Source organism: Squalius cephalus (genome assembly GCF_949319135.1).
Source record: "Squalius cephalus genome assembly, chromosome: 5".
NCBI lineage: Eukaryota > Metazoa > Chordata > Actinopteri > Cypriniformes > Leuciscidae > Squalius > Squalius cephalus.
The window spans coordinates 49,942,040-50,014,128 of record NC_137126.1 but is presented as its reverse complement, the minus strand read 5'-3'; the positions used below and the strand labels follow the sequence as shown (position 1 = coordinate 50,014,128).

The following is a 72,089-nucleotide window of genomic DNA, read 5'->3' as shown; positions in this document are numbered from 1 at the left end:
CATTTATGTTGGCGATTGTGCTGCATTCACTCACACAAATACATGTTTGATATATTTACGGTAGGAAATGTACAAAATATCTTCATGGAACATGATCTTTACTGAATATCCTCATGATTTTTGTCTAAAAGGAAAATGGATAATTTTGACCCGTACAGTGTATTGTTGGATATTGCCACAGATATACCCGTGCGACTCGAGACTGGTGACGTGATCCAGGGTCACAATATTAACATGCAACTCAAAGCTTTCTCCAAGTCCTGGTCAGGGCACAGTACAGCGCTTCACCGTAACTCACCTTGTCCTGAGAACGCAGGCTGGTTTTGTCCATGATCTTCATGGCGTACACGTCTCCTGTCGCTCTCTCCTTCACCACCTGCACCTCAGAGAAGTGTCCCCTTCCCACAATCCCCCTCACCTCAAAATCCCTCTTACCAGGGAGCAGTTCCTGAACTTCAGCCACCACTTCACAATCTGAGACACACAAACCAACACCATCACAATACTACAAAAACAAGGCGTGACTGATTTCATGACACACAAGTAATGATGAAACTGGAGGAAAGGTATTCATCTTTGACATTCAGCGTCATGTTGAATTATTGTGTGCCTGACAGAGTTTAGTGCTCAACTCATGAGTGTGGGAGAGAAATATATAAATAAAACCTTAAATGTTTGTAAGGCCACTTGGACATTTTACATTTGCAATTAAATAAAGCAAATTATTAATTAGTTCCATCATCTAGCACTAGCATATCAGGAATCATTTCTTGAAGTCAGCAGCAATGTGCATAAAAACAGTTTGTTCCCTAAAAAAGTACAACCATCTTTATTAAATGTAACTTTACATGCATTTACGTTAAAGGGGTGGTATAATGCCCTTTTCACCAGATGTAAAATAAGTCTCTGATGTCCAAGAGAGTGAGTGTGTGAAGTTTTAGCTCAAAATCCACCACAGATATTTTTATATAGCATGTTAAAATTGTCACTTTTTGAGGGTGAGCAAAAACACGCCGTTTTTGTGTGTGTGTCCCTTTAAATGCAAATGAGCTGATGCTCCCGGCACAGGGGGCGGAGCTTCGAGAGCTTGTGTCCTTTTACCTCACACACACACACACACACTGAACATTTAAAAAACTTTTAGCCTTTTATGTTCAAACCGAAGTCAGACAATGATGGAGACTCGAGAAGAAGTGACAACATGTAGACAACCTTTCTGAATGGTTAGTTGAATTTATGTAGCTTATGTGTATCTTAGCTTATCTTCTAGTCATTGATTAGCATATTCTGTCTTGATAATCTATAAATCGCATTCCCGGGGGCGGGGTTTATGTAAATGCTAGGGCTGGTGATGTCACTAACCCGGGAGGAATGTGGTGTAGTCTCTACCAGCCGTTTGTTGTAGTCCTTAAAAAGCGATTTCTGTAAAAGTAAATATCTCCCTTTGCTTTGAACGTTGAGTGTTGTAACTTTGCAGATGTTGTTTATGATCAAACAGCAACATTACACACTAACTAAAGTTAGAAAAGTCAAATCATAATCAACCACCCCTTTAATATATTTTTTTAACGAAGTAAGAAATAATCTGTTCATCATCTATTAAAGTAATTAATTATTATTAAATGAATCATTAGCTTATCAGTCAGAGTTCCAGTACCACTGTATTACTAGAAATGTCTGCAGTGAAGAGTGAAGTTTTGTTCTGTATTTAAAGGGGGGGTGAAATGTATGGAAGTAAAATAATGTCAAATGTTTTTGAAACAAAAAGCCTGTTGAATTGCACTTCTTGAAAAAAAATAGGCATTGCATTAACCATGCTTGCATTTTAATGCATTGTATTTTTAGGGCTTGCATTTTTATGGGCTGAAATTCAACATGGTTGAATATTTAAGCTGTGAATATTTCAATTAAAAACATTTCAAACACATTTTCATTATTAAAAATTCAATAATCCATATTCACCTTTCATATTTCACTTCCAAAATATTCAAACTGTTTAAAAATACAACCTATAATATTCAACAGGCAATTTTCGGTCCATTTTATTTCGCTTTGAAAATTCGCTTCCACAAATTCAGTGGTTCAAATTCGACAGAAAATATTACGTTGACATCCATGAACTGCAGGAAGAGCAGTAGATTACCGAGCGTACTCTCCATCTGCTGTTAGTCGGCTTCACCAGCAGGTGGTGCAAAAGCTCGTGTTGTTGACGAAGACAGAGCAACAGTTAGAGCAAGCCATTCATTCATAAAACTCATCAATGCAAGTGTATTTGTGATTATTATGACGGCGGTTTTATGTTAAATTCAGTGTCTTCACAGTTACTTTCCCTGTGTAGCCTACAAGCATCTTTCTCTACCGTGAACAAGATTATAATGTCATTCCCCGATGCGGATATACAGATCCAATATTACATTTTTGAGGTTGACATATATTTCTCTTGGTTGTTTAGTTGCCTTAACTTTATATTGTGGCGATGTGCTGCATGCAAGCTATTAGGGGGCAGTCATGGCCTAGTGGTTAGGGAGTTGGACTGGTAACCCAAAGGTTGCTGGTTCGATTCCAGAACTGGTGGGAAATGACTGAGGTGCCCTTGAGCAAGGCACCTAACCCCTAATCGCTCCCCGGGCGCCACACAAAGGCTGCCCGCTGCTCTGGGTGTGTATCCACGTTTGCAGTGTGTGTGTGTTAACTACTCACTACTCTGCTCCTAATGTGTGTGCATTAACTTGGATGGGTTAAATGCAGAGGTCAAATTCCAAGTATGGGTTACCATACTTGGCCGTCACGTGTCACTTTCACTTTCACTTAAGGATTCACCAGCTGGACATATAAAACGCTTAACGTAGCTTAATGGACTAATTACAGTGATATAAAAGACCAAACTCGTTTAATGCTGAGCGTTTCCCAGTGATAGACTGGCATAAAGTTGGCTTGACGTTGGACATTCGCACATTTAGGGACCGTCTCTAAAGTGTAGGCTATACGACTTTGGTATACACGTTTCTAACTTCAATAGCATTTGAATAGAACAACTTACAGTCATAAAACCAACTATAAAGTGTTCATGTAGTGTCAGGCATACTGCGCACCCTTTGGATTTTTTTATATTTATTCAATTAAAGTTTGCTATTGAAGTTAGAAACGTGTATGCTAGTGTTTTATGCAACTTTTGAGACGGTCCCTAAATGTGCGAATGTCCAATGTCAAGCCAATTTTACATTTATTAGGCTACATTTAGTCATTTATTTAGCAGACGCTTTTATCCAAAGCGATTTACAGTTAAACTAACAATAGGAGGACAACAATATGCAAGTGCTATGACTCTTCCCAGTTTAAGCTAATGCAATACACGTAGGCATAGCCTTTACTATACTATACTGTAGAGAGAGAGAGAAGAGAAGAGAAGAGAAGAGAAGAGAAGAGAAGAGAAGAGAAGAGAAGAGAAGAGAAGAGAAGAGAAGAGAAGAGAAGAGAAGAGAAGAGAAGAGAAGAGAAGAGAAGAGAAGAGAAGAGAGAAAGTGTTAGTATTGATCAAGTGTTGATTTTATGCCAGTATATCACGAAACGCTCTGCATGAAACTTTGCGCGTTACGTTCATATTCTTAGTCCATCGAGCCTATAGCCTACATCCCCAATAAGATGCTTGTAGGCTACACAGGGAAAGTAACTGTGAAGACACTGAATTTGACATAAAACCGCCGTCATAATAATCACAAATACACTTGCATTGATGAGTTTTATGAATGAATGGCTTGCTCTAACTGTTGCTCTGTCTTCGTCAACAACACGAGCTTTTGCACCACCTGCTGGTGAAGCCGACTAACAGCAGATGGAGAGTACGCTCGGTAATCTACTGCTCTTCCTGCAGTTCATGGATGTCAACGTAATATTTTCTGTCGAATTTGAACCACCGAATTTGTGGAAGCGAATTTTCAAAGCGAAATAAAATGGACCGAAAATTGCCTGTTGAATATTATAGGTTGTATTTTTAAACAGTTTGAGTATTTTGGAAGTGAAATATGAAAGGTGAATATGGATTATTGCATTTTTAATAATGAAAATGTGTTTGAAATGTTTTTAATTGAAATATTCACAGCTTAAATATTCAACCATGTTGAATTTCAGCCCATAAAAATGCAAGCCCTAAAAATACAATGCATTAAAATGCAAGCATGGTTAATGCAATGCCTATTTTTTTTCAAGAAGTGCAATTCAACAGGCTTTTTGTTTCAAAAACATTTGACATTATTTTACTTCCATAGAAATGCTATTTCATGCATACTGAGTTTTTTACACTGGTAAAGAGTTGGATTCCCATGCTAAACATGGACAAAGTTTCAAAAACTAAGTTGTACGTTTGAAGGAGTATTTTTGTTCCAAAAATACTCCTTCCGGTTTGTCACAAGTTTCGGAAAGTTTTTTTCGAGTATGGCTCTGTCTTACGTAAGATAGGGCGGAATTTCCTTATATGGGTCCTAAGGGCACTTCTCCGGTAAGATCGCGGCCGCGCGCGCACTCGTAGACCAGAGCAAGAGAGTGAAAGCAGTTCGCCATCAAAGCGCCCTGCCCGGCTTTTGGGAAGTCAATGTCACCAAAGAAGTGTGTTTTTGGTTGCCAGGGCAAGACAACCCTGCACAGATTCCCAAAGAACCCGGCGTTAAGGAACCCGTGGATGGAGTTTGTTTTCCTGAGCATAAACGGAGGTTGTGTAAGACTGTTGTTCCCTGCATTTCGACAATGATTGTTTTATGAACAAAGCCCATATCGACGGATTTGCAGATCGTCTAATGCTTAAGGATCGAGCAGTCACAATGATAAAGTTTCGCGGTCGTGCGTTGGAACTGGACGGTGAGTAAAACTGTTTGTTGAACAAATGTCTCTGTGTGTTGTCACTAGCTTGGCGCGTTAGCACAGCTAAGCTTCACCCACACGGCCCGCCTCCAGCCGCTCGTTTTTTTCCGGAAAGACTCAGTACAGCCTATCTTTCTGTTAAAAATTTAATAAAACAAAAGACTTTTTGGAGATATGAAGGATGCAATATTACTCTATAGGTACTCAAGATTAACAGGAGATTGAGTGAAAATGAGCATTTCACCCCCCCTTTAAAGATAAAAATTGTCATCATTTACTCGGTCCAAACTTGTATGCCTTTCTTATATGAAACAGACACTTACATTTATTGACAAAGTTGGCCACATGTTTGATCTTCATGAGCTCCGGTGTGGCGCACTCGTGATAGAGCAGAAGCAGAGCATCGATCAGTCCTTCTCTGGTCACGCCGCTCACTCCTGTGGAGCCCAACACACTGCACTTGCCCTGGACACACACACACACACACACACACACACACACACACACACAAGGTTTCATACAGGGAGACGGTTTGAACACAAATCTATCAGACTATACTTTACAGAAATGCAATAATCACATCTTTAAATGCAGTTACAGACACACCAAACATCTAGTAAGAACAGGGGTCTATACCATGACGCCAGTTTAGGGGGCTAGACAAGTTTCAGTTTAGTTTGCGCAACCCTGGTTCAGGGTTCCCACACCTCGGTTCACTTCAGATTGAAGGACTTTCCAGGTCCAACAGCCTCAAACTCAAGGACTTAATGTGGGGACACACTTATTGTGTCCAACAACAAACGTTGAGGTTCCATCGCAGTAGTTTCATGCAAGTGTGGACCGTACCATTTTTAACCACCGCGGCTAGAAGCAACGGAGATAGAGAACGACTTCAACTTCTTAAGCAAGTGTCAACGTTGAATGACAAAACGCTAGTTTCATAAAGTATCATTCTTTTCAACATTCCTTATTTGTATATTCAAAAATATTTAAAATAATCTAATTTAATACAGTTATAATTTTTCAATGTAAATTATTTAATTTTATTGGTAACAGCCTAGTGTCTAATTATTTTAATTGAATATATTGATCAAATTTAAGACTTTGAAATGAAAGATGGAGCATACATTTAATAAAATTAGGGGGAAAATGCCCTTTATAAAAGGTACAAAAAATTATTCTGAGTGTTTTCAAACAGTGATGTAGTGAAACATTGACAATTTAAGCTTGAAGGGAGTAAAGCCTCTGTTTAGGCTATTAAGGAAATGTAATTTTGCCAAAAGAAGAACTTTTATTTTAAATAAATGTTCATTTTAAATCAGCCTACTTCAGTGTGATATGTTACCATATTATCATGCTTAACACTGAGAATTTGAATAATTGTAATGTGATGATCAGATGCAGATATCTAAATCAAAGAATATAGGCGGTTTGCGGGTGGATTATTTATTTTTAATAGACTTCGGGTGACTCAAAGTGCACCAGATTAATGAATTTATCTTTATAATGTGCAAAATTGTCTTCCGGGGGGCATGCCCTCGGACCCCCCTAGAGATACCAAGCTCCACCAACAAAAAAATGTGGGAAACACATTAGGCTATATGATGATCTACGAAAAAAAAATACACATTTAATTATCTTATTATTAAAATACATTATTATGATTTTACCACCTCCGCCTCATTTTGAGCCAGGAAAAACCCTGAAATAGGCAATAGGCTTCTTGTAAAGGTATTACTTTTACCAGTAATTAGAATGGTATTTCAGTGCACTTAACTTCTAACTTTTGGGAGTTGATAAAAACAGTTCTCTTTTGGATATATAATAACAATGAGATATTCTGTAGCCTACTGATTATCAGTTTGTCGCATGTTTAGACCTTGTATGTGTGTTGCACTTGGCGATCGCAGTGGGGATTGATATGGTAGTGGACCATGATGGTCATAGAAGAAGTGAAGGAGCAGTACCCCCCAATTATGGTGGGGTAATTCGCACTCTGCGTGTAACTAGCGTAAATCAGGCAAGCTAGTGCGCATAGGCCACGAAGTGTTGGTGAAATAACACATTAGCGGAGCGGAGGGAATCATACGGAATTTTATCCAGAAAACTTCTTGCACAAAATAAATTCAAGCACTTTTAAAGGACCTGTATCGGTGTGTGTGTATTTTCAACAACTTTCCAGGGCCTTGAAAAAATGTTTTCAGATTCACAAGCTTTCAAGGACCCGTGGGAACCCTGCTGGTTTTTAAGCACCATGAAGGTGGTTTGGCTTTTAGCAGTGTTCCTCGTCATAGTAACTAACGCTCCACGGCTAACCTGGTCCGGGTCAGGTGATGTTCCAGGTAAGAGGTTGCAAATAGGGGTGTGCCGGTTTCAGAATTGGTGATGACGGTTATGACGTGAGTCAAATGTGACGGTTCATAACATAACCGTCGGGGGGGGGGGGACGTTCGTCTGTTATAGGACAATTTAGTTTGAATAAAGGAGCAGACACTGATTAGCTATTTGATCGCCTAAATTAAAAAAAATAAAATTAATATTTGTGTAGTGTTCAATGTTGTTATCGATAGAGATACGCAGATGGGGTATTATTTCATCCGCAACCGCATCACAAAACTCATCATCCGCACCAACGTTTTTTGAACAAATTTCAAAGCCGCACCCACCCGCCATCCGCCGATTGTTGTGCGGTCTATGGACGATGCAATGCTCTGCTGATGCGAGCCGCAAGAAAGCCCTTGTCTGTTCTAGAAAGGATGCAGCAAAGATATTTAATGCTAATGTATGAGGCATAGGCCTACGCTGAGTTTCATTCATTTACGATGAGATGCGCTCTAGTTCACAATGCAATGCAAGTGAACGCGGCGCACCGGCGCATCCATGTCACGGTTATTATATTGTCATTTGCTTTTTATTTATTAAATACATGCAATTGGTTGATGAAACATTTATTAAAATTAAGATACAATTTGTACAAAACGAAATTCGCTTTAAAGAAAGGCTTTTAACAATGCAATGCAAGTGAACGCGGCGCGCTGGCGCCTCAATGTCACAGTTATTATATTGTCTATATTTGCTTTTTATTTATTAAAAACATGCAATTGGTTGATGAAACATTTATTAAAATTAATATACAATTTATACAATACGAAATTCGCTTTAAAGAAAGGCTTTCTACAAAGAAAAACTTAATGAAGTGGTAAAAATCATGTCTGACGATTTACAAAACAAAACTTGCGTTGGTACTTGGCAAAGAATACAGTTGAAAACGACGTAGACCATTAATGACACAGACTGTTAACAATTGTTTTTAATTAGTGTTTAAACATTCTCTATGATAAAATTTTTTTTGTAAAAAGTATTTTAATAACACGGTTTTGGCGGTTATAGAGATCTAATGACGGTGTTCGACTATAACCGTCGGTCTCACGGTTATATACTAACCGTCACACCCCTAGTTGCAAACCGAACTTGGACCAATCAGCAGTGAGCAAAGTGTCACATGTGTGATGCGATAAAGTCACTCCACCTGTTTCTACTCCACATTTAAAGGTCACTACACAGCAAATGATTTTTAAAGACACAATCATTGATCACACATGACTCTCACCTGGAGAAGCTGATTGAGTCGAGCGCAGCGGATCGTGATGGAGTCGCCGGCGGCCAGGTCTCGAACACTGCCTTGACCTCCATACTTAAACTTCAGCATCACTGCAGGACAAACATCATCAACACACTCAATCAATAGACCTTATTCAGAGCAGCGCCATGACACGTGTGAAAGCGAGGCTGTGAGGGACAGACTTGCCGTGTTTCCAGTGGCATCCGCTGTAAAAAGCTCCTAGAATTACTTACAATTTTCCACGGCTTATATTGTCAACTGAAATTTCTTGGAAAGATATTTCCCCAGTGTTTCATGAGCAGAACAATCCAAAAACACATTAAAAGCCCATTGAAAAGATGCACGTCTGTCCCTCCCAGCCTCGCTTTCATTCCCATTAAAAATTAAAGATGGCGCTGCTGTGAATAAGGCCAATACAACCTGCTAATGATGATGTCCAATTGCATTATTTGCTGTGTCCCAATCCTAGTAGTTATCAATAGCTTTTCATCAGTGTTGCCTATATGATGCTTTTTTTCCTCTTCTTTTTTCATTGTAAAGCAGATTCGTCAATTTGTGTTGTTTTAATAGTGCTAAATAGATAAAGTTGCTATTGCTGGCTAGCTAGCAGAGAAATGCTGTCCAAGTATCCACAGTTCACTAGGATCTGAGACACATGTAAACTGTATTAGTGATGATAATAACAGCTCTAAAACACATAACAATGGAATTATCAATATAAAAATCAGGCTTGAATTAAACTAAAAGCTTATAAACACAAAGCAGATCAAAGATTGTGGCATTTTTATAGATTTTAAACGATCCTTCTTTCTTAATTCTAAGTCTTGTAACGTTATGTAAATTATAGTTATGCGCTTTTATTACTAAGTTAAACGGAATATTTTCATTTATTAATTTTTCACACGAGAGGAATATTTATACTGAATATTAATAAAATAATCAATTTAAATTCATCTGTGACCGTGTTCAACAACATAGTATAACTTATCTAATAATTTTCAGGATAACAAACATCAAAACCGATGAACTGATACTCTCATACATCAAACATGACAGCAAACTACCAGTGTCATTCAACAAACAGATTATGAGAATAAAATGACATCGCTTCTGAAATCATTCATAACGAAATTTGACATTATTTTGACATCGCGCGACAATATTTCAGCTTGACACTTTCCCTCGTCATTTCATAACGTTCGTTTTTAACAGACACATCGAGAACAGTTCGACAGAAAATGAGAAATATGCTCACCGAGTGCTCATGTGAGAATATTTGAGCCAATAAAATAGATTAATCTCTAAACTTTAGATGAACATCGCTGACTGACGCTGACTGACTGAACCTTCAACGTTTCCTGGGAATTTCAAATTTTGCGCGTTCAGCGCGACAATTCATTGGCCGACGCACCCAAAATACGTCACGACGTTCGCCTAAGCTCCGCCCACAACCATCATTCTCCGCGACAAATAGTTTTGTTGTTGTTATTGGGAAATAAATACATACATTATGAAGTATATACAACATAAATGTGAATTATAATATAATTGCTAATTGCAATAATTGGGAATAGATAGCTAATTTTTTGCAACAACAAAAAAAAGTACATTGATGATAAATATAAACTATAGTCTATATAAATAACTCTTATAAATGAAGGTCAAGTCAAGCACATTGCATCATGGGATATGCACTAAAGTAAGAAGCATGTTAATATTCCAAACATGATGATCATTGTAAGGCAAATCAGTTTTATTTGTTTAGTTCTGCAGGGAATATTAAAGAAACATTTCAGGACTTTAATGCTTTAAAAAGATGATTCAGCTTTCTCAGTGTTAGAAGCCGAACTCTGGATGAAGTTTTGTTTACATCACAACACACTGACCTTTGACACACACACCCCATCTGACGAGCCGCGGAGAACAGCAGCATTTCTCTTATCGAGTCTCATTGGCTTGTGAAGATCTGGTTTCCCTGGCGATGCCTGTGAGCACCATGGCAACAGCCTCCCCGAGCTGGGATGGAGAGAGACATGGGAAATCATAGAGACATAGAAAAGAGAAAATAGCCGTCTAGAATAGGTAGAAACGATCTGAGGCGACGGACGAACAAAACCCTAAATACACAAATCATCTCATAATCAGAATTTGTGGAGACCAAATGTAATCATATAAAGGAACAGCTCATCCATAAATCCTAATTCTCACACTATTTTGGAGCACAAAAAGAGATGTTGCATTTATGCATTTAAAAAAAAAAAAATCATGCCATATTTGCATCAGGTTTCATTCAAATTGCTTAGAAATCTGTTCACTGTGAATTTGAAATCTACATTTGTTCTGTTAAAAAAATATGATCAAGATTCATGTTTAAAATTCAACTATAGCTGTGAAACAAGCAATATTCAATTCATTAAAATGCATGTGTCAGGAAACCCAGAACACACAAATTAACATATAATCAGGATTTTGGAGATCAAGTATAATCATTTAAAGGAATTTTAATTCACTCATAAATCCTAATTCTCACCCTTATGTTAATTTGGAGCACAAAAAGAGACGTTTAGCAAAATCTTGACCACAAAAACACTGTTTCACGAGATTATTGCAGATAATTCCCATGCATTTGGATCGAACATAAACTAATAAACTGAATGTGATGCATATTAGTCAGGCATGCATAAATTAGTTGGATTTATGCATTTAAAACAAAATCATGCATATTTGCATCTATATGATTGTATTTGAATAATCAGATTTATTCAAATTGCTTAGAAATCTGTTCATTGTGAATTTCAAAACTACCTTTACTCTGTTAAAATTATGATCATGTTTAAAAAATATTGAAATGAGCAATATTCAATTAATTAAAATGCATGAGATTGAAATCAAGTTGATGGTAAATATATAAACAACCTGATTATTGTGTTTAAAACACATTCAGTTCATCAGTGCTGTTACAGAAATCTGTTTCAATATAATAATTGATAATAAAAATATGCATCACATTAAGTTCATTAGTTTACGTGATCCATGCGGATGGAAATATTAAATGCAATTCAAATACATAAGTCTTAAAGTCCCCCTGTGGTGTAAATCCAGCTTTTAATGTAGTTTATGTGTCTATGTGGTGTGTTTAATGTGCTTTAAGACACACCATGTGTAAGTTCATAAGTCGACAGCATTGCTGAGTATTTCCTCCTTAAAACTGCAGTGAACCAAAGACAGTCTCAAAAACACGCTTTGAAATCGCTGGTGTTTCTGACGTCACAAACTACCTTGTAACCAATCAGATCAACGTGTGATCGTCAACCAGTGGATCTCTGAGCTGAGTGAGTGAGTGGAGGCGGGGCTCATTTGCATATTCATAGAACCGCGCATACTAAATGAGGCGAGGGTGTCGAGTTACATTCAAGCGTGTTTTAAGGGATTTTTCAAAGAAAAAACTTTTAAATATGTAATTTTGGTGATCAAAGATGAGTTTTAAGGGATAAATGAATGAGGCCTTATCATTTAAATAAATGTATTATTAATGATCTTAAGTGCTTCACACACGATGGAGACACGACCTCTCGGGTCACGGCACCATCTGGAGCTGAAACTACAACACCAGACGTCATGCTGCGTTTACGCTGAAGGTTTAATGCACACACATGATCTTTTGACCATTTCCCACCGGTTTACACACGACTGGTGTCTGAGATCTGTGTTTACACCAATCCCACTTACTCTGCGATATCCCTCTGGTTTTGAATGGCTGTGCTATTAAAATTACTGGTAACACTTTACAATAAGGTTCATTAGTTAACAATACATTAGTTAGCATGAACTAATAATGAACTGCACTTATACAGCATTTATTAATTTCAACATTTACTAATACTTAATTAAAATCTTGTTAACATTAGTTAATGCACTGTGAACTAACATGAACTAACAATGAATAGCTGGATTTTTATTAACTAACATTAAAGATGAACAAAACAGTAACAAATGTATTGATGATGGGTTAGTTTATGTTAGTCAATGCATTCATGTTAATTAATGAACCTTATTGTAAAGTGTTAATAAATTATTTAATTACTTGTTAGCATGGATGAGTTAAAACTGGAATGACTGATGACTGAACAAATATGAAAATATAAGCATTTGTTCACTTAAATGACTTTAAAATAAAGTCACTACATTATATAACATGAGCAGGGGTCGATTACTATAAAAGAAACATACTTTAAAAAAAGAGTCATGTTTATTAAGTCTGAATTTATTTGATCAAAATACAGTAAAAACAGTGAAATATTATTCTAATGTAAATCATCTGTTTTCTATGTGAATATATAGTAAAGTGTAATTTATTCCTGTGAATTTTCCGCATCATTACTCCAGTCTTCAGTGTCACATGATCCTTCAGAAATCACTCTAATATGATGATCTGATGATCAAGAAACATTTATGATTATTATCAGTGTTGAAAACAGATCATATTTTTGTGGAAATCGTCATTAACTATCATTCAAAGATTGGGGTAAGGTTAAAAAAAATACTAAATTAATAATTTTATTCATCAAGGATGCATTTAATTGATCAAAAGTGACAGTAAATACATTTATAATGTTACAAAATATTCTATTCCAGATAAATGCTGTTCTTTTCAACTTTCTATTCATCAAAGAATCCTGAAAAATGTAATTTTTTCAGCAAAAACAATTTTCAACATTGATAATAATAAGAACCAACAGCAATAATTGCACACCGATAATATTTGATCATCATATTAGAATGATTTCTGAAGGATCATAGAAAACAGCTGATTTACATTGCAATAATATTTCACTATTTTACAGTATTTTTGATCAGATTGTAAAACAGTGATCAGTCAACTTCAAAAGCAAAACCATGTCAGTAATTCTATCAAACTGTAGATCTGAGTAAAACAGAAGTGTTTGTCATGATGCAGGGTTAGAGCGCCACCTTGTGGTGGAACGACTGCAGAAACAACTCAAGCGGTTTGTTCTTTTAAAATGTTTATTATGGTGTTGTTGGGACAATGGATATGAGTAATATTTCATCTTTTCCAGTGTACACCAGATCATTACACATACACACAGAAGCACACATACGCACGTGTGAGTGTCCACATGCAGACATGCGTGTTCATCATATAGAGCGGACCTTCAATCATATCAACACACATTAGCACAGCGGTGGATCCGTACGGGCGTCTGTACAGACTCCACGAGCAAGAATCAGTCGCTCACACAATCTGTGCAAAACTGACACTGAAAGTGAACGTTTCAATCATCGGGTTGTGAAATACATCAGTCACATGATCACTGTTCTTCACGGTGAGAGACTCACTAAGATCATTTACTCGCCCTCATGTCCGTCCGAACCCGCTCTTCTGTGAGACCCTACAGGAGAGGTTTGGCAGAATGCTCACGCTGCACAGAAGGAAGGAAGCGGCTGGCGATGACGTGCGGGAGAGTAAATGAAGACAGAACATGTGTTTCTGATGACGACTCAGCACTTTCACATGAGAGTCAGCGTTTCCTCACCAAATGTGATCACGTTCAGTCTATGGCACCAGATTCTGTGGAAGCTTGTTTCCGACACAGGATAAGAATGGGGTTTTTTTTAAAAATAAGTGGGTATTATCTCACAATTCTGACTTTTTTCTTGCAACCACAATTCTGATTTTTTTATTTTTTTTACAGATAATTCTGACCTTTTTTATATACACTTGCAATTCTGACTTTTTCGTGATATTGTGAGATATAAACAATTGAGAGAAAAAATCTGAATTGCGGTTGTAAGAAATAGTCAGAATTGTGAGTTTATATAAAAAAAGGACGAAATTATCTATAAAAAAGTATTTTTTCTGTTGTTTATATCTCACAATTCTGACCTTTTTTATATAAACTTGCAATTCTGACTTTTTTCTCAGACGTGCGAGATATAAACAATTGAGGTTTTTTTCTTGCAACTGTGAGTTTATCTTGCAATTTTGACTTCTTTATAGATAATTAGCCAATTCTGACTTTCTTTCTCCAAAAAATTGGGATAAAAAAATATTACTTTGAGTTTATATCTCGCAATTCTGACCTTTTTTATTATAAACTTGCAATTCAGATTTTTTTCTCAAAAAAATAAAAAATTTGCACTTGTTTTCTTTACAGATAATTCTGACCTTTTTTTATATACACTTGCAATTCTGACTTTTTCATGATATTGTGAGATATAAACAATTGAGAGAGAAAAATCTGAATTGCGGTTGTAAGAAAAAAGTCAGAATTGTGAGTTTATATAAAAAAAGGACGAAATTATCTATAAAAAAGTATTTTTTCTGTTGTTTATATCTCACAATTCTGACCTTTTTTATATAAACTTGCAATTCTGACTTTTTCTCAGACGTGTGAGATATAAACAATTGAGTTTTTTTTTTACTTTTTCTTGCAACGGAGTTCATATCTTGCAATTCTAACTTTTTTTATAGATAATTCTGACTTTTTTTCTCCGAATTGAGACATAAAAAAATTGGGGAAAAATTATTACTGTGAGTTTATATCTCGCAATTCTGACTTTTTTTATATATACACTTTTTATATATAAATTTAAATATAAACTCACAATTCTGACTTCTCATAAACTGTCGATTCCAAGTCAGTCCAAGACAAAGTTGAGATGCAATTACCATTATTATTATTATTATTATTTTTCTATTTGGTGGCGAAAACGAGCTTCCAGTGAGATTCCCTAAATGCTACCGTGTGTTTGATTGTATGATTTGTTAGTAAAAAAATACAATTTTACAAAAACGAAAGACAAAAGAGAAAGCAAAAGGCAAACCGAGTGTCTCTCGGCGGTTGGCAGATCAGCACATGTTTGGTCCATAAAGTGGCCGTCAATAACGAGAGCATGAAGACATGTGATGTTCTCCGACGTCCTGATTGGCCACACCGACACTCACGCTGGGCCTCGCTGGTTTTGATCCCACAGCCGCGCGAAACGTGGACGATGAAGATGCATGAAGAGAGAAAACATTTCGTTCTCCATTTTAAAATTCTCGTGGCAGGAAAGAAAGACAAAAGTGCGATGCCACTTGAATCCACTCCGGCTAAAACATCTGAGCTTGTTCGCCTCCCGAAGTCCAAACGGGCTCATTAGTAAATCTCTAGATATATCTCTCATTACTAGTCTCTGACGGGTTGGTTGAAGTATGTTAAGTTCTCTTGTCAGTTCAGTGGCGTTTTGTCTAAGAGTGTGTGTGTGTGTGTGAGTAAGTGTGTGTGTGTGTGTGTGTGTGTGTCCAGTCCATTAGCAGCATTTCTTCTTGCGTTTGCTGCTCTTACTCAGTTTGACCACTTCGCTCTGCTGTTGCTGCTGTTGTTTGGCCACCGACTCCTTCCGGGTCTTCAGGACGAGCTCAGTGACGCAGTTGAACATCTGACATGAAGACACACAGAGTGAATCAATGAAAACAAGGCATTTCTGAACGTTAGATGTCTTCTAAAAATTATATGAAACAAAAGACCAGACTAGACAATATCATTGGAATCACATTCAGAGTGAAGTTGATGAACAATAAAAACAATGACAGCCAATCAGAATCCATCCTGCTTTCAGAGCTCCAAATGCATGTAAACGCAGCCATTGTTACATTAAACTTTTTAAGTAACTTGATAATATTCACATGGATGTAGATATATATGTGTAAACTTACATCCTCCACGTTGACGTTCTCCTTGGCGCTGGTCTCGAACAGTCGGATGCCCATCTGCTCCGCAAACTTCTGCGCGTCATTGGTCTCCACCACTTTAGAGGCGGGGTCGTCATTCTTATTACCCACTGAATTCAGACCACATGACCATTAAAACCAAATATAACCAATAACAAAAACAACAGTCACATCTTAAAGGTGCAGTAGGAGATTTCTGAGAAACGCTTTTGAAAGTGGATTGGACCGAGCAGCACAACACTCTTGTAGCCAATCAGCAGTAGGGGGCGTGTCCACTCATGATGGGGGAGGACAGAGTGAGCCAATCAGCAGTGGGGGGCGTGTCCACTCATGATGGGGGAGGACAGAGTGAGCCAATCAGCAGTAGGGGGCGTGTCTACTCATGATGGGGGAGGACAGAGTGAGCCAATCAGCAGTGGGGGGCGTGTCCACTCATGATGGGGGAGGACAGAGTGAGCCAATCAGCAGTAGGGGGCGTGTCTACTCAGGATGCGGGAGGAGAGAGTGAGCCAATCAGCAGTAGGGGGCGTGCCAACACATGATGGGGGAGGAGAGAGTGAGCCAATCATCAGTAGGGGGCGTGTCCACGCATGATGGGGGAGGACAGAGTGAGCCAATCACCAGTAGGGGGCGTGTCCACTCAAGATGGGGGAGGAGAGAGCGAGCCAATCAGCAGTAGGGGGAGTGTCCACTCATGATGGGGGGGGGGGGGGGAGTGAGCCAATCAGCAGTAGGGGGCAAGTCCACATGATGGGGGAGGAGAGAGAGTGAGCCAATCAGCAGTAGGGGGCGTGTCCACTCATGATGGGGGAGGAGAGAGTGAGCCAATCAGCAGTAGGGGGCTCATGATGGGGAGGAGAGTGTCATTGTCCACTCATGATGGGGAGGAGAGAGCGTGAACCAATTCAAATATTGGATTTCAAATATCAACAGTGTTTCTCAGAAATCGCTTACTGCACCTTTAATTAACAGCAAAGTAACCACACACTGATCATCAAGAGTTCATAACATGCTAAAAGGCTGAATCTGATAAAATACCATAAAAAAAATGTCAAATTCTTATTTCATCTCCAAAATATTAAACATTAAAGAAATAGACTAAAGATAAAGAATATTATGTCTATTTTTAGGACTATTCTTTTTATGATTTTTTTTTGTATCATGTAATTAATTCAATTAAACACATTTTCTTCCAAACAATATCTCATAAAATAAAGAATTAATAGTATAAAAAACAAAAAAATGACCATAACTTTCTTCATAGGCAGTTGAGATTAATTTGACCATTCTTTAAAAAAAAGCCCTTTAAATTAATATATAAAACTATATTCCACGTCATCAACTATAAAAACATGCACAAATAGAAATTTCATATCACATTAATAGCATTATAACCATGTACGCATAACATTAAAATTGTGCGTGCACTTTTTACAAGCACAAATTAATTAAGAGATCCATGAAACATTAATACTTTTATAAATGTATTTGAGCTATTGGAGAGAAAAAGCTGAAAAACATCTTAAATATTTAAAATACTGTCTCTTATAAATCTTTAAGGAGAAAAATGTGTGCAACAGGAGGACCAGGACATTTCTTTGTGAAATTCATCCAAAAAGCAACAATCTATTTACCTAATATTCGACAAACGTCGTCACAGTTTTGATTGATTTCATGAAGCCAGCGTTTGACGTTCACGAACGACTCGGCGCTGCTGACGTCATAAACCACTATAACGCCGTGTGTGCCTCTGTAGTACCTGAAAGAGATCACATGACACAAACAAACACAATAAAAGTCCTGATCTGAGATCAGCCACAGACACACTGATCAACAATAATTCAGTGCCATTCCAGTAGATTCGTTGCGAGAAACAAATGAAAACAGAAAAAAATGTACACAATAAAAACTACATTTATAAAAGTTTTAAAGTTAGTCAACATGAAATCAAACTGGACGGTTCTTATTTTTAATGGAATATCGCTACTTTAAATGATTCATCCTTTCACATCATTAAAGTTTTAATAATCTTGAATGAGAATAACTTCCTCTTGCAGAATCTCTTCTCTGACGACGAGGGCGGAGCTATAACCTGTCACTCACATGAGATCAGCCAATAGCAAACCACAACCATCCAATCAATTCCCCACAGGCACAATCAAGCCCCGCCCACATCTGATCTTGTTCCAGAAGCGGATATACGTCACAATATGGAAGAAAAGACTGGCGCTATTAGGGTTCAGTCAATCTTGTCAGGCGTCTATTTCAGCTGAGAAAATTAACGTTAAAGACACACCGGCGGACAGTACGGGGAGTAAATGAAAATGCGTGCTTTGGCGGAAATGCGTAAATGGACGTTACGTGAGGATGTGGAGAGTGTCAAAATAAAGGTACCATATAAGAGGCTGGGAGAAAAAAAATCGATTCACCTGGCTATCGCAATTCATTTATTTTTCGAATCTAAAATCGATTTTTTTATTCCAGAATCGATATTAATTCAAATTCAATTGCTTTATTTTTGTCCTTGCTTGTAGACGAGGTTGACAGAAGTTAGCCACTTTCGTTCCAACAGAGGATGACATGTGTCATTATCTATAGCCGCGTTTCCATTACCCTTCAAATTGCGCAAATTGAAATTGCGAATTGAAAATACGCCCAATGGAAACACGTCAATTTCGCAAAAACTCCCATTTATCGCAAAACAGTTTTTCCGCTCGCATGAGGGGGTCTTTCAGGCGATTCGAAAAAGGAATATTTCGCAAAACTGCAGTGGAAACAGTTTTTGCGCATTTACAGTCACCTGACGTAATGTTTGGACAGAATACGAGACAGAGCTCTTTATTAAATTCATAAAAGACTAAAGAATTACAGAAATACTGGATTCTAAACCTCAAAGAAATGCCACAATCAAGACCTTGAAGCAGATCTGAGGGAGAAACACCCAGAAACTCCTCATATGAGCCGCTCATAAGGGTCTTTCCTTGCCATTAATGCTTGGATAACACGCCTACGTTTCCTTCCATTAATAATAATAATGTCTAGTGCGGTACGTGGCTGTGATATATATAAACTTACCAACGTCCGTTGCCATGATTTTTGGAATGACTTATTGCGAGAGGAAAAAAATTACGTTTTAGTCGCATAACATCGGTCAATGGAAACACCGTCATTTCGCAATAGTTTTTTATCAATATTTAAAAAAAAAAAAAAAAAAAAAGTTTTGCGCAAATCTTTAATGGAAACGCGCCTTATGAGTGTTTAGTGGTGTAATATCCCAAGTGGAGGCGTAGAAGAGACGTGAGACTGCTCATATGCTGAGAGAGAGAAGACAGTAGAGCTGCACGCTTCATCTTTAAAAGACTGTGATCTCCATTCAAACACACACACCATCTTTCAATCCGCCTGTCTGGCCCGGAGAGAGTCGTCATGAACCGCTTCACAAACAGCCTTTTCAACCTCATAGGATCATTATTTCTGTGATGCAATTGTTAAAATGATCATAGAAGTACTTGGATAAAAGTTTAAAGTTCAAATATGAACACTGATGTGTCTACGGTAGCGATCAAAATCAGCTTTTGATTGGTGCTTTTTGATTGGCAACTTGGTGCTTAAAATAACGCATTTATCGATTACATTGTGACAAGTGACTGTTAAAAAATGTATTTGAAGAGTTCAGATGCAAAAGCCTCTAAGTGCCATCTGAAATTTTCTTCTAAAATGATCATTTTTTATCAAGCTTGTATATTTAAATTCAGTAATTTCACTTAAATGGTATTGAAAATTACCTATTATTTGTCATTTAAGTGAAATTACTGAACTTAAATATACAAGCTTGATAAAAAAATGATAATTTTAGAAGAAAATTTCAGATGGCACTTAGAGGCTTTTGCATCTGAACTCTTCATTTGTTATTGAATCATTTATTCAGGAGAATGTAGTAATGTATGATGCTTCTGAAATAAAAGCCAGAGACTCATGTACAGTCTGTGTAAGTGTATGATTTAACTTTTTCCGATGGTCTAGTGTTAAAAAATTGCAATATATTGCTATATCGAATCGCAATACTTGTAGAAATCTCGCAATTCTAAAAAAAAATAAAAAAAAAATAAAATCACAATACATTTCGTATCGGCACCCAAGTATCGTGATAGAATCGGGAGATGGGTGTGTCGTCCCAGCCCTAATATCTGGATATTTTAAGTGTGGCATCGGTGCATCACACCGTTAGACGTTAGGTCGATGCATCAAAGCATGTCAGTGTATTATTACACCCATAATCATGTCTCAGCTGGAGGAAATAAAACATTATTTATCAGCTTTAATCGGCCAAATGTTCTTATCAGGCCGATAACATTAAAAATGTAAATATATAGGCTGATACCGATCTAGTGGCCGATATATCGTGCATCCCTAACGAAAAGCTAATAAGTCATAAAAATGTAAAATTTAAATAAATTAAATTAATCATAAAATAAAACCCAGGGGTGATAGTAGAAAAAAATCCTGAGCCTGAACTTTTTTCCCTGTGAGGTAAGCGGGCCCCTAAGCCAAGATATATGCCCTGATTAACATAATTGTCAAGCGGGATCCAGGGGTGTGCTCCCCTAGGAGAACATTTTGATAAATAGTCCCTTAAATGATAGAGTCTTGTGACTTTTGTGGATATAAATGGACATCATTCAGACATGAGATGAACAAACCCAATACAAGCCTATATTACAGTAGCAGGTTTCAGTAAGTCAAATTTAAGACCTTTTTAAGACATTTTAAGACCATAAAGATTGAAATTTAAGACCTACGACGCATTGCCAAAAAAATATTAAAATCGAAGAATTCATTTTATTTCAATGAATTCAGTAATTGAAAAAGCATTAATTTAATTTACAGATAAAGCAATCACATTAGTAACGTTCCACACCCAACAACGCGTGTCAAAGAAAAGAACAGAATCAGATATAATTTTTTTTATAGAAAATTGTACTTTGCATATTATACTATTAAACACATAATTAGTTGATCATAGTTGATCATAACTAGAAATGAAATGGCATGAACATTTCATTTCATGATTATAGTGACAAAAATGATCACGGTTATCACAGAATCCTGTTCAAAAAGTACTAATACTACACAATGAAATCAATTCACCAAGTTTTATGTCGAAAACCAGCAAATAACAAATAAAATAAGCATCAATATGCACTTTTTGTTTACATAAACATTAAAATAATACCATTAAATATGATAGCCAGATTTTAAAAGTGTCTTGCATGTTATATACTAACATGTACAAGTTCAAAAAGTTTTGACAAAAAAGTTTTTTATAAAAAGATAAACCTCACATATTTCAGCCTTTAAATTATTATTTATAAAAAAGAATGAGTCAAAAAAAGATAAATTACTGACATTTACAATGCACTTTAGATTATCTTTTATTATTAATAGTAAAATTAGGTCCGATTTTCCCGTATCGTCTGTCATTGCTATGCAACCGTGCTCTGCGCTCTCCACAACGACAAAAACGTTTTAGTGGCTAATGGATTTCCACCACCGAAAAACATGGAAAAAAACGAGCGCGTCGCTGCGCGTTTATTACCGCTTACCGCGCGCCTACATTTGAACGAACTTGAGCGCGCAAAAGACGCGATATATGAACGAATATGTTGGCGAGCTACCTCAAATCAGGCCACGAGCTACTGGAGCTCGCTAGCGATAATTTTTTCATCAAGTTTGATCCACCTTTATCGACAAGTTTGGTGTCTTCCCCTGGCTTCATAAAGTTGCACTCCATGACTTTGGCTATGTTTCGCGCTGCCGGTGTGGGAAACACATTCGTAGTGTATGGGAAACACAAAACAAATTTTGTTTGCGCCGGAGCGCTATCAGGCCTGAAAACCCTTACTAAAAAAGATGGAATATTTTATTTGTTTACGTGCACGTCATGTGACCATTAATCAACACCCAAAGAACTGCAAACATGCAAATTTGTTGTTAAATTATTGAAATGTTAAATTTGAGGAGTAAGTCAAGTCAATATTTTAGCTAAAAAAGGTTCGGCTGACAAAAAAAAAAAAAAAAAGTTTGAGAATCGCTGATTTAAAGGATTATACGGACTCAATGCAGAAACTGGGCTGGAACGCACGGCATGCACACCGATCTGTGCGGATTCAGTTCTGGATCATCTGATCATGCTCTCAGCGGCCCGTACGAGTTTAACTCCTGACTGAAACAGTGGAACAGTCTGTTATTTTTCTTTACATTGAAATATTATATTAATAATATTCAGTCTGTTGTGAATAAGAGACAAGCAATCCAGTTTAAATGATTCCTAATGCCTCTTTCACTTCCTGTGAATGACATCATCACTGACAGGAAGTGGTGAACATCATCAGATGTTCCCATGTCAAAACATTCATTTGGTGGATAGCTGGTGCAGTGTGTGTGTGTGTGTGTGTGAGCTGATCCTGAGATTCACTTATTCTAATAGGAGAGCGTGTGACGATCATCCCTGCGCTCCACATACCAGCGACTCCATCAACAGCGTCTTTGTGGAGCTCAGACCCGCTCCCGTCTCCAACACACAGCTGGTCAGAGAGCCGTTCTGCCAGCTCAAGACACACACCGGCTGTGTAAAGGCTGAGGAACCGTATCATATCGAGATCGCAGTCAGATTTACATGTGACATTCTTCCTGGATCTGGATTAATCTACTAATCTAAACACCACAACAGCCGTCAGTGCATGTCGCTAATAATGACTTCTGTGTGAATTAATGGTGCGGATTCATCTGACACACACACATACACACACACGCACACACACGCACGCACGCACACGCACGCACGCACACACACACGCACGCACACACACACGCACACAAGCACACACTCAAACACACACACAGTCAAACACACACACACTCTCAACACACACACTCTCAACACACAATAACACGCACTCACACACACACACTCACACACACACACTCAACACACAAACACACTCAAACACACAAACACACTCAAACACACAAACACACTCAAACACACTCAAACACACACAGACTTACTCACTCTCTCTCACACACACTCACTCACACACACACACACACACACACACACTCAAACACACACTTTCAACACACACAGACACACTCAAACACACACACTCTCAACACACAAACACACTCAAACACTCACACACACTCAAACTCACACTCTCTCTATCTCACACACACACACACACTCACACACACTCACACACACTCACACACACTCACTCTCACACACACACTCTCTCTCACACACACACACTCTTCTCACACACACACACTCCTCACACACACACACACTCACTCTCACAAAACACACACTTTCAACACACACACTCAACACACACTCTCAACGCACACTCTCAACGCACACACATACACTCAAACAGACACACTCAAACACTCACACAGACTCAAACACACACTCAAACTCACACTCTCTCTCTCACACACACTCAAACACACACACACACTCACACACACTCACACACACTCACACACACTCACACACTCACACACACTCACACACACTCACACACACTCACACACACACTCACACACACACACACACACACACACACACACACACACACACACACACACACACACACACACACACACACACACACACACACACACACACACACACACACACACGTCTCAGTATCTGAGGACATGAACACACACACACACACACACACACACACACACACACACACTGCGTCTCAGTATCTGAGGACATGAACACACACACACACACGAGCTGCTGTCGCTTCACAAGCTTTTTCTCGTTTCATTTGAGAAAAACTTCCGTCAAATACACCGAAAAATCTTCACGACAAACCGTCAAAATAAAAGTTCAGCCAAACTTCAAGAAATTCTGACAGAAACATCGCCATCACTGCTGTACACTAAAATGCACCTCTCAGAGTAATAAAAATAATATTATTAGTTTTAATTTCATACAACCAAGAAATTATTTCATCCATGTTTTAAATGTATACAGTCATTACTTATTACTTATCAGAGAAATGCAGTTTTTATGTTAATTCACTGTTATATTTTCATTTGATTACATTTTAAAAGCTTGATTAAATTGTTACAATTTTATATAAACTTGTAGTAAATCATACAAGAGATAAAAAATGAATTTAGGGAAAAATATGGATTCCCTAAATTAAAAGGCAGCTCATGGAGTTTAATTGTGAACAAACGAGTTTAAATGTTTACATTAATTCTCCAAGTCTAACAAACATGTGAAAAGAAATATCGTTATAATGTGTTATGTGACACGGATTTCACAAATCGATTTGATTCTGATTAAAAAGCTCATTTAATGCGATTTATCTGGAAATATTTCAGGTTCAAAGCTTAATAGCACAGATCTATTAAACTGAACTGCTGTTTGTAGTCAGAAATGATAATTAAAAACACTCAAAACTTACTGTGACGAAACTGACAATAAATAAAAATAATAATAATTACTGGAGAGTAAGTGCACAACAAATATTGTTTAGTGAAGTTTTATTTACACATTAATTGAAAAAAACTAAAAAATGTGGGGATTTTTCAATCAATATTGAGATATTTTAACATCTCCTTTTGTCTTCCTCAAAAGATAAGGTTTGAAACATGAAGGTTTTCATTTACTTGTCCTTAAAAACAGGCACTTCACAGAGCGACAGGCTTTAATGCTGCAGTTTCCCTCAGCCGTCCTCATAGTCTAGCTTCAGCTCTGGTGCAAACGTGTGTGTGAGGGCATGAAGTGGATCATGCACTGAAACTGAAGGTACTGAGCACCAGAAGAAGGAAGGCTGCGGTTTCTCTACAGACTGAAAGAGGAAACAAGACACTCCAAAACCTGCGTCTCCATTTGCCTGGCGTTCATCAGATCTCAATGAACATTTAGATTGCACTCTAAAAATATTACTTTTACCACTGAAACACACCTAATTTTAAGACTTATTTCCTCGATGGTATTCTAAGAATCACAGTTAGATTAGGATAAGGAAACGACACACACACACACACACACACACACACACACACACAGACACACACGAGGCAATTTAAAAAAAATAATCCCAGGTTTGCTGTGCTCGTTTGTAGGGCTCACCATTTGGCTTTTTTTTTTGTGATTATACGTATATCACTATGGCTATGGAAGCTTGTTTCCGCCACTGAATAATAAATAAATAATAATAATTGCGACTTTTTATCTCACAATTCTGACTTTTTTTCTCACAATTGCGAGATATGAAGTCAGAATTGTGAGAAATAAAGTCGCAATTCTGAGAAATAAAGTCGCAATTCTGAGAAATAAAGTCACAATTGCGAGATATAAAGTCAGAATTGCATGATATAAAGTCGCAAAAGCGTGTTATAAAGTCAGAATTGTGAGATACAAATTATTCGGAGGTAAAAAAAATAAATAAAAAAAAATCCGTCTTTTTTTTCCTTAGAATTGGACTTTATATCTCACAATTCTGAGAAAAGATGTCAGAATTGCAAGATATAAACTCGCAATTATGTGTTATAAAGTCAGAATTGCGTGATATAAAGTTGCAATTGTGAGAAAAAAAGTCAGAATTCTGACTTTTTCACGCAAATCTGACTTTATAACACGCAATTACGAGTTTATATCTCGCAATTCTGACTTTATAACATGTAAAAATCTCGCAATTGTGAGATAAAAAGTCGCAATTATCTTTTAAAATGTTTTATTTTGTGGCGGAAACAAGCTTCCATACTATGGCTGTAAAATAAGAATAATAAAATAATATGATTATTAAATAAAAAAAAATTGTAATATATTATTATATTAATATATTAATATTATTTAATATATATACACATAAAATAATATATTTTTATATATATATAATTAATTAGTTAATATAATTAATATATATATATATATATATATATATATATATATATATATATATATATATATATATAAATTATATATTATAAGTAATATTATTCCTATACTTCACTGTAAAATAATAATAGGCCACTTAAGAAAAAAATATATATTTAATATTCATATGGCTGTCTTATTTTTCATTTTCATTTTTATTTTCAAATGTTAAATCATTCAACTTTTATTTTGGTGTAAAACCGCAACCGTAAAAACCCTTAATTATAATATAATATTATTATTTTAATGATTATTAAATACAAAAAGAGACATTCTTTGTTGCATAATATATATTTTTTAATATATTATAAAAAAAAATAAAAAAAAATAATATATATATATAAATTATTAAAAATATAAATTGTAATATTATATTAATATATAATAATCTTAATATATTAACTAATTAATATATATATATATATATATATATATATATATATATATATATATATATATATATATATATACACATATATATACATATATTTATTAATTATATATAAAAAATATATAAAAAATGATATATAATTCATATACATATAATATAATATATTAATTATATATTATAATATTATTAGTAATATTATTTAAATAATATTTCACTGTAAAGAAAAATAAATATATATAAATATTAATATGGCTGTCTTATTTTTTATTTTATTTTTCAAACGTTAAACCATCCTTTAGTTGCTCAGCGCTTCTCATTATACGTTTGTGGAGATGTGTGTCGCGTGTTTCGTTCCGAACGCATGTTCAAACTCACAGCAGATCCGCGCGGATGATCATCGAGACGCTGAAAACACCGGCGGATCACGTGTAAACGAACACAGCGCTTCACTCTCAAACACAGCGCACGCATTTACTTAATTAAATCAAAACTTTTGACTGTTAGTGAACACACTCTTGCTCCATATTCAATGCTCACGGGACACTCGACTGATTTCACTCTGAGTTTGACTTTAGCATGTGAACATTTTCTCTTCTATTCTATATCTATTTATAAAAATAAACAAAAAACCTGTACTGGGTTAGACTAAACTGGGAAGGGTCATAAGCACTTACATATTGTTGTCCTATTGTTAGTTTAACTGCTCCTATTATACTCATTTGTAAGTCGATTTGGATAAAAGCGTCTTGTAAATGAATAAATGCAAATGAACATCTCATTAGGACTCATGCGACGCTGTTCTCAAAACTGCATGTTACACCGTGTCCAAGACTCCAGCGACAAATAATGCGTCTGTCCACACTAGACGCGATGCGACTGCGAGATGCGTAAAAATCAATCTGAACAGCGTGTGGGCGGAGTCAGCCAATCAAAACAGCGTGTGGGCGGAGTCAGCCAATCAGAACAGTGTGTGGGCGGAGTCAGCCAATCAAAACAACGTGTGGGCGGAGTCAACCAATCAAAACAGTGTGTGGGCGGAGTCAGCCAATGAAAACAACGTGTGGGTGGAGTCAGCCAATGAAAACAGTGTGTGGGCGGAGTCAGCCAATCAAAACAGCGTATGGGCGGAGTCAGCCAATCAAAACAGCGTGTGGGCGGAGTCAGCCAATCAAAACAGCGTGTGGGTGGAGTCAGCCAATCAAAACAGCGTGTGGGCGGAGTCAGCCAATCAAAACAACATGTGGGCGGAGTCAGCCAATCAGAACACCGTGTGGGCGGAGTCTCGCGGCACCAGAGAGTAATCTCGACGGCACTCGCATTAAAATGGATAAGTCGCTACATAATCAAATTCACAAATATTACACCATTTAAACATTATATAAAATACATACTGAGTTACTCAAACAATCTTTGTCAAAGAATACACTTGTTTGTTCACAGTTTGAACGTTTTTGTTTCCATTTGTTTAATTTGAAGATCTGAGGTGAATTATCCACTGTTGCTTTTACAGCCTCAAAGCTGGAGCACTAAATGATGTTCAGAGTCACATGACACGCTTTTAACATTAAATAAAGCACATAAACAGTGCCTGAGATCATCATCGCCACACTTTGTGTTTGTTGTTCCAGCGCAACGTCGCAGAAAAATAGAAACCGTTTCTACAATAGAATCGTTGTGTGTCGCCGTCGCTCCTGGTTAGGACAAACACTCTGATCAACATGGAGAAGAACCTTTTAGCACACGGTGTCAGAAAGCATCAGTTTAATGCGACTCACGTGGAGGTGATGGTCCTGAATCTCTCCTGTCCGGCTGTATCCCAAATCTGCAACTTGACTTTCTCCCCGTTTATTTCCACCGTGCGAATCTTGAAGTCCACGCCGATCGTGGTGATGTAGCTTCCTGCAACCACACAGAAATCAGCATAAAAATCACTAAATCATGCTGGTATTTTTAGTAGGGCTGCACAATATATCGAAATTATCGAAATATAATTATTATTTAATGCATTATTTAATGAGTTATCGCACATCGCATTTTTCTTCAATATTGTGCAGCCCTAATTTTTAGCATAACCCTCCATAAATCTGCATGCATCTCAATGGATATACTTATTTTTCATAGATTTGTAACCTTTATTACTCGCTGTAACCTTTCTGACATTAACCAGCATTAAATTATGTAGAACAGCATGACCTACAACAGTGTCCGTGTGTGTGTGTGTGTGTGTGTGTGTGTGTGTGTGTGTGTGTTAGTAATCAGTTTTAGTGACAGTAATGTGGCTCTGTATCTTCTTTCACAGTTAATGTTTGTTAAAAGCACACGTGACGTGTTGATCCTACCCGAAAACGTGTTATCAGCGAATCTCAGGAGTAAACTGCTCTTGCCGACACCTGTGGACACACACACATTAGAGTTCACAGCTTTACACCCAAAACATTACATGACATTCATGAGCTGTGTCGTCGAAAAATCACTTTCTGTGCTTTTATAGTGTATGTGTGTGTGTGTGAGAGAGAGAGAGAGTGAGTGGAGTGAGTGTTTGTGTGTGAGAGAGAAAGTGTGAGTGTGTGTGAGAGAGAGAATTGAATTGAATAGAGAGTGTGTGTGTGTGTGTGTGTGTGTGTGTGTGTGAGTGAGTGAGTGAGTGAGTGAGTGAGTGAGTGAGTGTGTGTGTGTGTAAGAGAGAAAGTGTGTATGTGTGTGTGTATCATTACATGCCAACATCTCAACATTAAGTTAAAATAATGTTTCCTCATGAATCAAATGCTTAATATTTAACCCCACATTTGATGTTCATACACCCATTCTGTCACATACACTTCAAATAATATGCTAATCAGTGTAACATATTCATATTTTACCTCATTAGATAATAAAAATGATTTTCAGAACACACCCCAGACTGAATGACTCTAAACTCAGTTGACAGGCCCATTACATCAGTTAAAGTAGAAACAACAACAATGTCATTTATAAGCTCTCAAATCACTCAAAGTCTGCATTACGAGTGTATCCAGCGCAAAAAGCCCGGGTTAAGTCGTTATAGTGAATGTAAATGTCGTTGTAAGCGACTGAGGCCTGTTTCCGTTTCTCATCCCCGGTGTTTCCTTACCGCTGTCCCCGATGATGAGCAGCTTGAAGAGGTAATCATAGTCCCGCGCCATGGCCCCCCGCACAACGAGCCCGCTCAGGACCCAAAACCCTCCTGCTCCTCCTCTCCCGGCGGAGAGGCTGTCGTATATGAGCTTTATCGTCTCCCCGGGTTATTCTGAGCGGTGTGTGTGTGTATGTGTGTGTGTTTCGGACGGAGACTCTCACACACCCATCTACACTCACGGCGGATCTGATGCCGCTGCTCGCAGCCGCTCAAACAAACCCCGCCCACTAGAACGCGAGATGACTCACTGCGCATGCGCATAAATCCCAGCGGTAGTGCAGAAGATCCTCCAGCAGGGGGAGTTAAAGAGGCGTCTATATTTACACTAGTTAAACCAAAAATTATTCAGACACTAGATATCATTTTTGATATTTTTTTACTAGTATGTGCAGGATATTATAGTTCATTTATGTGAGTGAGGATAACAAAATAAAGTAAACTGTGACATATTATTCCCATAAATTCTTACATACAGTGACGACCAGTGACATTTATACACATTTGGGACCAAAAATGATTCGGACACTTTGAGCTGATCATGTTTTGCTGAAGTGTGTTTTCTTTAATTGCTAATGCTCTTTTTACACACAGACTGAACACAATGAAGCATTGCTTGGTGATTGGTTGAGCTAAACTGGTATTATCTAATTGTGTAGTTAAATTTAACAGCTGACAGATATTCAACATCATTCATGTGTGAGACAGTCTAACAGAAGGACGGACAAAACCAGTCAAATATCAACTGAGTTCTGCTCATATTTTATTACCATTCTCTAAACTATAGCGAATAAACTGTGATAATGTGAGAAATGTTGAAGAAATTTTGGTTTGACTGTATATAATATAATATACTGTAACTAGTGTTCAAAGGGGTCTAAATATTTTAGGGCCTCTATTTATCTAATATTATTATTCATACTGATTTTTGTATTTTATTTTTTGCATGCTACTTTTCAGTTAGCAGTATTATTCCAGATTTACATTTATGCTATATTATACACAGCAAAGTCACACTATATGCACAGTATACACTATTTATATACACAGTATACAAATATTAGTGGATATTATTACTGTATATTGTGTGGTCTTGTTGCATGTGTTATCTGTGGTTTTCAATGCCTGGAGGAAATAATCTCTGAGGAAATATTAAAAATGCTTTTTTATGCTTGTTCATGTGGAAAGAGAAAGAGACACCAAAGACCGTGACACTGAATCCTGCTATAAATGTTCATGATTGTGTTTATGGACAATTGTTTATAAAATAACCCTATTATTGACCATTAACAATGACTGATGAGCTGATATATGTGTGTCACAACACAACCACACAAGATTTGCATTGTGGACCTGAGAAGGTGGACAATATTCAAATGCATAAAGTTTTGAATGAACACAGAAGCACAGCATATAGGGATCTTACATAAACACTAATCTCCATATTCTCAGACCCAGAGTAAAGCATGTAAAGCTGATCATGCTGGGTTCATCTAGAAAGACGTAGACATTTCCATGACTTTTACGTTTTCAGTGACTCTTCCAGGCATTTTGATCATTCCTGGTTGTTCATGACTGTGGAAACCTATGAAAGCGTTCTGTGACAGTCCCAAGTTATAAAGTCACAATTGCGAGATATAAAGTCACAATTTTGTGATATAAAGTCGCAATTGTGTGTTATAAAGTCGTAATTGTGTTATAAAGTCAGAATTGTGAGATATAAAGTCAGAATTGTGAGATATAAAGTCAGAATTGTGAGATATAAAGTCAGAATTACGAGATATAAAGTCAGAATTGTGAGATATAAAGTCAGAATTGCGAGTTAAAGTCAGAATTTTGAGATTTAAAGTCACAATTTTGAGATATAAAGTCACAATTGTGTTATAAAGTCAGAATTGCGAGTTAAAGTCACAATTGTGAGATATAAAGTCAGAATTTTGAGTTATAAAGTCAGAATTGTGAGATATAAAGTCGTAATTGTGTTATAAAGTCAGAATTGCGAGATATAAAGTCAGAATTTTGAGATATAAAGTCAGAATTGTGAGATATAAAGTCAGAATTACGAGATATAAAGTCAGAATTGTGAGATATAAAGTCAGAATTGCGAGTTAAAGTCAGAATTTTGAGATTTAAAGTCACAATTTTGAGATATAAAGTCACAATTGTGTTATAAAGTCAGAATTGCGAGCTAAAGTCACAATTGTGAGATATAAAGTCAGAATTTTGAGTTATAAAGTTAGAATTGTGAGATATAAAGTCGTAATTGTGTTATAAAGTCAGAATTGCGAGATATAAAGTCAGAATTTTGAGTTATAAAGTCAGAATTGTGAGATATAAAGTCGTAATTGTGTTATAAAGTCAGAATTGTGAGATATGGAACAGTACATAACTTGCCCAACGAGACTGAGTAAAACCTTGGATAAATGTTTTGGTAATGTGGATGGGGCTTATGTACTGTACACTGTCAGAAATAGGGGTACAGCAGGAGTTCATTTCTGTCCCCCAAGGTACAATCTACACTAACGTACCCCATAGGGATTATTATTGGACCTCATGGTACATATATGTACCTTTTTGAGGGTCAAAAAGCATTAAAAGGTACATATATGTACCGTTTCTTTAAAGGTTAAGGTACAATATTGTACCCTTGAGGGTACAGCCCCAGTGACAAGCCATTGTATCCCTAAAGGTACAACTATGTACTTTATTTTCTGAGAGTGTACCAAGGCTGCACCCACCATTAGGACGTTCAGACCATAATGTTATCCACCTCCTTCCAAAATATAGACAGATACTAAAAAGGACTGAACCTGTCATTCAGCAGGTCCAGTTATGGACTAAAGACTCAATTGCAAACCTCAGAGATTGCTTTGAAAGTACGGATTGGAATCTGTTTTTTAATGATTTTAATTGTTGTAATATCGATCATGAGTCCTTGAATGACACCATTACCAGTTATATTAACTTTTGTACAGAGGCAGTAATTCAAACAAAAAATATTAGACTATTTCCAAACAATAAACCTTGGATTAACAAAGATCTTAAACAAATTTTAAACAAGAAGAGAATGGCCTTTTTAAGGAATGAGACAGACACAGTAAGAGAATTAAATAAAGAAATCAAATGTAAGATAAAGGAGGCCCAAACACAGTATAAAGATAAAGTTGAAAATAAATTTAAAACCGGTAATGTTAGAGACACATGGAAAGGACTAAATACAATGATGGGCAAACACCAGAGACGGGCACAACTGGTTACCGGTGATGACCCCCATAGCTTTGTAAACAATTTAAATGTTTTTTACTCAAGATTTGACAATCATGTAGATATTGAGCATAATGTCACTTTGATAGAATCTGAACCTATGAAAATAGAGGTAGGGGAGGTTATCAAGGTTCTCCGTAGAATTAAACCAAACAAGGCTTCCGGCCCAGATGGCATTAGGGGTATTGTTCTAAAAGAGTGTGCAGTACAACTTGGGCATGCATGTACTAAGCTGTTTCAGATCTTTTTAGACGATGGCTTTGTGCCGGAAGCATGGAAAAACACCACTGTAATTCCAGTACCTAAAACCACTTATGCAAGAGAACCTTCGCCCAATTGCCCTTACATCTGTCCTGTGCAAGTGCATGGAGCGCATATTGTGCAATGAACTTCAAGCTCAAATTAACGGATCTGTTGACCCATTACAATTTGCTTACAAGCCCAATCGGAGCACCACTGATGCCTCCCTGACCTTACTTCATAAAGCTCAGCATCATTTAGATAAAACAAATGCTCATGTTAGAATGTTCTTTATGGATTTTACATCAGCATTTAATACTGTACAGCCACAAATTTTAAAAGAAAGGTTGCGAGATTTAGGTGTACGCAGCTGGTTAATTTTATGGATTGATAAATTTTTAAGTAATAGGCCCCAAAGAGTCTGTGTTAACGGAATTTCATCTGACTGCATAGTCTTACATTCTGGGTTACCACAGGGATGTGTATTATCACCTTTGCTCTTCTCTGTTTATACCAATGAGCTTCAGTGTAATAGGGATGATCTTACCTTGATCAAATATGCAGATGATCTGGTTTTAATTTCTTGCCAAACAGACAAGAACTGTCCCACCTATTTTGAGTATATTGAAAGTATGGTACAATGGTTTGACAACAGTCATCTACGGTTGAACATTGAGAAGACAAAAGAACTATGCTGTGGGAACCAGAATAAGAAATGTACAGTTGGCCTCCCATACGAACAAGTTGCTATAAAAGGTGTAAAGGTAGAGCAAGTCTCAAATTTTAAATATTTAGGTACAATCATTGATGACAAACTTTCGTTCCAGGATAATGTGGACTATGTACATAAGAAAGCAAGACAGCGTTTAAGTCTACTTAGGAAGTTGCGTAACTTCGACATCGAAAGGAGGATCTTAACTATCGTATAGACCGATGATTGAAAGCATTTTAACTTATAACATTGTTTCATGGTATGGAAATTTAACAATGAAACAGAAGAATAAATTAACACGAGTAATTAACGAAGCGAATAAGATTATCGGCCATAAACAGAGCACACTGCAAGAATTATTCTCACATTTTCTGGAGAAAAGGGCATTTGTGGTTTATTCAGATCAGACTCATCCCCTCCACTTCTGTTTTGAGGTCCTTCCGTCGGGGCGTAGGCTACGCGTACCGTATGCCAAAAAGAACATTTTTAAAAGATCATTTGTCCCACTGGCAGTGACTGTTTTAAATCAGATTCTCAATTAGGTTTGTTTTTGTGAACATGCACATATTGTATCAATTTAACTGAATCATGTATTTATTAATTATTATGTATGTATTATGTGGTTTATTATGTGGTGTGTAATGTGGTTGTAGAATGTTGTTGAAGCCAGTGTCAAAGATGAATTTCTGACCAGTAAATCTGAACAGACAATAAAGATAAACATAAACATAAACATAAACATATAAAGTCAGAATTTTGAGATATAAAGTCACAATTTTGTGATATAAAGTCGCAATTGTGTTATAAAGTCAGAATTGCGAGTTAAAGTCACAATTGTGAGATATAAAGTCAGAATTGCGAGATATAAAGTCAGAATTGCGAGATATAAAGTCAGAATTGTGAGATATAAAGTCAGAATTGCGAGATATAAAGTCAGAATTGCGAGTTAAAGTCACAATTGTGAGATATAAAGTCAGAATTGCGAGTTAAAGTCACAATTGTGAGATATAAAGTCAGAATTGCGAGATATAAAGTCAGAATTGCGAGATATAAAGTCAGAATTGCGAGATATAAAGTCAGAATTGCGAGTTAAAGTCACAATTGTGAGATATAAAGTCAGAATTTTGAGATATAAAGTCAGAATTGTGAGATATAAAGTCGTAATTGTGTTATAAAGTCAGAATTGCGAGTTAAAGTCACAATTGTGAGATATAAAGTCAGAATTTTGAGATATAAAGTCAGAATTGTGAGATATAAAGTCAGAATTTTGAGATATAAAGTCACAATTTTGTGATATAAAGTCGCAATTGTGTTATAAAGTCAGAATTGCGAGTTAAAGTCACAATTGTGAGATATAAAGTCAGAATTTTGAGATATAAAGTCAGAATTGTGAGATATAAAGTCGTAATTGTGATATAAAGTCACAATTTTGTGATATAAAGTCACAATTTTGTGATATAAAGTCGTAATTGTTTTATAAAGTCAGAATTGCGAGATATAAAGTCAGAATTGTGTGATAAAAAGTCAGAATTGTGAGATATAATGTCAGAATTGTTATAAAGTCACTTTTGTGTGATATAAAGTCGTAATTGTGAGTTATAAAGTCACAATTGCGAGATTTAAAGTCACAATTGTGTTATAAAGTCACAATTGCGTGATATAAAGTCGTAATTGTGAGTTATAAAGTCACAATTGTGTGATAAAAAGTCACAATTGTGAGATATAAAGTCAGAATTGTTATAAAGTCACTTTTGTGTGATATAAAGTCGTAATTGTGAGTTATAAAGTCATAATTGCGAGTTATAAAGTCATAATTGTGAGTTATAAAGTCGTAATTGTGAGTTATAAAGTCAGTTGTACAGTTAATGAGTGGCTTGAAAGGTCACAGAAGACATAACTGTTACAGAAGTCATTTTGTGTGCACCCAGATCGACTGATTATCACCAGAGCAACAGGGTACTTTCATGCATTCAGTTCATTAATTTCCCCGAGAGAGAAAAGCATCGAGTCTGTCATCTCCTTCTCAGACCGTCTCCAGAACTCAGATCAGACCTCATCTACAGAACCACAACTCAAGCGGAAGCCTGCCATATAAAGCCTTTGAACAGCAGCTCCTGCACAGAGAGTTCACAGGCCTTGCTGGATCTGTCATGTACAGAGACCTGATTAAAACTGTGAAAATGTAACATTATAAATGTGCAAAATATTTAGTTTGTTTGTTACATTAAATGATTGAGCTTTCTCTACTCATTGTATTACTGTTTTATTTGTTTATTTTAATCAAATGATTTAGATCATGTGTATTCATTTATTTGTAATATTTTTATTTTAATACATTTATTTATTTATTTACTTTTTTTTTCATTTACATTTATTTGGACATTTTATACTATTTATTTGAATAAAATGTTATTTATTTATTTATTTATTTACTTTTGTCTAATTTATTTACAAAAATCAAGTTATTTATTTTAGTTATTTATTTATATATTTTAATTAAATGTTTTTATTTATGTGGCTGCTCATTTTTTTATTGGAATCAAATATTATTTATTTAATTAAGTTATTTTAATCAAATGTATTAATTATATTTATTTATTTTTATTTAAATACAATTGTACGTTTTAATTTATTTTTACACTGCATTTCTATTTATTTAAATCAAATTGTATTTATTTAGTTCGTTTTATCAAATGTATTTATTTTATTTTGATTTAATTAATTTTTATTTATGTAGTTATTTAAATCAAATTTTATTTGTTTTTAATCATTTTTATTTATTTCTTTTAATGAAATTTCTTTAATTATTTTTCTAATAAATTTTTCTTCATTTTTTTTGCTATTTGACTTTAATTAAAGGTTATAATTTTTGTTAATATTTTGAATGAAAGATTAAGAGGAGAAATGGCAAAAAAATAAATATATCTATATATATATCAGTTTTGCTCTATTTACCAATATTTGTGGAGCCAGAGGTTTGTGCTTCTAATTCTGCATGCAAATTTAATATACTTTGACTCGCCAAGACTTGTATTTTTAAACAAAATATTTATTTATTTTCTTTTCAATCAACAGTTTTTTTCATTGATCAGACAAATCACAATAATTAGCGCACTTAATTTGACAAAAACAACACAATCTCTCTAATTCTTTTAGAATAATTAAATGATTATGTTACAATAATGAAAATTAAAAAGATACATTCATTCATACAATTCAATGCTTCAGTTTCATATAATTGGCACAATATAAAAACCAAAAGAAATTTGTACTCATCAACATTCTCAGACTTGCACAATATTTCTCATGATGATTCACTTCTATAATATTAAAAATCAGCGTCTGCCTCTTCCCTCCTGTGAAAGACAAATAAATATGAGAAATCAATACATAAAAAATCGTATGATAGTCAAAATTATGACATAAATCATAGTGACGTTATAATTATGATTAGTCAAAATTATGAAATAAAGTTGGAAGCATGAGATAAAAATTTTAAATTATGACATACTAAGTAATAATAACAAGCGATACTTATGACATACCAAGACATAATTATGATAGTCAAAATTATGAGATAAAGTTGGAAGTAGGAGATAAAAATGTTAAATTATGACATTCTAAGTAATAATTACATAAGAGATATTTATGACCTGCCAAGTCGTTATTATAATAAAGTCTAAATTATGAGATAAAGTCGGAAGTATGAGATAAAAAATTTAAATTATGACATACTAAGTTATAATAACAAGCGATACTTATGACATACCAAGACATAATTATGATAGTCAAAATTATGAGATAAAGTTGGAAATATGAGATAAAAATGTTAATTATGACATTCTAAGTAATAATTACATAAGAGATATTTATGACCTACCAAGTCGTTATTATTATAAAGTCTAAAATATGAGATAAAAAGTCAAAATTATGGCATAAATCATAGTGACATGTTATAATTATGACATGCCAAGTCATAATTATGATAGTCAAAATTATGAAATAAAGTTGGAAGTATGAGATAAAAATGTTAAATTATGACATACTAAGTCATAATAACAAGCGATAATTATGACATATCAAGACATAATTATGATAGTCAAAATTATGAGATAAAGTCGAAAATATGAGTTAAAATTTTTAAATTATGACATACTAAGTCATAATAACAAGCGATAATTATGACATACCAAGTCTTTATTATAATAAAGTCTAAATTATGAGATAAAGTCGGAAGTATGAGATAAACATTTAAAATTATGACATACTAAGTCATAATAACAAGCGATAATTATGACATACAAAGACATAATTATGATAGTCAAAATTATGAAATAAAGTTGGAAGTATGAGATAAAAATGTTAATTATGACATTCTAAGTAATAATAACAAGCGATAATTATGACATACCAAGACATAATTATGATAGATAATTATAGATAAAGTCGAAAATATGAGTTAAAATTTTTAAATAATGAAATACTAAGTCATAATGGCGTAAGCAATAATTATGACATACCTGGTCGTAACTATGTTTATTTTTATTTATTTATTTATTTGTTTTTTTGAAAAGGGACAGTGTATACTAATCAACATTCAGATCAAATGTAAGCGTACCCGAGTTAGCCACAGGCTAGTTTTCATCGGCAACTATGTTTAAACTATGTACCCAACTATGTTTAGGGCAACAACAAAAAAAGCATCATAAAATATCAATAAACTAGTGGATATGACTCTGGATATGATATGTTCATGGCCATTATGAACAGTATGGAAAAGAGATGCATGAAGATTTGGAGGCGAGCTTCGGGATATTTAAAATTGATGTTACAGGTTTGTAAAATCGATTTTTGCAAAATCTCTAAAAAATTATTTTTGTGTACCTTAAAAACGTTTTTCAAAGTGTTAAATGTTTAAAAAGGGTTTTGTCCAGGAATTGAACTTAGCACAGCCTAATATGTTTCAGACATATGTTTCAGGGATAAAGGATTTTGTTGACATGTGATAAAAATCACCTCTCCCAACATTGGGACTGATTTTATGGAGTTTGAGAGAGTTAATAACTTTAATGTTTATGTGACCGACTATTTTTACTCTGTTCCACATTCAGTACTTGCAGTTTGCTGACTAAATCTGCGGAAAAGACAGACATGTTACGACACATCTCGTCCAAAGCTAAGTTTAGCATCGAGCCACAGAGGAGGAACTCATGCTAGTCAAGAGCAGAAGTTTCCAGTCGGGACTAATATCAACTCATACTTTCCTTTAGTCACATTTGAGGCACAATAAAACGTGTGTTATAAAAGCACAATGCATATTACATAACGCAGAATACAGAATGCACAGAGTGAAATGCATAAGTCCACTATCTCAGGACTTCCTCGACACGCATGTAAAACTGAACTTCCTGTTGATGTAAAAGCAAGACTTCCCAAACACTGAGCCGGATGCAAGCCCAGCGCTCCGGGATAAAGATAATAATATCCCACACAGCTGCGTATGACTATGGAGGATCTCTGGGCTAAATTACTTCATATTTAAACAGTAAGAGAAGCTACAGGACAAATACATATATTGGCAACGTCTGCTACATGAATCCAGATATTTTATACTGAGAGACTATATGTAACGTTTTTCTGTAACAGGATAAAAAGTAAAAAATTATGCCATAAAAAGTCGTAATTATGACATACCAAGTCGTAATTATGATATACCAAGTCGTAATTATGATAAACTTGAAATTATGAGATAAAAAATCAAAATTATGAGATAAAAAGTCAAAATTATGACATACTAAGTCATAATGACATAAGTCTTAATAATGAGATAAAAAGTCGGAATTATGACATAAGTCATAATTACGACGTACCAAGACATAATCATGAAAAACTTGAAATTATGAGATAAAATGTCGTAATTATGACATACCAAGTCGTAATTATGATAGTCAAAATTATGAGATAAAAAGTCAAAATTATGACATACTAAGACATAATAAAAATGTTGTAATTATGACATACCAAGTCGTAATTATGATAGTCAAAATTATGAGATAAAAAGTCAAAATTATGACATACTAAGACATAATGACACAAGTCTTAATAATGAGATAAAAAGTCGAAATTATGACACAAGTATATGTGTGTACTGTGTATAATTATTTTGTATATATAAATACACACATATGCATGTATATATTTAAGATTTTTATTTATTTATATATAAATTATTTATATTTATATATAATATAAATTATGTATAAATGTATATACAGTATATACATGCAAATATTTCTTAAATAAATACATGAATATGTGTTTATTTATATATACAAAATAATTATACACAGTACACACACATATATTATGCAAACATAAACTTTTATTTTGGATGCGATTAATCGCGATTAATTTTTTCCCAGCACTAATAACAACATAAGTCATAATAATGAGAAAAAATTAAAACAGTCATAATTATGAGATTAAAACAGTCATAATTGACATACTAAGTCATAATGATGAGTCATAATAATGAAATTCAATATCCATTAAACATGAAAGTATGATGCAATTATTTAAGACATTTCTGAAACCTTTTTGGCATAAATGCCCTTTAGAATTGAGTCCGAAGCCTAGAGTTCAATATCGAACCACTGATCCTTCTAAGAGTGAACTGGCTTCTTTAATTATTGCTCATCTTTTCTCTGAATCATATCTATATCCTGACCTTAGCTTTCATTCTGCGTTGAGTTTTGCTACTGTGACATTCTCTACTGTGTTTTTGTGTTTATTTGTGTGTATCCTGACATTAAGCACTTTGGTCAACTGTGGTTGTTCTTAAATGTGCTATACAAATACATCTGAGCTTGAACTTGACCATTGTGTCCCTGTGGGACGTGAATCTGCGAGGTGTTCCTAGTCTACCATCATTATCACTTAATGACATAAGTGATAATAATGACATACCAAGTTGTAATTATGATAAAGTCGAAATTATGAGATAAAAAGTCGAAATTATGAGATAAAAAATTTGAAATGGACATACTAAGTCATAGTGACGTAAGCGATAATTATGACATACTAAGTCGTAATTTGTCAGGTTTTGTCACTTCTGTCCAGTTCATTTCTTGGTTTTGTGACAGAGTTTATTTTTGGTTTTACTGGCCATGTGCTTGTGTTTTCTGTCATGTTTGGTGTGAGCACATGGCTTGTCATGTGTTTCCTTGTGCCATGTGCTCTCCTGTCAATTGTCTAGCCCCGCCCACCTTGTTCCCTGATTATTGGTTCATTTTCCCCACCTGTCCTCCCTCATTACTGCCTTGTTTGCTCCCTATTTATTCTCCCTGTGCTGGTCCGTTGTTGTTTGTATGTCATTTGTACATGGTATGTTACCCTTGTGTCAAGTCAAGTCAAGTCAAGTCATCCCCCTCGGGGTAGTTTTATTTTTATTATTAAAATAAAGCCCATTAACTCTGCATCTGAGTCCTCACTCCTTTCATCCCCCCCAGCCCACGGGACAGTAATTATGATAAAGTCGAAATTATGAGATACATTTTTTTAAGTTGACATTCTAAGTCATAATGACATAAGTGACAATTATGACATACCAAGTCGTAATTATGATAAAGTCGAAATTATGAGATAAAAGGTCGAAATTATGAGATAAAAATTTGAAACTGACATACTAAGTCATAATGACATAAGTGATAATTATGACATACCAGGTCGTTATTATGATAAAGTCAAAATTATGAGATAAAAAGTCTAAATAATTAGACAAAAGGTCGAAATTATGACATTCTAAGTCATAATGACATAAGTGATAATTATGATATACCAAATCGAAATTATGAGATAAAAATTTGAAACTGACATACTAAGTTATAATGACATAAGTGATAATTATGACATACCAGGTCGTTATTGTGATAAAGTCAAAATTATGAGATAAAAAGTCAAAATAATTTGACAAAAAGTCGAAATTATGACATTCTAATTCATAATGACATAAGTGATAATTATGATATACTAAGTCGTAATTATGATAAAGTTGAAATTATGAGATAAAACTTTTAAATTGACATTCTAAGTCATAATGACATAAATGATAATTATGACATACCAGGTCGTTATTATGATAAAGTCGAAATTATGAGATAAAAAGTCAAAATAATTAGACAAAAAGTCGAAATTATGACATTCTAAGTCATAAGGACATAAGTGATAATTATGATATACTAAGTCGTAATTATGATAAAGTTGAAATTATGAGCTAAAAAGTCAAAATAATTAGACAAAAAGTCAAAATTATGACATTCTAAGTCATAATGACATAAGTGATAATTATGATATACCAAGTCGTAATTATGATAAAGTCGAAATTATGAGCTAAAAATTTGAAATTGACATTCTAATTCATAATGACATGAATGATAATTATGACATACCAGGTCGTTATTATGATAAAGTCGAAATTATGAGATAAAAAGTCAAAATAATTAGACAAAAAGTCGAAATTATGACATTCTAAGTCATAATGACATAAGTGATAATTATGATATACTAAGTCGTAATTATGATAAAGTTGAAATTATGAGATAAAAAGTCAAAATGATGTCATACTAAGCCATGTATAGTATATAGAAACTTTTTAAAATAAAGCGTCTTTAAAATTGATTGTTGATGTGAATCTGCTTGTGTTTGTGGTCTACCTTGAGTCTACAGAAGTGTGCATGAACGAGGTTCTCTGAACGGGTTACTGGCCGCCGGTACTCCCACCAGTAGCGAATCTTTACTGGCGTTCTGGAGACAAAACTGCTGGAGATCCGCAGCCGCCTGAGAAACCTGCATCACAAACACACACAGATCGAACTGTACATTAGAAATCATCACAACCCATGTATGATGCAGGCTGGGTCGTGTCTTCTTTGAGTTTGTCATGCTTTGGTAAACGTCAAAGTCCCCCTGTCGGGAAACTCAAGTTTAATGTTGTTTATATGTGTAAATTCACTAGTCGACACCATTGCTCAGTATTTTCTTTTTAAAACTATAGTGAACCAAAGACAGTCTCAAAAACGCCCGTTTGCCGTGTCACAAACATGTGACCAATCGCGTCACATGTGGGCGGGGCTTTTCTCCACTGAGTTTCTATGATGTTCAAGCGTTTCTAAGGATGCTGATTTGACTCCGAGATGGTGAACGGGAACGTGGTTTGTGTAACATTAGCAACACATTACTAATTTGCATATTCATGAAGCCACGTATACTAAATGAAGTATAAGTGTAGAGTTACAGTCAAGCTATTTTAAGGCATGAAGAAATTATTTTCACAGGAAAAAAAAAATGTGTAATTTTGATTATTAAAGATGAGTTTTAAGGGATTAAATTATTGACTGCAGGGGGACTTTAATTATGACATTAGCTGTAATTATGATAAAGTCGAAATTATGAGATAAAAACTTTAAAATATGACAAACTATGTTATAATGACATAAGGCATAATTATGAGATAAACATTTTAAATTGAGATAAAAAGTCAAAATTATGACATACTAAGTCATAATGGCATAATAAGTCATAATTATGAGATTAAAAAGTCGAAATTGGGATAAAAAGTCAGAATTATGACATAATTCATAATTATGACATACTAAGTCGTCATAATTATGAGATAAAAGTCTAAATTATGTCATAATCATATTTATGAGATAAAAAAGTCGAAATTATGTCAGTCATAATTATGAGATTAGGAAGACGAAATTGAGATAAAAAGTCAAAATTATGTCAGTCATAATTATGAGATAAAAAGTCGTAATTATGTCATAGCCAGAATTATGACTCTGAATGTCATAATTTCGACTATTTAGTATGTCATAACTACGATTTACCAAAGACCAACCTGTCCATGTCTAATTTGACTTGATATTTCCACATGACAGATGAATTTGTGTCAAATACTGGAGAGTTTGATGGACACACAACCTTTGACATCAACAACTAAAGATATCGAAAGAGTTTTCAACTCTTTTTAAAGGCTGTCAAGATTATGTGCATTTAACCATATTATTTGCTATTTGTGCCTGTGATCCATCAGAACAGACTCGTTGTTTGGGGGATGAATGATAACTGGTGAATCATCTCAGACTCAGAATAAAAAAAGGCTCAATAAAGTCATATAAATAAATAAAGTCAAAGTCAGCTTTTCTGCTCCATGTCGTCATTTCAAATATTTCCTCTATTGCAAAAAATGTGGAAAAAACATTTCATTTGACACACAATGACCACCATAACTGTTCTGTTTCTGTTCAGAAATTTCAATTATTATATTATATTAGTTTATATCTGGTTTTTTTTTACAATTAGTATTATTTTTAGGGATACACAAATAAATTGGTGACCATATTAGTATCTGCCATAGCTATCTTTTGTCATATTGTCATGAAATGATCACATCTACACAGTTCTGCTCGTTTTGAATGCTAAGAAAAGACATTGAAACAACATTATATTATTAATACTAGACAAACAAACACCGTTGAGAGCAGCGATGTAACTTAATGATGTGGTTATTCATCTCATATGCTGCCATTATAAACAAACATACATACTAGAGACAATATTTGACTTAAAAGACTGTTTTATGCGAAATAAACTAGAATCAGTTTGAGACCGTGTCGTATACTGTAACTTACACTTCAAACTGAAGAGATGTTCAGTTACTTACTTTGATTCTCTCCACGCTGGCTTCAAGTTTGAGCTGCTCAACAGTCCGTCTCATGGTTGTGAGGGTTGAGTTTGAAGACATGATTATGATTATGATTCCTATCAGGACAGATGAAGGGAAGTGTGTCTGATGAGCTTGTGAGATGTTTCATGAGTGAGTGAAGCAGAACGACTGTTTATTTCCAGTCAGAGAGCGCTGAGTGGGCGTGTCTAATGGCGTGGCTATGGGCGCGGTTATGGGCGTGTCTGTGGGCGGGGCCTTGAGCGCGGCATGAGCAGTGTTTAAATTTGGAGATATTTGCCACAAAATTATAATTTCAGATAATTTTAGAAAATGCACTGGCCATAAATATATCTTACCAGCCCTACCATGTATTTTGCATGCCAACAAAAAAAATCATGCTTAGCCATAGACCATTCCAAAACATCTTTATGACACAAGAAGTCGAAATTAAGACATTAAAAAGTCATTAAATCAATAATTTGATTTAAAAGTCGAAATAGATAGATAGATAGATAGATAGATAGATAGATAGATAGATAGATAGATAGATAGATAGATAGATAGATAGATAGATAGATAGATAGATAGACAGATAGAAAGAATTGGGAATTATGGCATAATAAGTCATAATTTTGACCTAATTTTAAAAAACAATTCAAAATGGAAATAAACAGTCTAAATTATGACAGCCAAAATTATGAAATTAAAAAGTCGAAATTGAGATAAAAAGTCAAAACTATAAATCAGAATGTCATAATTACAATTTACCAAAGCGTGATTTTTGGACATCAATTCATGGCTAACCTGTCCATATAAATATATAATGTTATAAATAAAAATATCATAAATATAATATATCCTCCTGAGACCCAGATTTTTTTTTTTTTTTTCATGTCATCACATTGTTTAGAGCATAAGAATCAAATGGTAAAAAAAATAAAAAATGTTTTATTTTTTTTGAAAAATAACATTTTATTCATATGTTATGCTATGTCCTCTGTAGTGGACACCAGGACTCAGTTGTTTAAAAAATAAAATGACATGAAATTATATGTATAGGCAAAAACAATGGGATTTTTTTTTTCAATCACCAATAAACGTTGGGGTTTCAGGATTTATTTTAACTTAAATTTGTATAAAGATGATTCTCAACTATGTTATGAAAGATATTTAACGGAATGAATTGATGCACCATTTTACTTTATGCAATATGTGGGTAAAATGGCCATAAATTTAATTTCCCATTTAATGCAATGAATCTATACACTGTATCTAATGTGCACATTAATGTGTTCTTGGAACAACATTTAATAAAAAAAGAATTGTAATAATTAGAGTAATAATTAGCAACATTTTAATATTAATATCTAATATTTCATAGGAATATTGATGAATAACTTATTTCCATATTCACTTGTTCTGTCTCCCAAAATGCCTGATAAACATGAAATTATTTTCATGAATATATCATAATATATCATGAAATTAAAAACAAGAAAGTAATTTTTTTATTTGAAACCCCATTACGTTTTCCTGAGATGTTAGTTTATGAAATACATTTTGAAAAGTAGTCTGATTTAAATTATAATTACAATATATTATCATTTTGTGTTACATTTGATCACTAAATTAATGTCAGGCATTTTTAAAGACCAAGGATACGTTGTTTTCATGGTGAAACCTCCAAACATTGGTGTCTCTGGAAAGTCCTGAATGTGCTCTTTACAGGACGCCCAGGTCATGTGACATGTGACATATATGGTGTCAGAGAAATTCACTAAAATATAATGTCCACTACAGTGGACAAAAGTCTATTCCTGGGTCCCAGGACGATATAAATATTATGTATATTAAATATGATATATGATAGTAATAATAATTTTTTTTTTTTTCATGATGAAGACCTTTATTATGAAATGATTTCCGGTTAGGTTGTCATCACAGTAGCTGTATTCACACTAACTGCTCTCTCGCGCTCCCTCTTCCTTATTCTGTCCACCAATGTAGTGATCGATTCGTGTCCATCATCACCAGTCATTACATTTATCGATAAAGGTAAAGCGTTATTGTTGTGATTTATTATTTCGGACAAAGATATGCGGCATGACGTCATAACGCTCACGTGCTGTGTGTGTACAATACGTCGTGCTTTTTTTTTGACGCAACGAGATGGCAACGGAACCAGCGTCCATGGAAACAGGCTTATAATCGATATATAAATGCTTCTGAAAATTAATCTGTTGATTTTCCAGCACACAAATTGATGGAGCTTATTCCTGTTCTCGAGCCAGAGGAGAAGCCTCGGGACAGACAGTGGTATCAGCTTGTTTCTCTGTGTATGCTGTGTTGTGTGTAACTCATTACAAGTAACTTGAGTTACGTTATCAGATTACTTTTTCAAGTAACGAGTAAAGTAACGCAATACTTTTAAAATTTACAACAAAATATCGGAGTTACTTTTTCAAATAAGTAACTCAAGTTACTTTGTTTTCCCATTTATTGACTGACAGCTCTCTTGTCCTCATGTTGAGAAGTGCAGGTGTGTGTGTGTGAAAACATGATGGTTATTGTAGTTCTAGACTAAATGTGAGGATTTACTCTACACTTGTACAAAAAAAGATTCAATATTCCTCAAAATGAATAAAATCAGTGAAAAGCAGAATCAGAATACTTATGCAAACCTCCAATAACTAAATATGTTAAATAAAACATACATTTTTATGCATTTAATTTCACTTTATTGACCAATGTACTTGCGATGATTCAGTTAAACCATAAGCAAAAATGACTATAGAATTTTTTTTTTTTTTTTTTATTGGTAAAGTAAGTGTTTAACTTTTTTCTCCTGCATCTTATTCTTCCCTTATCCAGAAAAGGTTTGTTTGAGTGGTGCCCTCTAATGCACAGCGTAGATTTGCATTTCCTTCAGCCTGAGGCTTATTATTTCACTTTTGGTCTGAAAGGGTCTTTACATTTGCCCAAAAATATAACTTTTGTGTTTAAAAAAAACAAGCCCAGCCCAGGTGGAAAAAAAAGTAACGCATAAGTAACTTAACGCATTCATTTTCTAAAAAAGAAACTAAGCAACACAATTAGTTACTTTTTAAGGGAGTAACACAATATTGTAATGCATTACTTTTCTAAAAAAGTAACTAAGTAGCGCAATTAGTTACTTTTTAAGGGAGTAACGCAATATTGTAATGCATTACTTTTCTAAAAAAGTAACTAACGCAATTAGTTACTTTTTAAGGGAGTAACGCAATATTGTAATGCATTACTTTTCTAAAAAGTAACTAAGTAATGCAATTAGTTACTTTTTAAGGGAGTAACGCAATATTGTAATGCATTACTTTTCTAAAAAAGTAACTAAGTAGCGCAATTAGTTACTTTTTAAGGGTGTAACGCAATATTGTAATGCATTACTTTTCTAAAAAAGTAACTAAGTAATGCAATTAGTTACTTTTTAAGGGAGTAACACAATATTGTAATGCATTACTTTTCTAAAAAAGTAACTAAGTAATGCAATTAGTTACTTTTTAAGGGAGTAACACAATATTGTAATGCATTACTTTTCTAAAAAAGTAACTAAGTAATGCAATTAGTTACTTTTTAAGGGAGTAACACAATATTGTAATGCATTACTTTTCTAAAAAAGTAACTAAGTAGCGCAATTAGTTACTTTTTAAGGGAGTAACACAATATTGTAATGCATTACTTTTCTAAAAAAGTAACTAAGTAATGCAATTAGTTACTTTTTAAGGGAGTAACACAATATTGTAATGCATTACTTTTCTAAAAAAGTAACTAAGTAGCGCAATTAGTTACTTTTTAAGGGAGTAACACAATATTGTAATGCATTACTTTTCAAAAAGTAACAAAGTAGCGCAATTAGTTACTTTTTAAGGGAGTAACACAATATTGTAATGCATTACTTTTCTAAAAAAGTAACTAAGTAATGCAATTAGTTACTTTTTAAGGGAGTAACACAATATTGTAATGCATTACTTTTCTAAAAAAGTAACTAAGTAATGCAATTAGTTACTTTTTAAGGGAGTAACACAATATTGTAATGCATTACTTTTCTAAAAAAGTAACTAAGTAATGCAATTAGTTACTTTTTAAGGGAGTAACACAATATTGTAATGCATTACTTTTCTAAAAAAGTAACTAAGTAGCGCAATTAGTTACTTTTTAAGGGAGTAACACAATATTGTAATGCATTACTTTTCTAAAAAAGTAACTAAGTAATGCAATTAGTTACTTTTTAAGGGAGTAACACAATATTGTAATGCATTACTTTTCTAAAAAAGTAACTAAGTAGCGCAATTAGTTACTTTTTAAGGGAGTAACACAATATTGTAATGCATTACTTTTCAAAAAGTAACTAAGTAATGCAATTAGTTACTTTTTAAGGGAGTAACACAATATTGTAATGCATTACTTTTCTAAAAAAGTAACTAAGTAATGCAATTAGTTACTTTTTAAGGGAGTAACACAATATTGTAATGCATTACTTTTCTAAAAAAGTAACTAAGTAATGCAATTAGTTACTTTTTAAGGGAGTAACACAATATTGTAATGCATTACTTTTCTAAAAAAGTAACTAAGTAGCGCAATTAGTTACTTTTTAAGGGAGTAACACAATATTGTAATGCATTACTTTTCTAAAAAAGTAACTAAGTAATGCAATTAGTTACTTTTTAAGGGAGTAACACAATATTGTAATGCATTACTTTTCTAAAAAAGTAACTAAGTAGCGCAATTAGTTACTTTTTAAGGGAGTAACACAATATTGTAATGCATTACTTTTCAAAAAGTAACAAAGTAGCGCAATTAGTTACTTTTTAAGGGAGTAACACAATATTGTAATGCATTACTTTTCTAAAAAAGTAACTAAGTAATGCAATTAGTTACTTTTTAAGGGAGTAACACAATATTGTAATATATGTGTTTCTCTCACAGCGCACATAAGGTGTGTCTCGCACTTAACAGTGTTGGAAATTTCAATTATTATATTAGTTTATGTTGTGTTTTTTTTTACAATTATTATTATTTTTAGGGATGCAAAAATAAACTGGGGACTATATTAGTATCTTTTGTCATATTGGCATGAAATTATCACATGTACACAGTTCTGCTCGTTTTGAATGCTCAAGAAAAACTTTGTAACAACATCTATCATTAATACTGTGTGTGTATAATTAAACACGTGTGTGTCTAGGTATGTGGTGTCGGCCTCAGGTGCCGCTCCAGGTGTTTCTGTGGGCCACACCTGTGTGTTTCTGCCCTCCGCTGATGGAGGCAAGGGGAGGATTGCAGTCGTCGGTGGAGCCAATCCTGACGGGAGCTTCTCTGATTCCTACATGATGAATCTAGGTAATAATAATGGGGTTACAGTCACATGACCAGGGTATGAACTGGTTATAGTCTTAATAAATAAATAAATAAATAAAATTTAAATAATTAAAGAAATTAAATTACAATAGATTACTAAAAACAAATAAATAAATAAAAAGGAGGATAAAATAAATAAATCTAGGTAATAATAGGGTCACAGTCACATGAACAGGGTACAAACTGGTTACAGTCTTAAAGGGACAGTTCACCCAGAAATGAAAATTCTGTCAACATTTACTCACCATTCCAAACCTGTATGAGTTTCTTTCTTCTGTTGAACATTAAAAAAGATATTTTGAGGAATGTTGGTAACCAAACAGTTGATGAAAATATTATTTAAAATACTATGGAAGTCAGTGGGGTAGATTGGTGACAAATGTTCTTCAAAATATCTTCTTTTGTGTTCAACAGAAGAAAGAAACTAATACAGGTTTGGTACAACTTGAGGGCGAGTGACTGATGACAGAATTTTTATTTCTGGGTGAACTGTCCCTTTAAAGCAGAGAATCTGTGAGATGTTGTATAGTCACATTATTTGTTTTGCAGATACTCATGAATGGGAGGTTCCAGAATGGACGGGTTTGCAGGCGCGTTACGAACACTGTAGCTTCGTCCCCGAGATCGAGCCGAGGAGTGTGTGGGTGTTCGCTGGAGCCCAGAAGAGCGGGAACCGCAACTGTGTTCAAGTGCTGCGCGCATCAGGTGCAGAAACACACAACCTTATTAACCTTGTGCATTCATACTGTACCATTCTCACGCTTGGAATAAATGTCTCTTCTGCTCACCAAGGCTGCATTTATTTGATAAAAAATACAGTAAAAATAGTGAAATATTATTAGAATGTAAATCATCTGTTCTCTATGTGAATATACAGTAATTTATTCCTGTGAATGTTCAGCATCATTACTCCAGTCTTCAGTGTCACATGATCCTTCACAAATCACTCTAATATGATGATTTGATGCTCGAGAAACATTTATGATTATTATCAGCGTTGAAAACGGCTTCATATCTTTGCGGAAACTTTGGTACACTATCATTCAAAAGTTTGGAGTGAGATAGATTAAAAAAATAATAATAATAATACAGTTGCTATGGTGTTACTAGGTCGTTGGTAGGGTGTTCTGGGTGGTTGCTATGTGGTTACTAGGGTGGTCTGGTTGGTTCCTTGGGAATTGCTAGGCGGTTGCCAAGGTATTCTGGTCGGTTGCTATAGTGTTGCTAGGTGGGTCCTACGGTGTTCTAGGCGGCTGACAGTGTGTTGCTAGGCAGCTGCTAGTTGTCACATATGTTACTATTGAGTTTTTTGCATGTTCTTAGCATGTTTTAGCACTTAACTAAATCGCTATTAGCATGTAGCTATTAGCTATTCACTGCTAACATGTGTAGCATGTTGGAAGTCCTGTTTCTTAGCTTGAGTCAAAATAGTCAAACCCCCATGTTTATACAATGTTCTAGCAACACCCTAGCAACCACCCAGAACACCCTAGCAACTGCCTAGCAACACCATAGCAACAATCCGGAACACCCTAACAACTGCCTAGCAACCACCCAGAATACCATAGCAACACCCTAGCAACCACCCAGAACAACCTAGTAACCGCCTAGCAATGCCTTAAGCAACCACCCAGGATACCCTAGCAATCGCATAGCAACACCCTAGCAACCACCCAGAACAACCTAGTAACCGCCTAGCAATGCCTTAAGCAACCACCCAGAATACCATAGCAACCACATAGCAACACCCTAGCAACCACCCAGAACAACCTAACAACCACCCAGGATACCCTAGCAACCGCCTAACAACACCATAGCAACCATCCAGAACACAATTGCAATGCCCTAGCAACCACCCAGAACACCATAACTACCGCCTAGCAACACCATAGCAACCATTCAGAACACCATTGCAATGCCCTAGCAACCACCCAGAACACTTTAGCAAACCACCTATTAGCAACACCCTAACAACCACCCAGGATACTCTAGCAACAAAGTGCCGAGTTTTGCCACGGCAAGCTACACTCACATTTTGTTCAGGAAATGTACATGACAGCTATTTTAAATTGTAATATTATTTCACTGTTTTTGTTGTATGTTTGATCAAATAAACGCAGTCTTGGTCTTTCAAAATCATTGAATGATCGTAATCATTCCAGAGGGCTTGTGGGAGACAGTGTCGGTGAAAGGAGATCCTCCCTCAGTCAGGACGTACCACACAAACTCAGCCTGCGTTGGAAACAGACTCTACGTGTTTTCGGGAGGCGACGCCGGAGCAGATCCAGTCGCCGAAACACACGTCCACGTCTTTGATTCAGGTCTGACAAACACAAACACAAGAGCTTAAAGGGTTAATGGGAAATGAAGCATGATCGTGTATCTGCAGTCACTGCGACCTGGACGCAGCCGGAGAGCGACGGGACTCCTCCTACGCCGCGGCACGGTCACGCGATCACAGCCGTGGGGTCCGACGTCTACATCCACGGAGGAATGTCTGGACAGACGCTTCACAACGACATGTTCCTGCTGGACACGGGTGGGTCGCCAGATCCACTGCTGGTGCTTGACTGATGTTTTCCCACCAAAACTCCTTTTTCAAGTTGTTTTAGTACATCAAGTTACATTATTAAAATGAAAATCTAGCACTAACAAAGCCTAGCAACTAGCTTAGGACATGCTAGCAGCGTGTTAAATCATGCTAGCAAAATGCTAAAACAGACTAACAATGTGTTAAATCATGCTAGCAACGTGTTAAATCATGCTAACATGATTTAGCACTTTACTAACATGTTTTAGCATGTTTTAAAGCATTGCTAAAATTAATTAGCATGTTTTAGCCTGAATTATCATGTTGCTAGGATGATTTTGCATGTTTCTAACATGTCTTAACTTGTTATCATGATTTAGCATGAAAAAGCATGTTAGCAGCATATTAATTTATGTTAACAACATGTTAAAACATGTTAGCAACAAGCTAGCAACATGCTTTTTCATGCTAAATCATGATAACAAGTTAAGACATGTTAGAAACATGCTAATTCGTTTTAACAACGTGTTAAAAAATGATAATTCATGTTAGCAAAGCGTTAAATCATGTTAACAATATGCTAAAACATGTCACTTCCTAAAAGATGATGTCATACCCTTAGTTTCCTCAAAATACTGAAAGGACAGGAAAACCTAGTAGTCACATTTATTTAAATGAAAAGGCTCAACTGTCCTCCTCATACTCGTTGTATTTTATATATTTTTTCTCTCATGGTTATTTAGAAACTATGAAATGGGAGAAAGTGAAAGCGAAAGGCGAGATCCCGCCGGGAGTGGCAGCGCATTCATCTGTAAGCTTTGGGAAAAACATCTTCATCTTTGGAGGAATGACATCAGAAGGAGCCACAAACTCCATGTATAAGTTTCAGTGCGGTACGAACTTATGATAATATCTCAAACAGTATTCAGCCTTTTGAATATTCAATTCAGGTCATTAAGAAGCACAAGACTTTTCTACACGTTTTAAATCATGCTAGCAATATGCTAAATCATGTTAGCAATATGTAAAATTTTGCTATCAACATGCTAATCATGCTAACAACATGCTAGCAATGTGATAAATCTTGTAAGCAAACATGTTAAATAAGGCTAGCAAATGCTAAATCATGTAAGCAACATGTTAAATTGTGTTTTCAACCTGCTAATCATGTTAACAACGTGCTAGCAATGTGATAAATCTTGTTAGCAAACATGTTAAATAAGGCTAGCAAATGCTAAATCATTTTAGCAATATGTTAAATTGTGTTATCAACATGCTAATCATGCTAACAACGTGCTAGCAATGTGTTTAATCTTGTTAGAAATGTGTTAAATAAGGCTAGCAAATGCTAAATCATGTTATCAACATGTTAAATTGTGTTATCAACATGCTAATCATGTTAACAACGTGCCAGCAAACATTTTAATGCTAGCAACATGCTAAGTCATGATAGCAAAATGCTAACAATGTGTTAAATCTTTTTAGCAACGTGTTAATTCATGCTAGCATCATGTTAAATCATGTTAGCATGTACATCAAGTTAAACTAACTGTTTAGCTAAAAATTAGTATACGTTTTTTTAAATATTTGATTTCAGTTTACATTTAATTTTTTTGGGGGAGGGGAGGGGGGGGGGGGGTAGTTAACTTTACTGTTACATAATGAATAAATGTCAAGTAAAATATAAAAATAAATATCAAATCATAATATTATCAAAGCATCGACAGATTTCTTCTGCCCCGACAGACGAGCGGCGCTGGACGCTGCTGAAGTTCGAAGGCGATCTTCCTCCGGGCCGGTTGGATCACTCCATGTGTTCGGTGCCGTGGCGCGTGGCGACGGCGGGCCGAGAAACACGTGACGAAGACGAGCAGCGGCTGTGCTTCATCTTCGGAGGAATGGACACGCAGGGCGTCATATTCAACGACTGCCTCGTGACGCTGCTCACGTGAAACACTCAATAAATGTGTCCCGTCTCAAAATGGCTGAACTGATTTATCTAAAGTTCCTTTGAACCTGAAGATCTGCTCGATTCAACAAGATTTTCAGTGTAAAAACTAAATCTCGACATAAAGACGCTCCATGTGGCAATCAAGTGGAATCGCTGAGAATTACTTTTGGTTTTAATCCGGTTCGATTGCCGATCATATAAACGTAATCTTTGCATTCATGCCGACTTCTACGAAAAACTTCTACAATTAATTGAATTGAATTTATTTATTCTTAAATCATGTCAACAATGTGCTAAATCATGCTAGCAACATGCTAACAAAATGCTAACTATGCTAACAACATGCTAACTATGTTAACAACATGCTAATCATTCTAGCAACATGCTAGCAATGTGTTAAATCTTGTTAGCAACGTTTTAAATCATGCTAGCAATATGTTAAATTTTGCTATCAACATCCTAATCATGCTAACAACGTGCTAGCAATGTGTTTAATCTAGTTAGAAACGTGTTAAATAAAGCTAACAACATGCTAAATCATGCTAGCAACATGTTAAATCATGAACCTGAAGATCTGCTCGATTCAACAAGATTTTCAGCGTAAAAACTATAAATCTCAACGTAAAGACGCTCCATGTGTCAATCAAGTGGAATCGCTGAGAATTACTTTTGGTTTTAATCCGGTTCGATTGTCGATCATATAAACGTAATCTTTGCATTCATGCCGACTTCTACGAAAAACTTCTACAATTAATTTAATTGAATTTATTTATTGTTAAATCATGTCAACAATGTGCTAAATCATGCTAGCAACATGCTACATTATGCTATCAACATGTTAACAAAATGCTAACAACATGCTAATCATTCTAACAACATGCTAACAACATGTTAAATCTTGTTAGCAACATGCTAAATCATGCTAGCAACATGTTAAATCATGAACCTGAAGATCTGCTCGATTCAACAAGATTTTCAGCGTAAAAACTATAAATCTTTGCATTCATGCTGACTTCATAAATATTTGAGAAATTTCTACAATTATTTGAATAGTACGATTGAATTTTTTTGGACAAAATAATACAGGGTTTCTCAAAATGTAGTTTGAACGTTGATGAAAAGCTAATAATTAAATCGTAAGTGTAAAATTTAAATAACTAAAAAACAATCAAATTAAATGAGTGCTGTCAGATTAATCTTGATTAATTGCATCTAACATTAAAAATGTGTATATATATATATAAACATATTTACAAACTTTTGTTAGGAGTGATTAATCAATTTGACTGCACAAAAATAATTACTTACTGAAATGGTCAAATATTGTATTTGTTTACCTGTATGTCAAACCATGAATATCTGAATATGTTGTTCAATTATTGACATATTAACAAAATATCAGGGGAATTTTGACTCAAGAGTTCAGCTGCCAAAAATAAAATAAAATAACCTGAATTAAGTCCCTGTTTTAATGGATCGAAATTTTTTAAAAGTACATTTCAGGGCAACACAATTTTTTTTGGTTTTCAGTTCAGTTTAGACATGACATTTGAATTCAAGAGACACACACACTCTCACACATATTTTCTTACACACACTCACTCTCTAACAAACGCTCTCTCACACACACACTCTTTCACACACTCCCTCTAACACTCTCTCTCCCTCACAAAAACACTCACACACACATAATCTCTTTCTCACTCACACACACTCTCTCACACACACTCTCTCACACACACACTTTCTCTCACACACACGCTTTCTCTCTCTCACACACACACACACGCTTTCTCTCTCACACACTCTCTCTCTCACAGATTTTGCCGAGTCATGTTCCTGGATCAACATTCCTGTACATATTAAATCCTAATCCTACCCCTAAACTCATCCCATAACTTCTCCCTGGAATCACAGGGAAATGGTGGTGAATAACACTGTAAACTCGTCCCTCAGATCTGATTGGCTGAATGTTGATCCAGGAACATGTTGTACTTGGTGACATCACGTTCTCACACACACACACACACACACACACACACACACAGACGTGGTAATTTTGTATCAAACTTTTATTGTTTAATGTGGTAGAAATATCTTCTACAGTTTGCCAGATTTCAATAAATAACTTTTGCATGTCACATGAAAATTTACCCAGAACCCCCTCCTCCTCCCCCTCCCAGAACTGCCTGAGAATAGCAGCATCAAGCCTCGACACCAGGCTAAATCTCCACCGGAGTGAAGAGAAAACAAGAAAAAAAACAACTCTCTTTAACACAAGTCTTTCCCCGAAGAGATTCGTGGCGTCACGGCCGCCGGCTACGTACAAAAATGTTCAGTATGTACATCTCCATGTTGTTACTGTGCGTCTACAACTCGTCCTTGTCCCCCTGCTCCTCGCCCTCCTCCGGCGCCGCGCCCGCGCTGCCGTACAGCTTGCTCACGATAGGCTGAACGATCTCCTCCAGCTCCTTCTTCTTGGCCTGGAAGTCCTCGAGGTCGGCTTCCTGATGCGACTCCAGCCACTCGATCTTCTCCTCGACCGCCTTCTCGATCGCCTCTTTGTCCTCGCTCGAGAGCTTCCCGCCGAGCTTCTCCTTATCCCCGATCTGGTTCTTCAGGGAGTACGCGTAGCTCTCCAGCTCGTTGCGCGCGTCGATGCGCTCCTTCAGCTTCTTGTCCTCGTCGGCGAATCGCTCGGCTTCGTTCACCATGCGCTCGATGTCCTCGGGCGTCAGGCGGTTCTGGTCGTTGGTGATGGTGATCTTGTTCTTGTTCCCGGTGCCTTTGTCCTCGGCGGTGACGCGAAGGATGCCGTTGACGTCGATCTCGAAGGTCACCTCGATCTGAGGGACGCCACGAGGGGCCGGTGGGATCCCGGTGAGGTCAAAGGTTCCCAGAAGGTGGTTGTCTTTGGTCAGGGGACGCTCACCTGGAAACACACACACAGAGAGAGAGAAACAGAACTGATTAATCATGTGATCTGACATCAAATGTGTCCCTCACTTTAGAAACGCACACGGTATCAGCCGATATCGCTTCATTTTTAATGTTATCGGTTTGATGAGAAGATTTGGCTACTATATTAAAGCTGATAAATAATGTATTATTCCCTTCAGCTGAGACACTTCTATGGAAGCTTGTTTCCGCCACAGAATAAAGCATTTTAAAAGATAATTGCGACTTTTTATCTCACAATTGCGAGTTTATATCACGCAATTCTGACTTTATTTCTCAGAATTGCGTGATATAAAGTCGCAATTGTGTGTTATAAAGTCAGAATTCTGACTTTTTCTCGCAATTGTGACTATATCACACAATTCTGACTTTATAGCACGTAATTCTGACTTTATAACACATAATTCTGACTTTATAACACGTAATTGTGAGTTTATATCTCGCAATTGACATCTTTTCTCAGAATTGTGAGATATAAAGTCCAATTCTAAGGGAAAAAAACTTTTTTTTTACCTCAGAATAGTTTATATCTCACAATTCTGACTTTATACCTCCCAATTGCGTATTATAAAGTCAGAATTGCGAGATATAAACATGCAATTCTGAGAAAAAAAAAGACAGAATTTCAAGTATATTTCTCGCAATTGCAAGTTTATATCTCATAATTCTGACTTTATAACACACAATTCTGAGATAAAAAGTCAGAATTGTGAGATTAAAAAGTCACAATTATCTTTTATCTTTCACTGTGTGGCGGAAACAAGCTTCCATACACTTCAGATGCGCACTGTTCAACATTATGATTATGAATAACTTGAAATATGATTGAAATCACTTCAAAAAAGGAAAATGCAGTTCAGTGCAACATGTGCAGCGCAAGCCTGTCATATCGGCTATTGTGTCTTATAGAATTTGATTTAATGCAAGAATTTGATACAAAATATGCATACATTTAATTAGGTTTATTAAAAAAAACCATTAAAAAAAAAGCCTTTATAAGGTAAAAATGCCCATATAAGGTAAAAATCTATTTAATCTTATTGGAAAAGATGATTTATGTCTCTGCTGTTCACGACAGTCCTAAACCTGCCAGGATACCAACACAATAACACACTCCACAAAATATCCTCTAATGATCGTTATGGAGAAAAATCCCAGAAAATATAGAGGTATCCCCGATTCTGAAGGGATTAAAGACGGATTATGAATCTGAAATCGTTGGCTTACCTTCGTAAACTTTGATGGTCACGGTCGGCTGGTTGTCAGAAGCGGTGGAGAAGATCTGGGACTTCTTGGTGGGAACGACGGTGTTCCTGGGAATGAGTTTGGTCATCACTCCTCCAACGGTCTCAATGCCCAGGGTCAAAGGGCACACGTCCAGGAGCACCAGGTCACCTGATCAACACAGTTCAGTCATTAACCAGCTCTCACACACAAAAAGGGTTGTTTGACTGGCAAAGCTGTTTTTAACTGGATTATTGTTCAAGTTCAAATGTATTTGTATAGCACATTTAACCAAAGTGCCTAACAATGTCACTTTTACATTTTTATCTCATACTTCCAACTTTATTTAATAATTTTAAATTTAAAATATTTTATATAATTAAATATAATAATTAAAATAATTTTTAATTTATTTAATAATAAATCTTAATTATGTCTTTGTATGTCATAATATATAATTATAAAAATATAATATAATAATGTCATGATTATCGCTTGTTATTATGACTTAGTATGTCAATTTTAAATTTTTATCTCTTACTTCCGACTTTATCTCATAATTTACACTTTATTATAATAAAGACTTGGTATGTCATAATTATCGCTTGTTATTATGACTTAGTATGTCATAATTTTAAAATTTTAACTCATATTTTCGACTTTATCTCATAATTTTGACTATCATTATGTCTTGATATGTCATAAAGCAAGCACTGAGCTCTGGCGTTGATGGTGTCAGTCGCTGCAGACGGACTCACCGGTGTCCTCCTCGCCGGACAGAACCCCAGCCTGCACCGCGGCTCCGTACGCCACCGCCTCGTCCGGGTTGATTCCTCGGGATGGCTCTTTGCCGTTAAACAGCTCCTTCACCAGCTGCTGGATCTTCGGGATGCGAGTGGATCCGCCGACCAGCACGATCTCGTCGATGTCCGTCTTCTTCAGGTCCGAATCCTCCAGCACCTTCTGCACCGGCTTCATGGTGGAGCGGAACAAGTCCTGCACACACACACACACACCAGACAGGGTTACTTCAGTGTCGCTAGTAAAATACTACAGTATTTATTCATATTTGGAATTTGTTTTTATTTTGATATTTTTATTATATACAAGTTTTTGTTATACAATTCTGTGACTTGTGATTATTAGTTTTAAAGTTGAATAGGTTAAACAAAATTATAAATGTGCATGCATATACATATAAATATATTTTATATATAAAATGAGAAAAGAGAAAAAAAGCTTCTTTTTTTTTCCTTTTAGTTTTTTTTTTATTTCTATTTAGTTTATTTTTATCTTCGTTTTAGTAATTTAGTACTTACTAATTTAGTAGTAAAAAACAAAATATATATTTTTTTAAATTAAAAGGAAATGAAAAAATTAAATACAAGTCTTTATATTTTAAAGTTTTCTTTTCATTTTCATTTTAGATTAATATTTCTTTTTAGTTTAATAAATTATTTTTAGTTTATTTTTATTATTTTAGTAATTTAGAACTTAAAAATAAACTAAATAGAAATATTAAACTAAAATAAAATAAAAAGGATATTAATTATACATTTTATGTTTTATTTTTAATTTTCTAATAATTCTATTTAGTTTATTGACTTATTTTTAGTAATTTAGTACGTAATTACATAAATGAATAAACTAAATAGAAATATTAAAACTAAAATATTTGATGAGAACTTATACTTAATATTTTTCATTTTAGTTCTCAATTTTATTTCAGTATTTAATAATTTTAGTTTTTTAATATTTCAATTTAGTTATCTATTTTTTGTAATTTAGTACTCAAGTACATAATAAAAGGATTAAATTAAATGGAAATAAAAAGAGAATATTTGTGTTTCAGTCGCTGCTCTCCTCAAACTTGGCGTGGGTCAGTGTTTCAGAGAATTCCTAATATTAATTAGTAAGTAATTTAGTACTTAAATACATAATAAATGACTAAACTAACTGGAAATGAAGAAAGCTCCTCTAATCTGGAATACTGGAGTGTGTTCTCACCATGTTGAGCTCCTCAAACTTGGCGCGGGTCAGAGTTTCGGAGAAGTCCTCTCCCTCGAAGAAGGACTCGATCTCGATGCGGGCCTGGTGTTGGGCGGACAGCGCCCGCTTGGCCTTCTCCACCTCGCGCCGCAGCTTCTGCACGGCCCGGTTGTCCTTGCGCACGTCCTTGCCCGTCTTCTTCTTGTAGAGCTTGATGAAGTGCTCCATGACGCGCTGGTCGAAGTCCTCTCCGCCCAGATGCGTGTCCCCGTTGGTGGCCACCACCTCGAACACGCCGTTGTCGATGGTCAGCAGGGACACGTCGAAGGTGCCGCCGCCCAGGTCGAACACCAGGATGTTCTTCTCGCCGTCTTTCTTATCGAGACCATACGCGATCGCAGCCGCCGTTCTGTGGAGAGAACATCAGCGCTCACTACAACTACACACATTCGGTACTTCAAATACAATAAATTAACCAAATTTGAAATGTTGCTTTTATTTTTTCAGTTTAACAACTTTTTTTCTGTAAAAATTTTTAAAAAAAAACTATAAAAAAAAAAAAAGTTACTACAATGACTAAAATCAACATTTCAAATTTGAATTAAACTTGAAGTAATCAAATAAATCAATAAAATATATGCTTTTTTTTTTAAAGTGACAAAACAACTAAAAATATTATAGAAACTGAATAAAATATAAATTTTTACAAAAAAAAAAAAGTGATGTAAAAGGAATAAAAACTATAAATGTTTTTTTTAAATAGTGAAAAATTACTACACTTGCCTAAAATAAAAAAAAAAAAAAAAAAAAAAAAAAGTATTATTTATTATATAAATTATATTTATATATTTATTAAAATTATATCAATTTTATATATATATATATATATATATATATATATATATATATATATATATATATATATATATATATATATATATATATATATATATATATATATTTTTTTTTTTTTTTTAAATGATAGTAAATTAACACTGATGTGGATTTAAACGTGATGCCCTGAAACTCACGGCTCGTTGATGATCCTCATGACGTTCAGACCGGCGATGGTTCCCGCGTCTTTAGTGGCCTGGCGCTGAGCGTCGTTGAAGTAAGCGGGAACCGTGACCACAGCGTGCGTGACCTTTAACAAGAGCACAACCAATCAGACGTCGAGTTCGTAACCTCAGCGTTTCCTCTGAGTGTTAACTATCAAAGCGTTACCTTCTTTCCCAGGTATGCCTCAGCGGTCTCCTTCATCTTAGTCAGAACCATGGCGGAGATCTCCTCCGGCGCGAACGTCTTCATCTGGCCTGAGCCGATGTCCAGCTGGATGTGAGGCTTGTTCTTCTTCTCGATCACCTGGAGACAGGAAGCAGGAGTTAAAGGCACCGTTCACACGAAAATGAAAAGCGTTTCTCTTTTGGCGCAAGTTAGCTTTGACAAGTTAAATATAGATATTTTATAAAACACTGCTTAGTTTTCACTGTATGAATGAAATATATCCTGATTCTTATTAAAGCTACAGAAGTTATTCAGCCGAGAGAGTGAGTGATGTTCTCTGTCTTTAGTTCATGACCCCAGTTAGCGATATATACATGTGCGATATCTCGATAATTTCTATATATTGTTCAGCCCTAACGCACGGCTTTGGCTCAGCGCCGGTTGTACCTTAAAGGGGAAGTATTTGATGTCCTGCTGCACGGCGGAGTCGCCCCACGTTCGTCCAATCAGACGCTTGGCATCAAAGACCGTGTTCTCGGGGTTAGAGGTCAGCTGGTTCTTCGCAGCGTCTCCGATGAGACGCTCTCCTTCGGTGGTGAAGGCCACGTATGAGGGAGTGATGCGGTTCCCCTGGTCGTTCGCGATGATCTCGACACGGCCGTTCTTGAACACTCCAACGCTGAGGAAACACCATAAGACAGTATGAGGACACCGCCATAATGTTCATTATAGAGCATAATCCAGAAGTGCTTTAAAGCCAAGCATGCATGCGTGAATATTATACATAAAAATAAATAAATAATAATAATAATAATAATAATAATAATACTACATTTAAATGTTGTATATATTTAATAAAATATATACAACATTTTATGCATATATTTATAATATCTATTTTTTTGTGATATATATACAAAATTAAGATATAAATATATGCTTTTATAATTATATTGTTCTAGTTAAATATACATGTATAAATATTACATTTTAAGCAGAAAATTTTGTATATTTACATAAAGATTAAATATTTATAAAACATAAATGCAATAAAACCATTATATAAAATAATATTTATATAAAATGATAAATACATGAAGTGTATAAAATTGTATATATTTTTTAATTAAATAATCTTATAATAATATATTTCGTTCTAGTTAAATAAAAATATATATAAAGTAATAAAACAATTCAAATATATATGAATTAAACTTAAAATTATATTAAAATTGTATAAAAAAGGAGTGTATTTTCTACTTAATATATTATTTTTATAATTATACATTTTATTCTGTTACATATAAATTTAAATACTTCTTATTGAAAATTGTATATACATTTTAATAAAATGTATATTAATAAAAATATATATTAAATAAATATAGGTTTTATATTTAATTTAATACATTATTTTTTATAGTTATACATTTTCGTTCTATTTGTAAAAATGTATAAAAATTTCAATTATATATAAAATGTTGTGTATTCTTTATTAAATTTTTATAATTAGATAATTTATTCTAGTTGAATATAAAAAGAACTCATAAAATGTTATATATATAAAATAAATATAATATTTATATATTTATATAGTGAGTGAGTGTGTGCGTATAATTTTTTTTTTATAATTTAGATGTATTTTTCTTGTCTTGGAAATCAATTTTATTGCCTGCATATGACCTGAAGCTGCTTCTCACCAGGAGTAGGTGGTCCCGAGGTCTATTCCCACCACCGTCCCAACACTCTCCCGCTTATCATCATCTTCGGCGAGCACACCGCCGGCCACCAGCAGACACAGGCAAAGAAGGCGCATCTTGGCTCAGATCCGGACTCAATATTCACCAGTTCCTGGAGAGAAGACACCAAACATGAATGTCAAAGGTCAGGGCAGGCACAGAACACAGTAAACGTCACTCACTGCCTGGAAATGTGGCCTATCATTTTTTTTGCCCTCTTTTTTTTTTTTTTTTTTTAAATCAAGCATTACATCTTCATGCAAAAACTCAATGTATTATCTACTAATATTTTAACCCAAAATGGCATGAATTGATGCACTGAATTCAGCTGCAGCTCAAATGAAAGTAATGAGAGAACACTAAATCCATAATTAAAGGCCATTTATCAATGCAAACAATGGACACCATTTTCAAAAAAAAACCAAAAAAAACATAAAAATAAAACACATCAGAAGCAGATATGATGGTCATATGAATAAACCATATTCATGTACAGTCAGTATCCTGTTCAACCTCGTGCTGCTAAATCACTGACCATCAAATACTCATTACAATATACTCTATTATTGTTGTATACACTCAAAATCCCTTAAAAATTTAAAAACATATACATATCGAAACATATTTAAGATAAAGACATTGTTCCTCTTGTTTCGCCGGTTACTATCTAATGAATATCCATTCCTCGAGTCTATCCAGTCATAATAGCTTAATGTTATCTTTAAAGCGGTTTCGTAAGAGAACACATATAATACATAATTCTCACCTGATAATGCAGTATTAAGCAGTAATCTCAAGGGCGTGGGCTGATCGCAGTGAATCGCGTGCTGTCTGTCTCTTTCTCTCTCTGTGTTTCTCGTGTTTTCTCTCTGTCTCAAATGTAACTCATGGCGCTGCGCTCGCCTGTATATAAGCCGTCACCGCTGCCCCGTCGTGGAGCCTCGCTATTGGTCAGAGAGCAGCTCGTTGGAAGGCGCTCATTGGCTGAGCGTTGCACGCTGGCTGATGCTGATTTGCACACGTACGGATGGCGGAGACGTCATCAGATGAGGCGTAGTGGAGCGATTTGATTGGCCTACGTGAGTGTCAGTCAGATTGCGAAGCTTCTGGATGGAGGCTCGCATTTGAACCTGGCCAAGAAATAGAAATAGTTCGAGAGTCTTTCATCAAAAACTCGGGTTTACACATTTTACATACTTATTTACATTGGCATGTGACTCTACTGTTCTCAAAATAAGCATTTAGGCTTGGAATATATGGAGATCTCAGTCAAATTCATTTTCAAACGAGGAAAATTGTGTTTAAAAGCAACTGTATATGTACATTATCTTCCTTATTGCATTGCTGCAAAACGAATACATTAATATATGGACATGAAAGTTTGATTTGAGAGTAAATTAGATTATGGTGTGAGAACAGTGTCATAATAAGAGAAACTCACTTGACTGAGACTATGATCAATTATACAGTTTTGCCTTGTACAAAAATGTTTGACCATTTATCAAACACTATAATATTCAGCTTATTTAACCATTGAGGGTCAATGAAGAATCTGTGTGTATTAAAATATGGCACATTCACAATTATATTTCTGTGGTTTGGACGGTGACTCATTGGGCAGAGTATTAGCAAAACTATCTGCATACAAAAACAAATGAATTTCTGTGTCATGTAATGAATGATGCAATGATAAGGAACAACCTGACAGTGTTTCAAGTGTCAAAATTACACTAGTATTGCTGCATTAATTGATCTAGTGGGGTTTTTGACATATGTTTGACCAATTAACTTGATAAATACACATTTCTGAATTTATTTACAATTTACCGTTTTGTATTTGTATCTACATTTCATATACCAACCGTGAAATTTATTTGCAGGGTAATACTGTCACCATGTCATTCACTGAATACTAGTGTGTGGAAATAATTCAGATTTTCAACCATTGGTGTGTCTGGTAAATTATGATTCCAATCTAGATATATTTCTAATATTTTCATGGAAAGTCCCAGAGTAGAAATTCAAGTAGTTCGGTTCACTTGGTTCATTTGGTCGGGACCAAAAACACCCCAAAACATTTAGTCCTGGTCCACTTCTCATTGGCATTTTAACACCAAACCTAAAGATACAGAATCTAAAGGGATATATGTTCACAACCTGATTGATCGGCTTTGATTGTGACTTTTATTAGGTATATTTCACAATGGAACTTGCCGAACATCCAAAACAATGCTGTGTTCTGGGCTAAATGTGCTCGTTGTATGTGCGTAGCCTATACATATGATGGTATTCTGACCAGCTGACTGAGTAAAGGAGTCAAAATAGCAGCAGGAATCCCTCTGTCACACACAAACAAAGATCTATGACCTTTTTAGGGTCGCACCTTATGACATCATGTCCTGTTTTTGGTTCGTTTACATGTCTTTAGTCTGTGTTGCGTTCACATCTCATTCGATCCACACCAGAGTTCGTTTGGAAGTATTTTTTCAGCAGTCTAGGTCCGCTTTTTTGGTGGCACCAGGGTTCAGATAGTACTTAGCAAGTGTGAACACACCCAAAGTAACACCACATTTCTGAGGACTTTCATTACTAATTAAAGCTAGGGTGATAAAGTTAAACTAGTATACTTATCTGATCTGGCCTACTTTTTCATAAACTTTGGCTTGAATATAGACGGTTCAGTTAAATAATTTTTGTCTGAATTGCATCAATTAATCTAACTAGGGATGCAATGATATAAAAAAAAATTGGCCGATACCGATAACTCGTTATATTTAAAGGCCGATAACCGATATATTGGCCGATAAATCTAAATCCAAATTTTTATATAATTTTTGAGAGCCTCGTTACAAAAAACAAAGTTCTACCATTAAAATCCATGTCCCAAGCACACAATTATAATGTTCTCATTATAATTATATAGCCTATATGACAGACTTGCGCTACACATGTTACACTTTACTGTATTTTCCCTTTTTTTAAGTGATTCCAATCATACTTCAAGCAATTCAAAACCATCATATTGAACAGTGCGCATCTGAAGTGTCTCAGCTGAAGGAAATAATACATTAATTATCAGCTTTTATATATCGGCCAAATATTCTTATCAGGCCGATTACGATAACATTAAAAGTAAACATATATCGTCCGATACCGATATGGTGGCCGATATATCGTGCATCCCTTAATCTAACCAATGTCAAAACAAAGAATAAAGCATAACAAAGCAAACACATACAAAGATAAAAATACAAGTAATTTATTGACTTACAGATGTGCAACAATACAGTAATTTCATCAGAACACTTCAATGAGGCGTAGGTGGAGTAAGACCTGGTTGTCAATACATGTAGCTAAATTAAATTAGCCTATTTTTTGGAGCCCGTATCACTAAATATCTTGCAGTGCATATAGGCGAGTTTCTCAGCATGTGAGCGTCGCAACAAGGGAAACCATTCCCAGTGCGGCAACTCTACGACTCTGTACCCGGCCAGAACGAGTTGCCTTCGCTTCAACGCGTGAAATCCGAGCAGCTGCTCAGTCCTGTAGCAATACTGATTCCTATTCGTCACTTGAACAGCAAGTCTCTGAATAGATGGTTTAGAGGAATCATCCGTGTGAGACGAGCGCTTCCCGGATTTGGTCAACGCCGTCAGAAGATTGTCCGTCAAGTCGACACCAACGCTGAAAATGCTTTCTCTCACATGGACCGGTTCAACAGCGTGAACCACTGGCTTTTGGAGGAACTTGTTGGACGGCCGCACTGGAATCTTCTGGGAATTGGTTATTTGAGCGAGTAGGTTGTCAGTTATGGTTACTCCAGAGAGTGTTTGTTCCAAGTTCTGAGAGGCAGGATTTTGCCGACAAGGTTCGGAGGACACAGGAACAGGCTGGTCGTTTTGGTCCAAGTGCACTTCTAGGTCAATAGAGCGCAAATGCGGAAGAATCATGTGCTTGCGCACAAACATCTCTCCACCTAGAAGTTTCTGCAACACCGCTTCAGCCTCAAGCATCTCAGGCTTACGACAGATATCCGATTGAGCAAAATCCCAGAGTTGCTTGGTCACTTCTTCCCTCATTGCGAGGCTAAGTCTCGGGATCGTCGACTCGGGCAACTCCAAGCCAACAGTTCCATCTAAAGTGAACAAGTCTTTCTTCAACTCGAGCTCCTTAGAATTGCAAGTTTTGTTGACGAACTCTGCGCTTAAAGCCAGACTGAGCAAGTCTTGGGGGAAGAGACCAGCAAAAGCAAGACCGAGGAGACCTGTCAGCAAATGCTCAGGGAACCGCTGAAACTCAAGCTGACGTTCTCGTAAGATCGCAGTGAGACAGGGATAAAGTTGAGGACTCTGGTTGGGAAGAACTCCTAATGTTCCAAAGGCCCAAAGCATCTTTGCAGCATCTTTACTCCTGCACCGGTTGACCACGTTGGGGAGTTGTTCGGCCACAGCCAGGAGAATCCGATTATCCCGGTAGTGAAGAGCGGAGCAAGACAAGACGACGTGCATTAGGCCTTGAACCTCCATTCTTGGGGCCCGTCGAGGCACCTCGGATCCCATGGCCTCCAACCACGGAAGATGGTCCAGATAGCTAAATCTCAACAGCTTCATGACATTGGCGATCCCGAAATCACTCAAATCACTGACTACAGCAAGAGTCCTGTCCACGAGCCGGCGCGTTGCTCTCTCGGACAGGGAGATCTGCGACTTAAAGAGGGCTAAAGAAACAGCTCCCAGTTCCTCAGGCTTCAACTGGTTCAAATAACGCATGAGTAACGACTCAATGGGTTGAACGAGGGCATCCGGACATCTCCTTCCTTCTCCGATAATGTACAAGAGTTGAAGCAGCTCCGGAAGACCCAGTTGGTTGAAGTTTCGGCTCACGTTGTCAAAGAGTTTTTCAAGGTACCGAGGAACAATCCGACCGAGGCATCGCCACAAGTCGGCGGCGAGAAGCAACTGGTGAAGCTCCATTTCACTCGCTCTCCGGCAGAACTCGGTTTCATACAATCCCAGTATGCTGTGGGATTGAGGCAAGCCCAAGTTCACGAATGATCTCAGCGCATCTAATAACTGCGTCGGCGTGAAGTTGTGCAGGTTCTCGGCGCTGTGCCGCAGGAGCGCGTTAAACCGCGCGTCTTTCCTCACGACCGCGATCTGCTCGTGGGGGATCTGGCTGAGTTTGCACAAGAAACTAGTTGCATCTGAAGGTCCCATGTTGCTTTTTAGTTCCGTGACCTTTCCAAGGACTAACAAGGCTTCGTTGAGGTCTACAGTAGAAGAGCGTTGGGAGACGTCATAGGTCATGTTCTGGTATTCAGGTCGACATCTTTGAAAGGCTCGTGGGTCACCGTTGACTCGTGGCTCTTTGGTGGCTCGGTTTGACTCAGCGTTACTGTAGTCAATGTCTGACGGCGTGTTCTTGGTGCTGGAGAGCCGTCGTGAGGAGCTAATGCGGTACAGGTTACGCTGTTGATGGAAAGTTGTGTTTAAGGATAGGCTACGGGACGATTCTTCTTTAGTTTCCAAGCAGTCATCGGTAGAATAACGAGCCGTCGGCGTCCGGTAATAAGCCGAGGGCTTGTACACCAGTGTTCTCTCCGTTTCTTCTTCTCTCTTTTGCTCTCCATTTTCCACATTTGCTGACAAACGTTGGGCTCTAAAGATGGAGATGCGCTGTACATGGGCATAAAGTCGACGCTTTGCCAGATGATGAAACAGCACCGTTGCAGACATCAACAGCAGACTCTGGAGAAGATCATACAAGAGATGTGTTTTCAATTTAAAGGTCAACAGTGTACTTGAAAAGAATGTATGCGTTTGAAATTCAAAGTAAGAATGATAGTAGGTTTCCTTTTCTTGCCAAATAATTCTGTCAGATAAATACCTTAACCAAGTTTAGTGTATATCTAAAATTTTAATTAAAGATTATGAAGGCGCATTAATAAAAAATAAATAAAAAAATAGTTATTTGCACGGATAAATAATTTATAATAAACTAGGGATGCACCGAAATGAAAATTTTGGCCGATACCGATAACCGATAATTCTTTAAATTTGAAAGCCGATAACCGATATATTGGCCGATAAATCTAAATCCAAATTTTTATACATTATTTTTAAGCCTCGTTACAAAAAAAAAAAAAGTTTCACCATTAAAATCCATGTCCCAAGAACACAATTATTATTACTTCAAGCAATTCAAAACCATCATGTTGAGCAGTGCGCATCTGAAGTGTCTCAGCTGAAGGAAATAATCCATTAATTATCGGCTTTAATATATCGGCCAAATTTTCTCATGGAGTGGATCTCTGAGCTGCTATGAGTGAGTGGAGGCGGGTGTCCTTTGCATATTCATAGAACCACGTATACTAAATGAGGCAAGGGTGTCGAGTTACATTCAAGGTATTTTAAGGCATGACAAAAAAAATTCAAGGAAAAAACGCTTAAATATGTCATTTTGGTGATCAAATATGAGTTTTAAAGGATAAAATTAATGACTACAAAGGACTTCAAGATATCGGACAAATTTTCTTATTACCGATAACGATAATTCGCCATACTGATATGGTGGCATCATTTACACTGCAATTTTACATGAAAAATAAGAATTAATTGTTGTTAATTTTTTCATGTTGGTTTTATATGTGGGTCTGTGCAGGCTTTTGCAGTCTTAAAAATTATATTTTTGTCACTTTTGATGTTGATTGCAATTGCATACACTTTCAATGATAGCATTCACGATCATTTAAAGGAAAAGATCAGCCAAGACTTTTTTAAATTTTTAATTTGGGAACAAACTACTCCTCTAATATTAGTTATAATGTACTGTAAACTGAATGACACCATAAACACACAAGAAAAAAAACGTAACTACTTGGTTTTGTCAAAAAAGAATTGATCCCAGATGTTACAGCTGAAATTCACATGGAATAGAGGCCTTTTCTGGTCAGCATATTTTTTAAAAGGAACATCAAAAGTGAGATAACTAAAACCTTATTTCCTTGTGGCGAAACGTCTTTAATCAATCATAAGCTACTGCACGTCCTTGACAGCAGCAGAACTCACTCATTCACATTCATCTGTTAAATAACACACCGAACACAACACAATCCGAGCGACTGTAGAAAGATAAACGTACCTTCAGCGCGTGTGGTCTTCAAGTGGAGTATTTATCGCATGAGGATACATCGCAAAAACACTCACTTTCACTTGAATCCACACGTGAATGTGTGTAGTGGTAAAGGCAGATGTCATGCGCGGTACGGAAGCTCGTAAGAGACATGAAACACTCAGTCACTGGCAGCATACGAAATCGCATATTTCCATACTGTGTTCAAAAGTTTGGGATCGGAAATATTTTTTGTTTTTTTAAAAGGCTGAATTTATTTGATAAAAAAAGCTAATTTTGTTAAATATTATGACAATTTAAAATAACCGTTTTCTATTTGAATATATTTTAAAATATAATTTATTCCTGTGATCAATTTTCAGCATCATTACTCCAGTCTTCAGTGTCACATGATCCTTCAGAAATCACTCTAATATGATGATTTGATGATCAAGAAACATTTATGATTATTATCAGTGTTAAAAAAAGTTGTGGACATTTTTTTTTTTCAGGATTCTTTGACAAATAGAAAGTTCTATTTTGTTTATTTTATGCATTTAATGCATCCTTGCTGAATAAAAGTATTGATTTCTTTTATTTCTTTATTATTTTTATTTTTTATTATTTCTTATTTATTTTTTTAATCAAATAAATGCAGTCTTGGTGAGCAGAAGAGACTTTAAAAACATAAAAAATCTTACCGATCCCAAACTTTTGAATGGTAGTATAGGCTGTATACAGGTGCTGGTCCTAAAATTAGAATATCATCAAAAAGTTGATTTATTTCAAGAATTCAACTTAACAGGTGAAACTAATATATTATATAGACTCATTACATGCAAAGTGAGATATCTCAAGCCTTTATTTGTTATAATTTAGATGATTATGGCTTACAGCTTACGAAGCTCACGAAATCAAAATCTCAGAAAATTAGAATATTACATGAAATCACACAGTAATTACACAGTGATACCATGGTCATTGAAGCAGGTTTTGGTTCTTTTGGCAGTGTGGGCCGGTGCAAATCCTGCTGGAGAATGAAGTCAGCATCTCCATAAAGCTTGTCTGCTGAAGGAAGCATGAAGTGCTCTGGAAATGTCCTGGTGGACGGCTGCGTTGAGTGGACAGCTGTGTAATTACTGTGTGATTTCATGTAATATTCTAATTTTCTGGGATTTTGATTTTGTGGGTTTCACAAGCTGTAAGCCATAATCATCAAAATTATAACAAATAAAGGCTTGAAATATCTCACTTTGCATGCAATGAGTCTATATAATATATTAGTTTCACCTGTTAAGT

The 72,089-nt window shown here is 35.5% G+C and overlaps 6 protein-coding genes across 6 annotated transcripts in view; 1 reads left to right on the top strand and 5 right to left on the bottom strand.

Moving 5' to 3' along the window:
- cita (citron rho-interacting serine/threonine kinase a) overlaps nucleotides 1–9,858 on the bottom strand; it is a 130,807-nt gene extending 120,949 nt beyond the window's left edge. Inside the window, exons 1-4 of the mRNA XM_079871938.1 lie at nucleotides 9,732–9,858; nucleotides 8,465–8,565; nucleotides 5,178–5,319; nucleotides 299–474 (exon numbers count right to left, since the gene is read on the bottom strand). Coding sequence (XP_079728064.1) covers nucleotides 299–474; nucleotides 5,178–5,319; nucleotides 8,465–8,563 — 417 coding nt within the window. The 5' untranslated portion in view covers nucleotides 8,564–8,565; nucleotides 9,732–9,858. The remainder of the gene's footprint in view (nucleotides 1–298; nucleotides 475–5,177; nucleotides 5,320–8,464; nucleotides 8,566–9,731) is intronic.
- Nucleotides 9,859–15,506: 5,648 nt separating this feature from the next.
- rab35a (RAB35, member RAS oncogene family a) lies at nucleotides 15,507–29,951 on the bottom strand. Its single transcript, XM_079871936.1, has 6 exons — nucleotides 29,688–29,951; nucleotides 28,915–28,965; nucleotides 28,351–28,474; nucleotides 17,846–17,970; nucleotides 16,197–16,321; nucleotides 15,507–15,919 (listed from the first exon to the last, which is right to left on the bottom strand). The coding sequence occupies exons 1-6, from the start codon at nucleotides 29,737–29,739 to the stop codon at nucleotides 15,791–15,793; spliced, it is 606 nt and encodes a 201-aa protein (XP_079728062.1). The 5' UTR covers nucleotides 29,740–29,951; the 3' UTR covers nucleotides 15,507–15,790.
- Nucleotides 29,952–37,065: 7,114 nt separating this feature from the next.
- On the bottom strand, nucleotides 37,066–44,853 carry gng10 (guanine nucleotide binding protein (G protein), gamma 10). Its single transcript, XM_079871813.1, has 3 exons — nucleotides 44,669–44,853; nucleotides 42,657–42,789; nucleotides 37,066–37,301 (listed from the first exon to the last, which is right to left on the bottom strand). The coding sequence occupies exons 1-2, from the start codon at nucleotides 44,747–44,749 to the stop codon at nucleotides 42,664–42,666; spliced, it is 207 nt and encodes a 68-aa protein (XP_079727939.1). The 5' UTR covers nucleotides 44,750–44,853; the 3' UTR covers nucleotides 37,066–37,301; nucleotides 42,657–42,663.
- A 1,771-nt stretch (nucleotides 44,854–46,624) lies between these two features.
- On the top strand, nucleotides 46,625–55,977 carry rabepk (Rab9 effector protein with kelch motifs). Its single transcript, XM_079871812.1, has 8 exons — nucleotides 46,625–46,726; nucleotides 46,924–46,987; nucleotides 49,893–50,047; nucleotides 50,615–50,770; nucleotides 52,228–52,386; nucleotides 52,455–52,604; nucleotides 53,339–53,488; nucleotides 54,342–55,977. The coding sequence occupies exons 2-8, from the start codon at nucleotides 46,935–46,937 to the stop codon at nucleotides 54,545–54,547; spliced, it is 1,029 nt and encodes a 342-aa protein (XP_079727938.1). The 5' UTR covers nucleotides 46,625–46,726; nucleotides 46,924–46,934; the 3' UTR covers nucleotides 54,548–55,977.
- A 398-nt stretch (nucleotides 55,978–56,375) lies between these two features.
- hspa5 (heat shock protein 5) lies at nucleotides 56,376–64,810 on the bottom strand. The gene is made up of 9 exons (XM_079871811.1): nucleotides 64,447–64,810; nucleotides 63,642–63,792; nucleotides 62,389–62,620; nucleotides 61,942–62,079; nucleotides 61,749–61,861; nucleotides 60,736–61,126; nucleotides 59,487–59,724; nucleotides 58,732–58,899; nucleotides 56,376–57,478 (listed from the first exon to the last, which is right to left on the bottom strand). The coding sequence occupies exons 2-9, from the start codon at nucleotides 63,755–63,757 to the stop codon at nucleotides 56,916–56,918; spliced, it is 1,959 nt and encodes a 652-aa protein (XP_079727937.1). The 5' UTR covers nucleotides 63,758–63,792; nucleotides 64,447–64,810; the 3' UTR covers nucleotides 56,376–56,915.
- A 2,109-nt stretch (nucleotides 64,811–66,919) lies between these two features.
- fastkd5 (FAST kinase domains 5) lies at nucleotides 66,920–70,940 on the bottom strand. Its single transcript, XM_079871810.1, has 2 exons — nucleotides 70,821–70,940; nucleotides 66,920–69,427 (listed from the first exon to the last, which is right to left on the bottom strand). Exon 2 carries the CDS (start codon nucleotides 69,413–69,415, stop codon nucleotides 67,049–67,051), a length of 2,367 nt encoding a protein of 788 aa, XP_079727936.1. The 5' UTR covers nucleotides 69,416–69,427; nucleotides 70,821–70,940; the 3' UTR covers nucleotides 66,920–67,048.
- Between the last annotated feature and the right edge of the window lie 1,149 nt (nucleotides 70,941–72,089).

Excerpts from the sequence above, each read along its gene's own strand:
- rab35a (XM_079871936.1), bottom strand. The coding sequence starts at position 29,739 with ATGGCGCGGGACTATGATTACCTCTTCAAGCTGCTCATCATCGGGGAC. Across the intron at positions 28,966-29,687 it reads GCTCATCATCGGGGACAGCG|GTGTCGGCAAGAGCAGTTTA; the intron begins GTAAGGAAACAC and ends GTGTGTCCACAG. Across the intron at positions 28,475-28,914 it reads CGCTGATAACACGTTTTCGG|GAAGCTACATCACCACGATC; the intron begins GTAGGATCAACA and ends GTGTGGTTGCAG.
- rabepk (XM_079871812.1), top strand. The coding sequence starts at position 46,935 with ATGGAGCTTATTCCTGTTCTCGAGCCAGAGGAGAAGCCTCGGGACAGA. Across the intron at positions 46,988-49,892 it reads AAGCCTCGGGACAGACAGTG|GTATGTGGTGTCGGCCTCAG; the intron begins GTATCAGCTTGT and ends GTGTGTGTCTAG. Across the intron at positions 50,048-50,614 it reads TTCCTACATGATGAATCTAG|ATACTCATGAATGGGAGGTT; the intron begins GTAATAATAATG and ends TTTGTTTTGCAG.
- fastkd5 (XM_079871810.1), bottom strand. The coding sequence starts at position 69,415 with ATGTCTGCAACGGTGCTGTTTCATCATCTGGCAAAGCGTCGACTTTAT.
- gng10 (XM_079871813.1), bottom strand. The coding sequence starts at position 44,749 with ATGTCTTCAAACTCAACCCTCACAACCATGAGACGGACTGTTGAGCAG. Across the intron at positions 42,790-44,668 it reads CCAGCGTGGAGAGAATCAAA|GTTTCTCAGGCGGCTGCGGA; the intron begins GTAAGTAACTGA and ends TTTGTGATGCAG.
- hspa5 (XM_079871811.1), bottom strand. The coding sequence starts at position 63,757 with ATGCGCCTTCTTTGCCTGTGTCTGCTGGTGGCCGGCGGTGTGCTCGCC. Across the intron at positions 62,080-62,388 it reads TCAAATACTTCCCCTTTAAG|GTGATCGAGAAGAAGAACAA; the intron begins GTACAACCGGCG and ends TCCTGTCTCCAG. Across the intron at positions 61,127-61,748 it reads ATGAGGATCATCAACGAGCC|AACGGCGGCTGCGATCGCGT; the intron begins GTGAGTTTCAGG and ends TTCTCTCCACAG.